A 72,089-nucleotide genomic window follows, 5' to 3' on the forward strand; every position below is an offset into this window, starting at 1 on the left:
GCATACCTATGTGAGAAACCTGCACGTTCTGCACATGTATCCCCGAACTTAAAGTAGGATAATTAAAAAAAAAGTAAATGGAAGCCAGATGAAACCTTGATTCATTCAGGTTGATAGAATTTATCACTACTCCCTGTTAGAGTGCAAAGCCTTTCAGCCTTTTTAGTTGCCAGCATTTTCAGTCCTGCTATAGGGAGATTTCTTAATAAATACAATTCAGTCGGATTTGGCTTGGGAGAAGCAAAGTGAGCATCAGGAGAAAGTGAAACATGGTTAGATTAGGAAAACAAAATAAGCCCTCCTACTCGAGGCAGTTAGGAGCAATGGGTGGTGGATTAATTGACAGAGTTATTTGGCAAGGGAATCATAAAAAAAATGAAGCGCATACACTCAACTTAAAGTGGAGCTAAGTCCTAATAAACTTAAGGTAAATTGAAAGTATCGTAAGTCGAAATGCATTTAATACCCAGAAAATCCGTTGGAAAGTCAAAAAATTGTAAGTTGAACCATCCTAAGAATGCGACACTTTCTATTCCTTTGCCAATTTCATTAAAATAATTTGAGGCCTTCCTTTGAGATGAGCTTTGATGATTGACATTCTGCATCTTTTTTTGTGGCTAAACTACACCCATGATGCTTTGTCTCTCACATCCTGTTTCCAGATTCTAGTTCTTCAAAAAGGGTCAGAATGTTAAAATCTTTGTGGAGCTGCCAGCTTCCACTTTCCATCTAGACTTTTGAGGATGTAATGCCTCCACCTCATTCACACCAAATTAAATAGCAATTTTTGATAGTGGTCACATTTAGAACATGTTTTTGAAACATCCAAGTTAGTTTTCATAGCAAAACAGCTTTTCATTCTTTTTGAACTCTTATTTCAGTGGTTTACGTAATAGTCAATAAAATATTTTAATTACCTCAACAAGTGCAGCTGGTAGAAAGGCAGTAGGAACAAACAAACACAACTGACTCTTACAGCGCAACTGGTGGGTCCATAATTGGGTAGGGTGCTAGGAGGATGCCGTGATACTGTGATACTATAAGAAAAATGTCTTTGGTCTCTGCTTCTTGTTCCTAGCACACAGTGCCTAAAACCCTTGAAACGTCCAAAGTGACATCTTTTTGAACACAAATGAGATGATTGGTGCCTGGGGGCCCCTACATAGCTTCATAATAGAGGCTGGTCACCAGAGAGAAAGGCAGAATTAGAGGGTTGGATCTTTCAGCCCAACACCCCAACCTTCTTGGAGTGGATAGGAGCTGAAGATTAGTCATTCACCAATGGCGCATGATTTAATCAATCTTATCTACATAAGGAAGCATTGATAAAACCCCAAAAGGACTAGGTTTGAAGGGCTCAAGAGCTTCCAGATTGCTGAACATGTGGAGGTTCCTGGAGTGTGAGGTGCCCAGAAAGAGCACGGAAGCTCCTTGCTTCTGCCACACGCCTTGCCCTCTGCACCTCTTTCATCTGGCTGTTCATCTGTATCGTTTGTTATAACCTCTAAACAAACCAGTCAATGGAAGTGTTACCTGAGTTCTGTGAGCCATTCTAGCAAAATAATCAAACTCAAGGAGGGGGTCATGGGAGCCTTGATTTATAGCTAGCTGGTCAGAAGCACAGGTCACAACCTGTGGCTTACAATGACATCTGAAGTGGGAGCAGTCTTGTGGGACTGAGCTCTTAATGTGTGAGACCTGACGCTATCTCCAGACAGGTAGTATTGGAATTGAAGTGAATTATAGGACAACCAGTTGGTATGTGCTAGAGAATTGATTGTGTTGGGAAGAAATCCCCCATAACACTTTGGTGACCAGAGGTGAAGTGTGCTGTGTTCAGTGTGTGAGAGGAGGAAAAACACTTTCGTTTTCTTATCTCTTACAGATTCCTATAATTTTATTATGACATGGATATCAGACAGTTTCCTCAGTTTATCAGAGGGAATAGAGTGGGTTTGTTAATCTAGTGAGTAATTTAGCTGAAAGTTAGTTATGAAATTTTTTTCCAGAGGAAAGTGTTCATAGAGAAGGAACTGCTTTGTGCTTTGTACTTATTTATAGATTTTTAAAAAAATGGCTGGACTTTTCTTCAATGCACAAGTTAATAAAAACACAACTTGTGCTATGAAATTAGATTCCCTTTCTGTGTCTCTGCCCTCAGAATGAATAAGCCAATTAGATGTGAACTCTGGTTTCTGAAGTAGCCACGATGGGCAGGTTGGGAAAGTAACAGATGGATCCTTGCTTCTGTTTAAACAAGTGAAAGGAAAAGACTGTAAAAATCCTGGGATTGCCAGGATACACACTTTTTAAAATTCTGCCTTGAGACCCTACTCAATCCCAAAGACATTCTCCATTGAACTTGTTATCTCATTATGTCATTGCCTATTCCCCGATGGGGAGGAGTGTCGTGATGATAGAATTGGAAAGTGCGTGCTGCCCTTGACTGTCTGTTGTAACTATGTATCTAGCATTCTCTCAATGAAAATCTCACAGCCCTTATTTGTAATCAGGTCCCAGTCCCATATCCTAGCAAGGGAAGCTGGAAAATGACAGAATTGCAATAGTAAATGTTTAGTGGTTTAGAGTAGACTACAGGTCTTCAATCATTAATGCCTTGTTTTTCTCTACTAAGCTATATTGCCATTAGAATGTATGGAAACACATTTTTAATGCATTATTGATAAATGGAATAAAACACTCCTACTTTTTAATGAAAAATACTGTTTGAGTATATTTGGGTCTATAGAATTGTTGAATATGTCATCTACTGAATATTTAATGGCTATAACCTTACTGGAGGGTAGAGTGGAAAGCAAGAGGATAAGAAATAACGTTCACATTTTGGTAAGCTGTGGAGTGGTAACTAACTTCTACCATTTATGCCATGTGTGAACAACTGCTGGGGTTTGCTACGGGGACATGACAAGCTGCTGTCACTAATGAAAACTCAAAAACACTTCCATTTATCTTGCTTTCTGAATGTTGCCTCATAATCAGAACACAAATCATAAATAACGAAATCTAAGCCATGCATTCCTCGTGAGTTGTGGAATTGCATTCCTCCTGATGAAAAAGATAGATTTCAGATAAACAGGGCCTGTTCTTACGTATAATCAAGGGTGAGGATTCTGTACGTTTTATGTGCTTCCCAACCACAAAAAAGATGCAAAGAGTGAAGAAGTGGATCCTGGCCAGGGGTGGTAGCTCACACCTGTAATCCTAGCACTTTGGGAGGCTGAGGCAGGAAGATTGCCTGAGGCCAATAGTTCAAGACTAGGCTGGGCAACACAGAAAGACCCTATCTCTAATTTTTTTTTTTTTAAATTAGCCACACGTGGTAGCATGTGCCTGTAGTCCCAGCTACTCAGGAAGCTGAGGTGGGAAGATTGCTAGAGCCAGGAGTTTGAGGTTCTAGTGAGCTATAGTTATGGAACTACACTCCAGCCTGAGCAACAGAGTGAGATCTTGTCTCAAAAACAAGGAGCCGGGGGGGCCTGAATCGCGAAGAAATGCTTCTAATGTTAGTGAAAGTCTATTTTACAGATGACATTACTTTGCATTGATAGTATTAGATGAAATTATATAGAGAGAATTGTTTCCTATTAATATGGATAAGAAAATTAGGTACTTTTTAATAGCTTGTTTCAAAGACTTCCTGCCTAAATTTCCCTGCTTTGTTTTGAGTTCTAGCTCTGATTCAGCCTGAAATTTCTAGTTAGGAAAAAAATGAGAAAAGCTACATTTGGTTCCATAGGTAGAAAACTATGGTTAGAACCATTAATGCATGTATATTATTATATTTTACATGTGGAATTATAAATCAGCTAATGATAGTGGGCCCAATTATATTTCTAGTTGTCTCTGCTGCTGTTCCTTGTGACACAGGTATTTTAAAATGTAAAAGTGTTTTTAGTAACTCCGGAGATTAATACAGAGAAACTGGTTAATGTTAAAAAAATCTGTTGAAATTTGCATTTGATGTTTAGTATCGAGATGTGGTTGTGGGCACATATATAAAATGAGATATTCTCATTTAGGTTAATAGAAGTGGTATTGTAACCACTAAGCACAGCTATTAGAAATCTTCTCATGATGCCTTCAGTAAAAACTAAAAATTGTATCCTAAATAATTGAAGAAATATTAATGATTCATGCAGGTTAGAACACTTGAAAGGCTCCAATTGTCCTTTAAAAACCATCTCTTCTGATTGTCAGGTGCTTGCATTTCTTTCAAATTACCTGTGTTGGTTTTTCAAGGACATGCACCTTATGCAGATTTATCTATTTATTAATGACTCAGCAAGTAATGTACCAAAAAATGACAATCTTACCTATTACATAATGACATTTGTCCCTTTCAGAGCAAAGTATTTTATATTTTCACTTGACCATACTGAAGGATAGGTTACCATATGATGGATAAAGTTGAGGTTCAACTTCTAAAAGCTTTCAATATTTGGAAGTAAGCAATTTAATTTTGTACTGCCAAAAAGAATTGTTCTGCTTTTAGGGAGACTCTGTCTGCTAATTTGGAAAGAGATACAAATAATATAATACATCAGAAGCAGAAGAATGACTGATTCTCAACAAGTAACAAAAATAAAGTAATTGCAGATCTTGGTTCAGCCATAATTTTGTGGCCAAATGTGAGAAGGTTTCATATAAACATCCTTATAATATATATGTACATAAATATAGATAGTAGTATTTACACATATAAATATCAGATAGTCTTAAATAGGGCAAAGATTTTTTTTTCACTTAGGGGTGCTATTGAATATTGGAAATATGGCATATATTCTCATATGAGAATATGCTATATATACTTCTAGTCTATGGAAAAATACACTTGCATTTTGCAACTGCTTGAGTAATTTCAGTATTTATTTTTCTTTTTTTGTTAGCTCATCAGAATGAGAAATGAAAACCTCAGTTGTTCTCAGGGGCTTAACAGCCAATCTTGTTCAACTTTTCCTATATTATTGATTTATTTTGGGTGTTAATCAAGTCTGACCTGATCTAAGAACTTGATGCTTCAGCGTTCCATGGACTTTGGCCTGAAGTAAGAGAGTAAGCAGTTAATCACCTTTGGATGCCATCCAGATGTGCACCATTTAGTAGTATTATCAGTTTTTCCAGGCTTTGAAAATATCATTTCAATGTCAAATTTATTATAACTTGGGGACTGTAAAGTCAAATTGTTTGGGAAAGTTGATAAAGATATGTCATCATTGACTATATTGGGCTACAATTGATTGCCTCATCCTGTAGCTTGGACCAACTAAGAAGGAAATTATACATCATTGAGTTATGCTATTATTAATCATATGGCTAATATTAAAAATAGTAAGAGTAATATACTAAAGTGGAAGACAGTTTTCAAACTTCAGACCCTCATTTATTATTAGGAGGCATTTGAATGCAAGATGGTTTTGATTGATTACATATCTGAATATTAATTTTTTTGTACTTTTCCTTTCCAACTAATTGAGTCAGAATACCTTTGTGAAACCATGTTTAGTACTTGGATCCAACTAAAATCCTCTAATAAAGGCTATTAGTGTAAAAACAAAATCATGATATATTTTTCTTTCTTGTTAAATAAAATGCAGATTTTTAGGATTTTTGAAGTCTGATAGAGTCTAGTACATTTGTTGCTACTACATACATGAGCCACTTGCATCTTTATTTACTTATCTTGACATCCCTTCTTTGACTATGGGAAAACTGTCTGTTTTCCTACCTGAGACTAACACTTCTTCTGGTACATTAGCTCCCATTTTCCTGTGATTTTTCAAGGATATTATGTAGACATTCTTCTCTCTCCTGTAAATCAATTTTTCCACTGTAATTTTTGATCAGCACAATCACATGATGGAGAATTACCCATTAAATAAATGTCTTAGTTGTATTTCCTCCTCTCACTCCTATCCCATTCTTCGGGAACTCTATAACAAAACTTCTAGAAATACCTATCTCTATCGGCTGTGCCCAAGATCACTCCTCTCATTCACTCTTGGCCTTTCCCCCCTCAATCTGTCATAATTGTGCTTGTCAAGATCATCAGTGATTTTCCTTTTATTTAATGTAATATTCAGTCCCTAGTTCTTATTTCATTTGACCTTTCAGATCATTTAACACCAGTGTTCATGCCCTAATTTTCAACTTAGTTTTGTGGATACCAATTTTCTTGGTTCTTTTTGTACCTCATTGGGCTCTTTCTTTCAGTCTTTGCTAGTTTCTCCTTATCTCCCCAGCTTATTTGTGTTGCTTCAGGGCTACCGTTGACTTTTCTTTATCCAGACTGCCCTACTTTGTGAATCTTTCAGATCTCATGACTTTAATATCTTCTAAATATTAACAACTCCAAAATTTGTCCCACTCTTGACCTCTTTCCTCATCTCCAGACTCATATATTCAGATGTCTACTTGTCATTCCACTTTGATGAACTGTAGACATATTAAACTTAATATTATAGATACTAAAGTGAACTCCAATTTTGGCCTTTCTTTTCCAACATTACTCTTCTAAGAGTCATTCTTACTTTAATAAAGGGAAATTCTTTCCTTCCAGTTGCTCAGACAAGACAAAACAAAATACAAAAAAACATAAAAAAGCCCCAAAGTAAGCAAAACAAAAGAACAAAACAAAAAACCATGCAGTTATCCTTTATTCCTTTGTTTTTTCAAAATTCCACTTCTAAGCCTTCAGGAAATCCTATTGGCTCTATTGTCAGCATACACAGAAAATTGATCTCTTTCTTTTCCCTTTCATCATGACCATCATACTTCAACCTGCCCACATTACTGCTTTCATCATCCAACTCATCTTCCTGCTACCTATGTAATATTGACTGGTGCTTCTGAAACCTGAAGGATTGTCACAATCATCTAAGTGGCTTGGTGTGTTAGTCCGTTTGCATTGCTATAAAGCAGGTGTCCAACCTTTTGGCTTCCGTGGGCCACACTGGAAGAAGAAAAATTGTCTTGGACTGCACATAAAATACACTAACACTAATGATAGCTGATGAGATAAAAAAATTGCAAAAAAACTCATGTTTTATGAAAGTTTATGAATTTGTGTTGGGCCACAGTCAAAGTCATCCTGGGCCGCATGTGGCCCATGGGCTGTGGGTTGGACATGCTTGCTATAAAGGAATACCTGAGACTGGATAATTTATAAATAAATGAGGTTTATTTTGGCTAATGCTTCTGCAGGCTGTACAGGTAGTGTGGTGCCAGCATCTGGGTCTGGTGTGGACCTCAGGAAGCTTCCAATCATGGTGTAAGGCAAAGAGGGAACTGGTGTATCATATGGTAAGAGAGAGAGGAGGAGGAGCCAGGCTCCTTTAAACAACCAGGTCTCCAGTGAATTAAGAGAGTGAGAACTCACGTATTGCCATGGGGAGGGCACCAAGCCATTCATGAGGAATCTGTCCCCATGACCCAAAAACCACTCATCATCAGGCCCCACCTCTAACACTGGGGATCAATTTCAACATGAGGTTTGGAAGGCATAAACATCCGAACCATATTACTTAGTAAAAATGAAAATGTCCAGGTTTTATTGCTTAATCACTGCAGCATCCAAATGGCCAGTAGAAAAGTTCTTGCTGCATAGTGGATGCTCAGTGAATACTTGTTGAGTGAATGAAGAACTGAATGTGTGAATGAGATGCACTCCCCACTGTCCAGGGCAGAAAATGTGTGGTTTTATTTCTCTTCTTACTAATGCGTTTCTTATTCTGTGCAACACTTAGTGCCAGGCACTAAAGCAATTAGAAAGATATATTTTCTTTCAATTTTTTTCTAAAGAGATTACCATCACAACAACAAAAATTAACACTTTAGCTATTTGCTACAATCCCACAGAACAATCTTCTCCAATATTTAGCCATTTGAGTTCCACCTCCACCCTTTTTACATACTATTTTTGTCTAAGTTACCATTATATAAAATAAATAGAATGAAAATATAAAAATAAAATCGGAAGAATTCCTGGTGTCTAATGGAACAAAGGATTCTTACAGGACTCTTTTACTTAGTTTCCTGTAGGTGACTTTACCCCCATTGCTTCTTAAAAATTACTTTGGGCCGGGCGTGGTGGCTCAAGCCTGTAATCCCAGCACTTTGGGAGGCCGAGACAGGTGGATCACAAGGTCAGGAGATTGAGACCATCCTGGCTAACACGGTGAAACCCCGTCTCTACTAAAAAATACAAAAAACTAGCCGGGCGAGGTGGCGGGCTCCTGTAGTCCCAGCCACTCAGGAGGCTGAGGCAGGAGAATGGCGTGAACCCGGGAGGCGGAGCTTGCAGTGAGCTGAGATCCGGCCACTGCACTCCAGCCTGGGCGACAGAGCGAGACTCCGTCTCAAAAAAAGAAATTACTTTGAAATTGGATTCTAGGCAGTATTTTTAAATTAAGCGTATCACATTTATCCATTTCATAAAATTCCCCAACTAAAATAATCTCTACACCTGTCATGGATGTGGGCTGTTCTTTAAGTAATATTACCTCAGAAGATAGAAAATATGCCAGAAAAACAGAAACATATCATCACCCCCAAGGCTTAGTTTCTGTCCTCTAGAAACTAACAAATCCCTGGTTATGAGTTTAGAAAATGAGCCTGCAGACTAAGTATTAATGCAATGTAGATCAGTGCTTCCTAAATATAGAGGACTACAACAACAGTCATCCAAGTATCTTGTTAAAAATGCAAATTTCCCGATTTTTTTCTTTCAGAGACTGATTTAATAAGTCTGAAGTAGAGCCTGGGAAGCTGGATATTTTAAGTTCCTAAATGATTCTGATGGGCTGGGAGATGTTTGAACTAATGCTATAGGTAATAAAGGTTAATGAACTAGCGTAGGACTCTCTTCCCTTGGAATGAGGTTTTCAGGTGTTGAAAATGTCATTGAACTATGATTAATATATAGATCAGGTTTAGGTAGACAAACATAAGTTGGAGTGAGAAAGAACAAATTAATGGAGTAGCATAATTTGACATAATATAGTTACGGTGCTCTTCACTCTAACATAAGGTAAAACTAAAAGAAGCTGAAACCATGAGGATATTTATTATCCATTTAATAAAAAGTCTAGATGTGGGGACAGATTTTAGGATTAGCTAATTCAGCAGCTCAATGATGCCTTTGAAGGATGATGCTTTCTATATCCGTTAGTGAACGACCATTCTTGGTGATTTAACTTTTACTATTAGGACCACCCCATCATGGCTGCTGCATGATTTCTAGAGCTCCAGGCATCATGTCCTCATACAATTACACCCATGAGGTGTATATGAAATGAAGATCGAGGACAGTTTCCTTACATGTCTTTTAATTAGTAATGAAAACCATTCCCAGAACCTCTTAGCAGAATTCCCCTCATATTCCATTGAGCAGGATAGTGTTATATGCCCAAATCTGAACTCCGGGAGTATCTGAGAAGGTGAGAATCTGATGTTTTCAACCTTTATAGTGTAAGGCAGTCTCTGCTAGCAAATGGGAAAACAGATAATGGCTGAAGAGTAAGCACCCAAAACGCCAGAACAAAAATGGTGACTTCCTGGTATAAAAATAGGAGAGTGCAGGTTTGTAATTTAAATTTGTGCACATGGCTCTCTCACCTTTCTTGCCAAGGCAAAGCCTTTCTCTACCATTCAGGAGTATGATAGAACATTTTTGTGAGTGAAAAAATGAAGATAATGTGTTCTTGAGGAGTCATTGTTTTAGTAAGTATAACTGTATATAACTTTTACTAACATTTTTCTTCCACAACTATTTGAAAGTGTTATAGAGGTAGTGTTTTCTATAATGTATATAGGTTTTTTTCATAAAGTAGTCACTGAAAATACTTATTTTTAAGTAATTTTAACTTTAAATTTATTTTAGATTAGATTTATAGCAAAATTGTGAAGATATTAATAGTATAGAGAGTTCTCATATGCAATACAGAGACTTGGGTTACTTAGTAATTAATGCATCTTAAATAAATATCATCTATTTGTCACAATTTGTGAATCAATATCAACAAATTATTAACTGAAATGCATAGTTTATTCAGATTTTATTTGTTTGTAATGTCTTTTTTTTTTTTCTCTTCCTGGATACCACATTTCTTGTCTCCTTTGGTCTGTTTGGCTATTAAAGTTTCTCAGACTTTCTTTATTTTTAATGTCCTTGACATTTTTGAGGAATTCTGGTCAGGTAATCTGTAAAATGTTCCTCAATTGGAATTTATTGGTAGTTTTCTCATGATTAGACTGCAGTGATGTGTTCCTGGAGGAACCACAGAGGTAAAATGTGATTCTCACCACACTATATCCAGGGAACATACTAACAGCATCAGCTCTCACTGTTGATACTCACCTAATCACCTGGCAGAGATAGGGTTTGTTTGGTTTCTCCTTTGTAGATTTACTCTTTTTTTCTCCTTTTTATACTCTACTCTTTGGAAAAAAAAACCACTCTGAACAGCCCACACTTAAGGACTAGGGAGTTAGTTATGCTCCATCTCCTTGAGGGGTCAGTGTCTACATTCACTCTTCTGTTGAATTCAGAATTCTGAACAGATTTGTCTATTCTCCGCCATTATTCACTCATTTGTTAATATCAGTATGGATTGATGAATGTTTATTTTATACTTTTGGTGGAAGAATAAATCCCTATTGTTTTAAGCCTCCGAGTTTGTGGTAATTTGTTGCAGGGACTCTGGAAAATAATAATGTTTAAGTTTATAGCTTCAGCATTTTCTATCTAGCTAAACGGATTCTGTCTTTGTCTCTTTGAATGAGTCTTTCTCTTCAGATTTTGGGATGGCAGTTCACTCTGCAAACTCCGTTCTCTAAAGAGTCCAAGAAAAGTCATTGATTTTCAGTTTGTCCTTATGTCCAGCTTTTTTTGGTAAGGATAGATATAATGACTTCCAAACTTTAACATGGTAGAACCAAATGTGAAGTTCTATGCTGTCATTTTTAGATCTATTTATTCCTCATTTGGGATATCTTTCCTCTCTATGACAAATGTTCAATAGAAGATGTGAGGTTTTTTTTTTTTACCTCTATCATGAATACTCTCCTACTCCTTCAACTTCTGGCAATATCATACTTACACTTCGAGTCCTAGATCAGAACGTCAGCTACACAACACTTCAGGTTTCCCTTCTCTGCCTAAGTACAACAAATCTTTCTCTCCACTATCTTTGTTCACAAAACACTTTAAAAATTCATTGATTATAGTGCTTGACAAATGATACTATAGGTATTTCCTCACTCAAAAATAAGTGTTCTTAGCATATTTTTACATACGTGATGCTCTTATTGCTATTATGGTTTAATAATTATTTTTTAATTGGTTTTTTATATTTGTTTCTCACTTTAGAATACTTTCCTAGGTGAAAGATGTGTTCTTATTGTTCAACACTGTAACTCTGTTCATTTATTGAACAAATATTTTTGAATGTTTACTAAATGTTAGGCATTAATCTAGGAACTGGGGATATAAGCAACAAGAAAAATGTGTTCCCAGCCCTCTTGCAGTTTACTGGTAAAAGCAAATAATACACACGAACACACACACACACAAAACTATGTAAATAGAAGCAGTGTGAAAGAAATAAATGAGATCTTGAGAATTAGGACTAACTATATGTGTTAGGAGTTAGTCTCATAGACTTCTCTTTGGAGGTGACATTTAAGCTGAGATCCAAAGGATGAGAAAGAATGAGACAACAGAAGATAGTAGAATTGTGATTCAGCTTTCAGACTGAGAAATCATATGTATGACACTAAGGTAGAAAGGAGCTTGAATTATTTCACACTGTGACTCCTGAGAGAAGGACCATACCACACAACTTTGTATTCATTACGTACACATAGCAGCACATCCTTTTTGTTTTGTTTTGTTTTTTTAAAGATAGGGTCTACCTCTGTCACCTAGACTAGGCTGAAGTGCTGTGTCACTATCATGGCTCGTGGATCATACTCCTGGACTCAAGTGATCCTCCTGCCTTAACCTCCTGAGTAGCGGTGACTATAGGCATGCACCTCCACATCCAGCTGATTTAAAAAATTTTCCTTTTGTAGGTACAGGGTCTCACTATGTTGACCAGGCTGGTTTTGAACTCCTGATCTCAAGGGATTCTCTCAGCCTCAAGGGATCCTCCTGCCTCAAGGGAGCCTCCCACCTCAGCATCCCAAAGTGCTGTGATTACAGGCATGAGCCACTGCGCTTGGCCAAAGTAGAGCGATCTTTGAGTAGATTGACATTTGGTAATTGTCTAGTAGCTGTCAAACACCATACTGGACTCAAATGATATTTCATTTAATTCCACAATAGCCTTGAAAAGTATTATCACTTTTATGTAGAAGAGGAAATGGAGCACCTGAAAAACCAGATTTCTTATCCAAGGCCATGGAATGAATAAGTGGGAGAGGTGAGGAGAAATTAACAGACAGGGATATAAGCTAATTTTTTTACCCTATTCACGATACCACGTTGCCTCCGAACAATAAATTACTGTTGTTGAATAAATGAATAAATTAAGACTGAAAAGCCTTGTAAATATGGACATATAAAACTCCATTATACTATAGTGGATTTAGTCTTTTATCATAAATATCTTTGGTTGATTTAAGTTATCTAATTTTTGTAACTAAATTGTTCTAACTTGATTTTACAATACTCTGCTCATTTCTATGACAACCATTTACAGTGAACCACTGCTTACCATACCTGGGATTGTCAGAAGCTCAGGTTTTCAACCTGGATGTTTATGTCTTAGAAGCAGGGGAGAAAACATCAACCTGTGGACAGCCATTAAGCAGCAGATTTTATACCCTAACCCAGTATAGAAATGTATCGCTTTCAGATGAACAAAACAAAATGCATTTTAATTTAGAAAATGTTTGATGGCATTTTATCCTCAACAGGTTCTAAAATGTAAGACCCTTTTCACCTGCAGTCTCTGCAACTGATAGCCTTCTGTTCACCAGCATGGAAAAATATATCTCCTATTAAGTGATGGCAGAAAGCATCTGTTTCTGTCATTTTGACTGTACATCAACTTCTCACATATGCAAATGATGTAAGCTTTTACAAAAAGAGACCCCTGGTATAACTGACTTTGTATTAAGGGGTGTGAAATGTTTCATTTTTTGTTTTTGAGACACAGCCTTGCTCTGTTCCCCAGGTTGCAGCGCAGTGGCGCCGTCTCAGCTCACTGCAACCTCTGCTTCCTGGGTTCAAGTGATCCTCCTACCTCAGTCTCCCAAGTAGCTGCGACTACAGGCGTGCACCACCAGGGGTGTGAAATGTTATTCCAGACCTTGCTTTAACCTGTGGGTAAAATTTGAGTGTAATTCATGACCTAAGACTTGGGAAATCTGATCGCTTCAGGGAATGCCAAAGGTAGGTTAAAAATATGGAAAAATATAGTGGCACTTTTTTTTAAGGTCAAATGGGGAAAATGGTTAACTTATTTTATAGAACCCTGGGCTAGGATTAGAAAATCGGTTTCCAAGCTGTAGTTTATTCTGGCCAGTTATGTGAGCCTGAGGAGGCTGTTTTTTTATTCCTTATACAGTCCTAGAATCTGAGACACAAGGGCTTCACCGTCTAGGCCAGGGCATTCCAAAGTTAGAAAAGTCTACTACTGATGATATGTATGACGATTTTAAGCAGTAATATGGCATGGCATTCAATACCTTTGAATCTTACAAGTTGAAACATTTCCCTCTTGTTTACTCAGATTTTCTTAGGAGGAGGAAGCCTGAGTTTGGGATAGTGTGTCCTTGGGACTTCTCCAATACCTTGTAATCTTCTTTTTAATAAAGTGAGGCTTAAGCTCAGAGTCTTTGACCAAAAAAATAGCAAACTGACAGCAATAATACTATTTTGTTTTCAATATATCAATTTTTAGATTACCTTCTGTTTGTGGCTAATGCTACTGTTAATTAGTTACTTTCAAGTTTTTTTTTTCATTTTAAATATAACCATTTAGTAACAAAAGCATTCAATTTAAATGTTAGTAAACAATAGTAAAGATGGTACATAAATATAACAATTATTCATTCAATCAGCAAACATTAAATATCTGCTAATGTCAGTCTGTTCTAAACATTGGGGGCATATAGCAAAAAATAAACTAGACATGATTCTTTTTCAGAAGCTTATTTTTTTTGGGGGGGGGATGGAGTCTTGCTCTGTGCAATGGCGTGATCTTGGCTCACTGCAACCTCTGCCTCCTGGGTTTAAGTGATCTCCTGTCTCAGCCTCCTGAGTAGCTGGGATTACAGGCACGTGCCACCACACCCAGCTAATTTTTGTATTTTTAGTAAAGACAGGGTTTTGGCATGTTGACCAGGCTGGTCTCAAACTCCTGACTTCAGGTGATCCACCTGCCTCGGCCTCCAAAAGTGCTGGGATTACAGGAATGAGCCACCATGCCCGGCCAGGAAACTGAAAATTTTGAGGAAAAAGAACATAACAAAACAAATTGAGTAAATATAAAATATTTTACCTTGTGATAAATTATATGAAAATAAGGCAGGGTAAGGGATGCAGAGAGAAAGCATGTCTGTGTGTGTTTATGTGTGTATTATTTTAGTTAGGATAGTCAGGAAATAGTTTTTTTTAAGAGGAATGGAATAAATAGAAGGATAATCTAGGCAAAGATCTTGGGGAAAGTGATTGTAGCCAAAAGGAATAGCAACTCTCAATGCCAGAAGCAGGATAAACTTGGTATACCAGAGAAACAGCAAGAAAGCCATGTGGCTAGACTTGAGTGAGTAAGGCAGATAATGTAGAAAGATGAGGTCAAGGAAGAGGAAAGGTGAGAGCATGCAGGGCCTCATTGGCCATGGTAGGGAGTTTGTATGGTATTCTGAGTGTAATGGAAAGTCTCTGGAGATGTTTTAGTTGGAGTATGCCACAACCCACTTTATTGAAGAAAACATTTTCATGACAGTGTTAAAGAAGACTTCTATAATGGGGGTTTTGCACTAAGGGAGATAAAGTGAGTTCAACTACAAATACAATGACAAGTGATGATTATAGCCAAAGAGCAGGGTGGGGGTCAATAGATGGCAAATTACTAAGAAGAAGCATTAGGAGTAAGGAGGATTCTGGCTAAATGGACTTGGCAGGATTCTTACTGAACTCAGACCAGAGTGATAAGATGTCAAGAGAGATCAGATACCAAAGGTGGGGGATGAAGAATTTGATCAGATATCAGTGGTGGGGGATTCCTGATAAACTGACCCAGCAGGATTCCTGGTTAAAATTGGACTAAATGGGCCAAGGATAGAGCCCAGAGTTGAGGCCTAGGTGAAAAGAGGGCTCAGAGGATCTTGACTCACATTTGGTCAAGGAGAGGGTCTTTGTCTGCTTTATAATTTAGAAATACTACTTTGGAAGTTTTATGGGGAACTTAATGCAGGGGGACACCAGTTAAAATGATGAGATGAACAGAAAGTGATTGTAGCGTTCTAGGCAAGTGATGATGGCAGCTCTGACTCATGGCCATTAAGTACAGTTAACGTAGGTCGAGAATCAAGTAAGGACTGAAGTATATCTAGAGCTCTGTTCTTCAAGTGCCCTGACACAGGTTATATTCTACTGAAGAAAGGAGAGTCTTTTTTATTTTATTTTATTCTGGGATACACGTGCAGGATGTGCAGGTTTGTTATATAGGTAAACGTGTGCCGTGGTAGTTTGCTGCACAGATCAACCCATCACCTAGGTATTAAGCCTAGCATGCATTAGCTATTTTCCCTGATGCTCTCTCTCCCCTTGCCCCACCCGACAGGCCCCAGTGTGTGTTGCTCCCTTCCCTGTGTCCATGTGTTCTCATTGTTCAACTCCTACTTATAAGCGAGAACATGCAGTGTTTGGTTTTCTGTTCTTCCATTAGTTTGCTGAAGATGATGGCTTCCAGCTCCATCCATGTCCCTATGAAGGAAATGATCTCATTCCTTTTTATGGCTGCATAGTATTCCATGGTGTATATGTACCACATTTTCTTTATCTAGTCTATCATTGATGGACATTAAAAAAAAAATCTTTGCAAAGTCATCTGCTGCTAAGCCATGTGCCCACAGAAGGACAACATTTTTCTAAACCTCTTCGGTGTCCCACTTTCTCATTCAACTATATGCCTACCCCAAATGGGTACCTTTAAACTCTTTGCACCATGACAATTTTAAACTAGTAGCATCCTTGCTTCTACTGGGGCTGTGCTGATGGAATTGGTGAGAAAAGAAATGGATTCCTGATACATTTCAAAAGTTTAACGATAAGATTTGCTAATGGATTGGATGTATGGGTTGAAGAAAAGAGAAACATCAAGAATTTTTCCAATACTTTTGGCTTGAACTACTGGGTGATGGGTAGTGCCATTTACAGATTTGAGGAAGCCCAAGGAAAGAATAAATGTTTTGCACTTTAAAGGGGGCAGGGTTTTGTTGAAGAGTTTCAATTTGGACATATTAAATATGAGATGCCTATTAGATATCTCACTGGTGATGTTTAATAAAAAGTAGTATATATGAATTTGGAGCTCAAAATGTTACAAATGGATATATGTTTAAGAGTAAATGTATAGATGATATTTAAAGTCAAATGGGTGACTAGTGAACAAGTGTAGATTGAAGAGAGAAACAGGCTGAAGATTGAGTTCTGGAACATTTCATCTTTTAGAGATCAGAAAGAGAAGAAATTGGCAAAGAATACTGAAAAGAAGTGGCCAGTGAGGTAGGAGAAAATCTCAGGATAGTGTGGTATCCTAGAAGCCCGCTTAATAATGCACCTCAGATGGACATAGTGATCAACTATCGTAAATACTGCCATCAGGTTCAGGAAAATGAGAACTGAGAACTGATCATCGGATTTGGCAAGATGGAGATAATTTATTACCTTGACAGATATAGCTTACTGGCACATAAGAAACAAAAAGCCTAATTAGAAGGGATTAAAGAGAAACATAGAAGGGAAGAAATGGGATCCAGAAAAAAACAGAAGAAAATTTTTGAGCCATAAAGGGGACTGAAAAAGAAGAGTGGCAGGTAAAAGGTAATGTTGGATTGAGGAGATTCAGTAGTCAGTTATGCCCATCATCATATACATAAGTAGTAACAGTATTCCCATCAGTGAATCACAAAGATGGGATATGAATGATTGAGTTTTGAGAAACTTTTTCCTATTCTAATATTCTTCTGTTTGTAGATAGAGATCTTAAAATCCAGGAGGTTAATTGGGTGGTCCACATTCTGCAACTTGCTAGTAGGCTAAACTTTCTGATTCCTACCCCAGAATTACCCTCACCATCTATGTTGTTTGCGTGCATCTAATCTCTGGACTAGGGTACTTGGGAAAGAACAGAGAATTTATTATTATCTATGTTCATCTTGTCTTTAAGAGCTCAAAGATGAGAAAATTTTCAGAGAACAATGGATATACATTATCAAGTGTTGAATAGCTGCATTTGTGAAATAGACACTCAGTTTTGTGGGCATGTAGGGAGAAAATAGTGATGATTGAATCATCGGTGGAAAGAATTTTGGGTAAAAAAAACATAAATGGCAGATATTCAAGAATGATGCTGATGTCTGTATAAGACAATAAAGTGGGTAAACTGATTAACGCCAAGGGCAAGAAATGGGTAGCAGTTGAATGAGATTGGTAGATAGGGTGATTCTAGGTTATTAAAGGACTCTGGGTTCTTGGCAGAAGTTTCAGCCTATTGTAATAAGAAATGGAGAGCTACTGAAGATTTCTGAGGTGGGGAGTTGGATGACAAGAAACTGATTTTATTTGTGGAAAGAGATGGAAGAATTCCTGAAAATCTGAAGGTGAAGTCACAGTTGGCTACTAAGGTGACAGCAACAGGAATTCGTGAAGGAAGGGAAGCTTATAGGAGATGTTCTGTTTAATTTGGCTTATGGGCCAAATATACAAGAAATTTTCAAGAGACATTTGAAATCAAGTGTGGAGCTTGAATAAGTGGGAGGAATTAAAGATAGAATTTTATGAGGCCATTTCATGAAGTTGATTGTTGAGTCTACAATGCTGTAGTACAAGGTTCTCTTGGAGGATAAAAGAAAATACAGGAACTCAAGACAGTGATTGAAAATATTCATACTCTAATTCTTTGAGTTTCCATTTCTGCTACTGTGAACTGTGTGGTTAGTATTACTCACCCCACCTACCATACAGTGGTTGAGAGGCTCTGATGGAATGAGTGATGTGAGCATTCTTTGGAAAAATGTGGTGTTGTAGCAGGACAAGCTGCAGACAAAACCCCTCAGACACTGAGTTAAAGAAGGAAGGGCTTTATTTGACCAGGAGCTTGGGCAAGACTCAAGTCTCCAACAACCGAGCTCCCTGAGTGAGCAATTCCTGTTCCTTTTAAGGGCTCACAACTCTAAGGGGGTCCACGTGAGAGGGTCGTGATCGATTGAGCAGGCAGGATGTATGTGACTGGGGGCTGCATGCACCGGTAATTAGAACGGAACAGAGCAGGACAGGGATTTTCACAGTGCTTTTCTATACAATGTCTATAATCTATAGATAACATAACTGATTAGGTCAGGGGTCGATGTTTAATTACCAGGCCCAGGGTGTGACGTCGGGCTGTGTGTGTGCATTTCATTTCTGCCTTTTAGTTTTTACTTCTTCTTTCTTTGGAGGCAGAAATTGGGCATAAGACGATATGAGGGTGGTCCTCCCCCTTAGTGTTATTTCAGATGCAGTGTGAAATTGCAATGACAAATGATAGAAACGTAATGAAATAGGATGACATTACAAATTACTTTTTAAAAGTAATGAGATTGAGAGAAGGTAAAATTGTGTATCAGTAAGAGTGGCTTTCATATATTTCAACGACACTGGCTCTTGGATACTCCTGCACATAGGAGTTCCAACATGTAGTTCCAAACTTGAGTTGGAAAATGTAAAAACAACTGTTAAAGAACTTTTTTTTTTTCTGATTCAAATGGAGAGAAAGCAAGTTGTGTAACTGTTACTTAAAAGAAGCAGCTGGTAGCATATGTCAAGACAATTTGCAGCTATTATCACCTCTTAAACATACTGAGAAAATTGAATTGCTGACTAATGTGACTGGGAGTGAAGGTCACCTTTCAGGAACCCAGTGAGTGCAGTATCATCTTACTTTAAGATTCCACCTTACAATGTTGCATTTGAAAAAAAGCTTTCGTCCTACAACTTATGTTTTAAGATACATCAAATTTGACTGTGTAAATATATATGTATATGCATATATTTACATAGTATGTATTTATAAAATAGAAGAAAAATACATCCTCCTCAGCTCATACTATTTCCCTTTTGGCTACAGAAACCAGTTGTGGGGAAGTGGGGGGATCAACAGGAATTTAGATGAAGATAAAAGGAAAAGTAAACTAACAGAAAGATCATTTCGAAGCTTTTTTAAAGTCATTTTTTGTACCTTAGAATGGTGATACGAGGCAGATATCTTTGTTGCTTGTACGTGTACCATTATCTGCTGGTGTCTTATGCAAAGAAAGCCTGACTTGATGTGAATAAGTGCGTATAGGGGAACTGAAACTGCTCTGCATTAAAATGTAAAATGCTACCTGCCCTGTGGGCAGGGGACATTTTTGCAGATTACTTTACATTTGGGAGAATATTGTCTTTCTTTGGGAGTGTGTTTGCACGTATGTGTGTGTGTGCATTGTATTCTGATAGTTGAAAGTATGAAGCAGCATATCTTCATCGGTGGTGACCCTTCAAAATATATTGTGCTTAGCAAGTCCTAGTGACACAATAAACACTGTGTATTTGGAGAACTGAGTAATGAAGGGATCAAATACATTTAAATCCATCAAGATATACTAGATTTGGAGTGTCAAAAGTTTCTCCCACTGTGCAGTGTTTTGCTGAAGCCTTCTGTGGCCTTTTTGCAGAATGAATAATCAGATCAGAGAATGTACTCGAATGCTTAATTGTGTATCACCGTGATACACACTAACCCAAAGTGACCATTGATGACATTCTACTTCTATGCTTTGCCCTTCACCTTGAAGTTCTTTCTCCTTTCTCTTTATCCTTATTGCAAACTCATCACCTTCTTTTCTGTTCCTAGATCAGAATAAATGTTTCTTCATTACTCTCCAGGCAGGTGTTAGGTTATCTGACTTTAGTCAGCCTCTCTCCACTCTGTAATTTAGCACCCATCTTCAATGTTTCTTGAATTTTATCTAGGCCAGGTAAGCCCCTGAGGCACCTTCTGAAATAAGTTGGAGGTGCTCTAAGCTCTTCACTCAGATTCAGTTTAGTTTGCTGATTATTGGTCCTGGGGTTGAGTCAGGATTTCACAGAAGAAAAATGCTAACTCTTTTAGGACTCACAAGTCTACTGCAGCCTATGAAATATCCATGAACATAATTTTAAAAGTAGTTCAGTGCATTCTCCCACACTGGAAAAGTACATTTTCAAAGGGAAATAAAAGTTAAGGTTGTTTCTTACTGCAATCAGAGCCCTATTATCAACGTGAAGCCAATTTTAAAATATAAGGAGTTTTAGATATAGTAAACCCTAGGAAACTTTTATTTTAAACCTTTCCGTTCCTCACCATTCTGGCTTTGAAGATAACCTTCAGAATATAAATTGATGCAGTAAGGGCTGAAGCCCAGAACCAAGAGTTCTGATGCAATATCTCAAAGAATGTTGCAGCCTCTCTCTGCTATACAGATTGCTAAGAACATTGTCAGAACTTAAAATGGAATAGCAGTCAGGTTTTGTTAGACATTAACTCAGTACTTGCCTTGAGAGTTTAAACTCGGCTACTGTTTAAGAACTCTGCATAGCCTGTTTTACCACGAACACCTGCCTCACTGATTCTTGCATTTGATGGAAGGTTTCAGAGAGTATATGTCTTACACACTTCAAATGTGTAAAGCAGAATAAAGAGCTGCATAGTTCTGCATCCTAGAAGAAATAATTGGCTTGTAGCTATTTTTAGCTTTAATTCCATTTACAGGAATTATTTAATACATAATATGTACCAAGATTAAATATGAAAATATAAAGCAAAATCATCATCTTCAAGGAGTTCACTATCTGATGAGGATGGGTAGGACAGTTATGTAAAGATCATTACCACATGTATTATAAAAGCAATATATATCAGTTCAGAGGTAGAAATGGCCCTGTCATTATTACTATTATTATTTATTTTAAATAATGATTATTTCTCTTTTTTTTAATTTTTTTTTTTGAGACAGAGCCTCACTCTGTCGACTAGGCTGGAGCACAGTGACACAGTTGCGACTCACTTCAGCTTCCGAAACCCAGGGCTCAAGCAATTCTGCCTCAGCCTCCCAGGTAGCTGGGATTACAGGCGTGTGCCACCACACCTGCTAATTTTTGTATTTTTAGTAAAGACAGGATATCACCATGTTGGCCAGGCTGGTCTCGAACTCTTCACCTCAGGTAATCCACCCGCCTTGGCCTCCCAAAGTGCTAGAATTACAGGCATGAGCCACCGTGCCTGGCCTAATCATGATTATTTCTCAACAATGGCTATAATTAACTGAATATTTTGTGTTGGGTACTGTCCTAAGTGCTTTATCTATATCAGTTAATCCACACAGTGACTTGTGAGGTAGGTATACATTCTATCAGGTTAGGAAACAGGCTGAGAGGAGTTAAATGACTTGTCCTAGATACTACAGTTTTTAAGTGAAGAAGGAGGAGTTTAACTTCTATTCCATCTGACTTTAAGTCCTTTGCCTTAACTACTTTGTATAATTGCTTCCCTGGAAAGGTAAATGCTGATGTGGGATCTGGGAGATGAAAATTCCAGAAAGACAATTTCAGGAATCTCAAGGAACTAGAGATGATAAAATTTCAGAGACATTCTTTGATATATATATATATGTATATATATTATATATATTATATAAGTATATATATTTTATATATTATATATGTATATATATTTTATATATACATATATATGTGTGTATATATATTTTTTTCTTTATGCACTAGAGATTTCATGGCAACAGGTTTATTATTACCACAACTAATGAACACAGAGTTAAGAAAACATTCAGAATATAAACAAGTTACTAGTTCATTGCAACCTATTGATAGCTACTCACCTCGTGTAGGAGTATGAAAATAGATATGTAAAAACAAATAGAAAACGTTTTGCAGATTTTGAACTGCAAGATGTTTAAATGTTGCCATATATATGAATCAGATCAGTTTTGCTTTGCCCTCTATTGGAAAGTGCTATCGTAAATAGCATTTGGCTTTTGGTAGGTGGTTAATTTTCAGTAGAACACTGAAAAAGGAGCGTGTTTCTGTGTAGTTGATTCAATTTACTCAAATCTAATGAAAAGATGTGTTCATTTCCATTTCTTTAATATCAACAGATGTAAAGTAAATGGTAAATATAGCTAAGACAATTTAAAAACTCTTTTAGTGGGTCTTTAGAAGCTGAAATTGTAATATATAGGCTGTCTTACTGTTTTTAAAATAACTTATTTGTTCAAATATTCTCTACTAGTTTGTTATTCACTCCAATATGAATTTTAAAGATATATACATATGGATATCAGACATTCTTACATTTAGTGGGAAGCAAAAGTTGGTTACCTTTATTATCCCTTAAAACTTCAAATTCTACTGATTGTAACCATTACTTGCCTAACTTATAAGATAAAGCACTTTTAGTAACCTTGCTTGAAAATAAATGAAATTCTTATTTTGATACACAGATCATCTCATTATTCACCATTTTCCTTAAATAATAATTTGGTTTTGGCCTACAAATAGAATGGAATTTTCATTATTAGAGTCTTACTGTCTTTTAAAATTCTATTTGTGTTACTCTCTTGTAGTTGAGATAAAATGCAGAATTAAATTTTGTATCAAATTGGATTAAAGATGTTAATAACTTCCTCTTTGCCTCCACAACCACCTTCAAGGGACCTGCCCTGCCACTGGAGCCACAAAAAGAAGCTCTTTGAGCTCTAATACCTTCACCTCCAGTCCCTCTGCTCTAATTCCTACTTCAGACAGCTCCTCTAGGGAACCGGGAGTGGATTCATGACCTCAGTTAGGCCAATCCGATCTGGACCAGAGAACTGAGGTTTTTGTGGGCAGCTAAGCTAAACGCCCCAAATGCATTCTGGTGTTGAGTTCTTATTTCAAGATGTCCTAGGTAAGGAAATATTGTACTGTGGACCAAACTTACGGGAAGCTGGTTTAAAGAATGAAAGAGGCACACTGATGCACAAAGACATGTAGAATTCGTCAGACATATCCTCCTCGCTACTCTGTAGTCCCCACCCCAACACCCTCATGTAACTCTAGCAGCTGGGTTTTTTTTTTTTTTTTTTTCTCTTGGTTTTCTGGAGGCCCTGCTGTAATTCTTGCAGTGAGACTGGTTGAGAATAAAATAAAACCAATTTTTACTTGAAGTATATGGAGTTGTTTCTATGCCTTACAATCAAATGGGCCCTGTATAAGATGGACAAAAAATGATTATTTTCAGTCCTTAGTAAGAGTGAATGCTCTATCAACCAAGGACTGTTTGATATGTACTTGATGCAGGACAAGTGTATCTCAAAATTGGGGCTTAGCCTGGGAGGGTTCTTGGCTTCACCCAGGAAAGAATTCAAGAGTGAGCCAGTGGTGTTAGACAGCAACTTTTGTTGAAGCAGTAGTGTACAGCAGCAGCAGAGGTACTACTCCTTGTGCAGTAGAGCTACCCCGTAGGCAGTATGCGCAGAGTAGCAGCCCAGAAGCAGTTCTGCAGCCATACTTATACCCACTTTCAATTACATGCAAATTAAGAAACAGACTATGCAGAAATTTCTAAAATAAGAGTGGTAATTTTCAGGTTGTTGCCTTGGAAAGGGGTGGTAACTTCCAGGTGTTGCCATGGCAATGGTAAACTGACATGGCACTGGTGGACATGTCTTATAGAGAGGTGCTTTCATCACTTCCCTGTTTCAGCTAGTCTTCAATCTGGTTGGCAGTTCTAGCCCCACCTTCGAGTTAAGTCCTGCTTCTTACCTCATGCTTAAAGCTAGTAAATTCTGTGTAGTGAATATGTGTCGTTTTTGCATGTGCCATCATTTTGATAATTTTACTTTTATTTTCCTTTTGGCAAATATCTCTTCTCACTTTTTAACCCACATAATTTGGATAAAGTTGACTCCTGTCTCCGGACTTTTCAGAATTGGGTATATTTTTGGGTAGGTACATGGCACTCAATTCCAGGAGTGTGTAAGAATGTACAGTTGGGAGAGAGAAGTCAAGGGGAATGTAAGCTTGGAGGTGCTGAGCACTTTCAGTTGGGAAGAACTCATCAAATGATGCTGCCAACCCAGAGAGAACTGTGCAAGCTGTAGAAGGCTTGATCTTTGACAACATTGTTGGAGCACTTGGATCCAGCTGTGTCCAAAGGAAGAATGATTCATTGAATTCTTCAGTTTTTGAAGCCAATAACTCTTCCTTCCTCCTTACCCCCTAAGGCAGTTTGAGTTGTTTCTGTCACATGCAACTCATAATGTTGACCAAAATACCACATGGAAATAACATAGGAAACAGAAAACCTGGTCTTCTCCAAAGTAATTTACCATGTAGTGGGATAAAGAAGATAGACAGGCATGCAATAACTAAAAAACAGTATAAAACATATTATTAGATGTCAGACTGTGAAATAGTCTAAACATTATCTATTGACATACTTGCGGTAGACAGTATGAAATTTCTACTTAATATGTAGAACCTCTATTCAATCTTAAGTTACCTATTTGACATTTGAAAGTGCTGCCCCAGCTTCAGAGTCAACAGATATGAAGACAAAGTACCTGGAATGTGGCATAAAAGCACAGGTATTTTGCTTCAGATAAAAATCATAAGGAAATATAAAGAAAAATAATAAAATTGCTTGCATTTTGCATTACATAAAATAAATATAAGAAATTATAAGAAAATTAAACAAACTGATACTTCCACAAATAGCAAAGACAATGACACAAATAAAAAAAATTAAAACGAAAAGTGGAGTAAAGAAATACATTTCTTTTAGTTTTTTTTGAGATGGAGTCTCACTCCTTTGCCCAGGCTGGAATGCAGTGGTGCGATCTTGGTTCACTGCAATCTCCGCCTCCCAGGTTCAAATCATTCTTCTGCCTCAGCCTCCCGAGTAGCTGGGACTACAGGCTCGTGCCACCACACCTGGCTAATTTTTGTATTTTTAGTAGAGACAGAGTTTCACCCTGTTGGTCAGGCTGGTCTCAAACTCCTGACCTCAAGTGATCCACCTACTTTGCCCTCCCAAAGTGCCAGGATTACAGGTGTGAGCCACTGCGCACTGCCAAGAAATATGTTTCTAAAACTGGCTATGTTAAAATTTTCCTTTGGTTCTTAATTATCATTTGGAATTCTCTTGTCTATGTTACTGTCTGCCACATCTAACCTAGAAACTAAACCCATTTCAAACCTCCCTGATTCCAATTTACTTTGTTCATTCTTATGTATACAGGTAGGCTGGTGTGGCAGTCATATAAAGCAGAATAGAAACAAGTCTGGTTGAGACCTGGAAGTTCTAAAAGAGCTCCATGAATAGGTTTTTGGTCATCTGTGATTCTCCAGAAACTGTTTATTGAATTTGGGGTAAATATGCATTTTTTTCCCCTAAAAGAATTCAAACTTTTATCAGTCTCTCAAAGGAATCTATGATCCAGAAAAATGTTATAATTTCCTTCTAATTTAGAGTTATTATAAGAAATGATTTCTCTTAGTTACATACATACATATAGTGTATGATATTATATTAAAGTATTGGCCTGTTTAAATAAACTATGAACAGTCTTAATGTCCTAAATAAATCTTAGAATTTGATACATTTTTCCCATATAAAACATACCCATGCAGACCTCAGCCTGTATTCATTCAGGTTCAGTCAAGTAGTATTTGTTTCCATATATTTAGCTTAATAATGTATAACAGTATTACCTATATCAAAATTATGTTTGATCAGTGTACATTTATTAACTATTCCTGCTTCTTTGTGGATGTTAGCTTTATTCTCCCTGGCTTTATTCCTCCATTTTTAAGGAACAAGATTTCATATAGCTCTTGACCCACACGTCTGTCAGCTTTCTCACTGTTAAAGTTCTATTTCTTTTTGAAATAAGCCAGGCACAGAAAGATAAAATTTCTAGTTCAGAAAATCCCAGGAAATGTATTTGCTTGGCCTCCCATGCGCTCCACTGCTTTCCTGTGGCCAAGCGAGTAGATACTATAGTTAGCAACTCTAATTAGAACAGGGTTTGAGTGAGAAATGAAGATAAAAGAGCATCCCCTCCCCCAAAGGTCCATTATTCACAGGAGATACTTGGTATGATGGGAAAATAATAAATACTGGCTGGAGAAGTGCATTCCAGGAAGTAAAATGAAATGTGCTACAAATATTTGAAATAGCATGGAAAGGTGAGAGTTCAGTTTGAGCAATAGTGTTCATTCTGGGATGTAAGAAATATAGGTTAGAGAAATAGGCAAAGACCAGGTTGGGAGAACTATGTATATTCTGGTAAGGGATTTAAATTGTATCCTGCAGGCCAGTGTGTTGTAAATATGGCAGCAGACTCATAGGATAGAGGGGGATTTGTTAAGATGCTGATTCACAAACTCAACACTAAACACAAAGAATCCAAATAATGGGATGCCTGAGAATCTGCATTTTTATTTTTATTTATTTATTTTAATTTTCCTTTAAGTTCTGGGATATATGTGCAGAACATGCAGGTTTGTTACATAGGTATACATGTGCCATGGTGGTTTGCTGCATTTATCAACCCATCATCTAGGTTTTAAGCCCTGCATGCATTAGGTATTTTCCTAATGTTCTCCCTCCCCTTGGCCCCCACCCCCTGACAGACTCCAGTGTGTGATGTTCCCCTCCCTGTGTCCCTGTCTTCTCATTGTTCAGCTCCCGCTTATGAGTGAGAACATGCGGTGTTTGGTTTTCTGCTCCTGTGTTAGTTTGCTGAGAATAATGTCTTCCAGCTTCATTGGTGACCCTGCAAAGGACATGAACTCATTCTTTTCTATGGCTGCATAGTAGAAAACCTGCATATTTAAAATACACCTTGGGTAATGCTCATATACCCAACTAGAGATTGAGGGTCGCTGCTAAAGAGAATAGAAAACTAGTGGAGGAACAATACAGCATAAACTAAAATATCTGTTGATATGGCTACAGCCTCCAGATCAACTAGAGATTGCTGTATGTCATTGTGTGTGTTTGAGGAGCCTATGGGATGCATCTCCTGTGTGCACATCTTAAGAGTGTTTTTGTTCCAGTTAAATATTTCCAGGAAAGCATCGTGCAGTGGAATAGAGTTTTAAACATGAAGATGATAGTAAAATATCCCCATTTTAACCTACTCAATGGAAAACTCTAAAAAAAAAACCAAAAAACAAAAAACCTTGGATCCCCACAAGCATGAAAAATTACTAAATAAGACAGAAAGATTCTGAATGACACATTAGTGAAGGGGGCTAGCACACCCCCTGTATCTAGAGGTGTAATGCTAGATCAGCATATTCTCTTTAATAAGGAAAATTTAAGTGTTAAATTGTTACCCAGTTTGCCTAGGTGTTCTGGTTACATTCATCAGTTAATTTTATTTATCAGTATCTGTAAAATTAGGAAAGGGTTTTTTGCTACATTTGTTCATGCCTACCAATTCTGAGAAGATGGATGAGGCCCAAGAAGTAGGACAAAGGTTTGCATTGGGGATTTTTAGAAAGTAGCTTCATTATTCTCTGGTGAACTTGGGGACAATTTCTTAGAAAAACCGTCCTTTCTTCCAAGCTATTAAAAGTGATTCTCAAAACCATTTCAGGCAATCTTTCTTGCTAGCAGAAATCCAGTAGGAGAATAATTTTCTCATAAGAGTAGTAAACACACACACACACACACACACACACAATGCATTCTCTAATATTTGCTAGAATACACATGTGTGATTTAATGGTTAAGCAGCTAAAGCTTTGGCCCATGGAAAGAATACTTAAAAGTTTGCTTATTTAATGTGGTAAAAGGTAGTAAGTTAAATGTTTAAATTTTTTAAAATTAAAGTTATTTTAATTTATTTTTATTTTTATTTTTCAGCACCTAGTTTAAAGACTTACAAAGTTCTACAAAGCTATTGGAAGAATATCTGTTCCCAGGTTCTCCTACCCATTTCTTGCATTCCAGAAGCAACCATTTTCAACAGAATTTTATAGAAAGCAACTGCACATTTCTGAGCAACAGCTAATGGCACTATTCATTTTGTTTTAACCAACATCTATTAACTTCTCACCATGGAGGAGGACAATTTACCTCTTCTTCATCACCTCTCCCTGCACAGGCATGCATAAAAACATAACCTCTCATTCAGCCAAAATAGTTATGTCATTATTTTGAGTAGACCAATTTTCAGCCTTTATATTTACTATGATCTTGTAAATTCTAGTCACAATAGTAGTAGTATGTTCTGACCACTACTCATTTGTTGCATAACTTCCCCTTTTTCCTTAATTGCTAATAGTAATGTTTTTTTCATATGTGTGTGTGTGTGTGTATATATATATATATATATTTTCTCACTTCCCTTACATTTTTCTATGTCTCCTTTCAACCTGCTCAAACACATCAGATATTCGGTTACTTTTATCTTCTTTTCTCTTTTCTTTTTTTGAGAGAGAGTCTCACTCTGTCTCCGAGGCTGGAGTGCAGTGGCGCTGTCACAACTCACTGCAACCTCCGCCTCATGGGTTGAAGCGATTCTCCTGCCTCCTGGGTAACTGGGACTACAGGCACGTGCCACCACGCCCGAGTAAGTTTTGTGTTTTCCTTAGTGACTGTCCTAGTTTACATTCCAACCAGCAGTGTAGAAGTGTTCCCTGTTCACCACATCCATGCCAACATCTACTGTGTTTTTGATATTTTGATTATGGCCATTCTTGCAGGAGTAAGGTGGTATCACATTGTAGTTCTGATTTGCATTTCCCTGATCATTAGTGATGTTGAGCATTTTTTCATATGTGTGTGGGCCATTTGTATATCTTCTTTTGAGAATTGTCTATTCATGTCCTTAGCCCACTTTTTGATGGGATTGTTTATTTTTTTCTTACTGATTTGTTTGAGTTCACAGAGCAGTCAGACAAGAGAAAGAACTAAAGGGCATCCAAATCAGTAAAGAGGAAATCAAACTGTCACTGTTTGCTGACAATATGATTGTTTACCTTGAAAACAATAAGGACTCCTCCAGAAAGCTCCTAGAACTGATAAAAGAATTCCACAAAATTTCTGGATACAAGATTAATGTACACAAATCAGTAGCTCTTCTATACACCGACAGCGACCAAGTGGAGAATCAAATCAAGAACTCAACCCCTTTTACAATAGCTGCAAAAAAAGAAAAAAAAAAAAAACCACAAAAAAAACCCTTAGGAATATCTAAGGAGTCAAAAGACCTCTACAAGGAAAACTACAAAATGTTGCTGAAAGAAATCAGAGATGACACAAACAAATGGAAACACATCACATGCTCATGGATGGGTAGCATTGATATTGTGAAATGACCATACTGCCAAAAGCAATCCACAAATTCAATGCAATTCCCATCAAAGTACCACCATCATTCTTCACAGAATTAGAAAAAAGATTCTAAAATTTATATGGAACCAAAAGGAGCCCACATAGCCAAAGCAAGACTAAGCAAAAAGAACAAATCTGGAGGCATCACACTACCTGATTTCAAACTATACTATAAGGCCATAGTCACCAAAACAGCATGGTACTGGTATAAAAATAGGCACAAAGACCAATGGAACAGAATAGCAAACCGAGAAATAAACCCAAATACTTACAGCCAACTGATCTTCGACAAAACAAACAAAAACATAAAGTGGGGAAAGGACACCCTTTTCAACAAATGGTGCTGGGATAATTGGCAAGCCACATGTAGGAGAATGAAACTGGATCCTCGTCTCTCACCTTATACAAAATCAACTCAAGATGTATTAAGGACTTAAACCTGAGACCTGAAACTGTAAAAATTCCAGAAGATAAAATTGGAGAAACCCTTCTAGACACTGGCTTAGGCAAGATGTCATGACCAAGATCCCAAAACCAAATGCAATGAAAACAAAGATAAATAGCTGGGACCTAATTAAACTAAAGAGCTTTTGCACAACAAAAGGAACAGTCAGCAGAGTAAAAAGACAACCCACAGAGTGGGAGAAAATCTTCACAATCTATATATCTAACAAAAGACTATTATAGTTCTTATACTTTTCCTTGGAATTGTATTAATGCTGTTACTATAGATGAAGAGCATATTGTGCTGTGTATTTAGGTATTATAGCTCTGTAAAAGTGTCTCTAGAAGGTCTTTTTGGAAGTTTTAAACTTTTATTTAGGATAATAATATGTGACATCTCATTGAACAGTGAATTACGTATGAAGGTAATTGTCTGGAGGGGTTAATTAGTCAATATTACAGATTTTTAAATTAATTCAGTTTATATATATATTTTAACTTTGTTTTGCCAAGTTTTTTTATTGGTAGCATTTTGGAGCTATAGCTGATGAGGAAGAGGATTTCCAGTGTACTGCCTTTTAGAAGACAGTAAGAACAAATTATTATTTGGGGCTCAGGCTCACAATTTCAGATAACAACAGAGGCCATTTGGTGTAAGGAACTGGTGTTAAGCTGCTTATTTTATGACCATTCATGACACTTGCCCACTTATATGACTCTTTCTATCTTCTCAGTGTACTAGAACAGAATACCAATACCATAGACTGGATAGCTTAAATGGCAGATGTTGTTTCTCACAGTCCTATCGAGGTTGGAAGTCTGAGATCAAAGAGCCAGCCAGCATGGTCAGGTTGTTGGTGAAAGTCCTCTTCCTGGTTGCGTCTTCACACAGCTTTCTTCTCCACACACCATGAAATAGATCCCCTGTCTATTCCTTTTTAAATTTTTATTTAATAAGGACACTAATCTCATTACGGGGACAGACCCTCATGATCTAACCTAATCTTAGTTACCACCCCAAAACTGCTTCTCCCAATACCATCACATGAATTTAAGGGGACACAAATATTCAGTTCATAGCAATGACCTTTGCTTTATTTTATTTTTAAGCCATTTGATAGACCATTATATTCATTAAAAACTAACATAAACCCAATCAAAATGAACTTTGTCCTTAAAGGAGCTATCTAACCCACATTTCCACAGACTACTAATTTGCTATTGCCCTTCACCGCAGCAGCTGGGCTAAACACCATGTATTCTAAAGATTTTTGCCAATGGTTCCCAGCATTTGATCCATGCTTTAGGCTGAGTAGACTTAAGAGGATTACATGAAAATCACTACAGCCTTATTCTTCTTTGAAAATGAATGAATCAAAAAAATTGGGTTCATTTATCCATAGATCAGAATATTCAGGATCTTGCCTCAACCCTCTTGTTGAACAGCTGTGTGTTCTTGGAAAACTATCTTCTTTTAAGGCTTTATCTGTAAAATAGAAATAATGCCATCCTACTTTCCCTCACAGGATAATACGAGTCAAATAAAATGATATAATGGAAGTACTCAAATGAAATATATAATCTGCTTTATGAAGGCAATGAGTTATTATTTAAAAGAAAGTGCAGTAGGTTGTATAAAAATAAGTATAGAATATATCATTGCCTCCAAGATTTTAAAATCTAAGATAATATATGAGCAGGAACAAAAGTGCTCCCTGCACATTTTACTGTAACTGGAGAAAATTATGCAATCTGGATATAAAACAAGTGTCAAGATTCTAGAAATGTGCCTATCTACAAAAGAGCTGTTGCCATCAAGTAGAATGATGATTCCATTAAAAATTCTGATTACTGCTATTGCAAGTGACGTTTTTTTTGGAGGACATAATTTTCTGCTCTTTTTGCTTGTTCAGAACAGGTAAGTAGCAAAATTTGAAAGTAGCCATGTACTTTTGTGAATCCCTAAATGAAATGAAGTCATCAGGAAAAGAACAGCTCTTTCAGAACTTCTCTTTGGGGATTTCTGTTGTGACCTGGTCTTCACTTAAAGAGCTTCAGATGAACCCAATGAGCCATCTTTGGTTTCCTAGCCTGTGCAGTGCAGCCCTCCTCCTCTTGCACATCAGGTGGACATCATGGTCTTTCATGCTGCCATCACATCCATCTCCTTTGGCAGCTTTGTTCTTGTTCTTAAGTCTTATTGGTTGGTTCCTTCACGTACAAAAATAACGATGTATAACTATTGCTACTGTGGTGCAGTGATTTGCCAGCCTTTATTTAAACCTAGTAAAATATGAAAGAAAAAGTGAAAGAGGGTCTCTGGCTTAAGGATTTCTTATCTGAAGGTTACCAATGGCCTCTGGTGCTCACTTCATTTCATAGTGTTGAAAAGATTGACAGCGTGTGAGTGTATTTATTTCAGTTTTCTTATAGTGGATTGTATACATTTACCTATGCTAATGAATGAGGCACTGTCTGTCCAGGTGCCCAACATTTGGTATTTTTTAAAAGGATTTACATCTTTGGGTAGAAGTAATGGCCCATCCTGTCATAACTTCCTAGACATTTAGCACTGCTGTGGTGTGTGTGTGTGAGAGAGAGAAAGTGGGGAAAGGGGTCTATGTAATATGAGCACCCCTGAACAGAAGAACTAATGTAGGGGACCTGTGAACCTGCTTTTCCCAATGTGTACATTTGGCTTCAGATTCACCCATACAACTAAGGTTAGTAGCAGTCTTTCAGCAGAATTGCATAATGCTTGGTGAAACTCTTGATCATTTTCAGTGTTTACTTTCTCTCCAAAGCATAGCCTTGGAATTAGACAAATATTAAGTTCAAAATTGATTGCCATTTGCAACTGCACAACCTTGTATATGTTACTTAACCTCTCTGTGTTTCAGTTTCTGCACCTGTAAAGTGAGGATAGTAACCTGACACAGGTTTATTGTGAGGTTGAGATGTATTATATGATTTATGAAAGACCTAAAATAGTACCTGACATGTAGAAGGAACTCAGTAAATATTAGAGATCTTCTATCCTTTTGTCAATCATTTTTATCCACTTGTGTTCGTTCATTATAATAGCATTAGACATATCTGTTCAAAATTCCCATTAGTCAGTATTTTACTTTACAGGATCTCGCAACCTCAATTTCTCCAGAAACTTTGCATCTTTCTACATCTCAGGTATTCATCTTGGAGACTCTTAAAAATAACTCTGATTAGTAAACTTAATAAAAGAAAAGTTTTTAAAATAAATCTCTTTTGATGAGACTTTTTGGATTATAGTAAGAATTACCTGAGGATAAAATATTAATTTGGTTTTAAATCAGTGCATTGCAATCATATATGTTGATATTATTAAACTCAACTTTCCTCTGACTTGGGGGCAAAACTTCTTAACCACCATCGAGTAGTAAGTCCACATGCCATAGCAACACACATGCCGAAGGGCTTTGCAAATATCACACATTCAGGATAAACTTTAATTTAACTCATTGGAGCAAATCTAGGTATTTAATAACCATTAAAACACCATAGATGAGTGATATTAAGTTCATGGTGTACTTTGATTTAAATTATTTAAAGACATTCAACACAATAAAATTGATTATCTCATGTGGTTTTCTGAAAATGGACTCTATGATTTGAAAATCCTTTTACTAAAGGAGAGAAAAAGGGGAATTTGGTGGCAAGGAAGCTAGATTTCAGAGGTCCACTTACCCACTGTTAAAAATTGCCTAAGCAGCAGCGAGGGATTTTTAAATTATTAAAATCCTGGCAGGGGATAGCAGAGTGTGTGTGGTATCCCTTCCTTCTCTGCTCACCATGTTGAACATAAAACTAATGTAATCCTATTTGTCTCCTGTTTAAAAATTTTATCTTTTCATCACTGAGTGCAGAAGTAAAAAACTCACTTCTTTTCAAGGCCTGGCAGGAAACAAAAATGAAGTGGGCTGGTCAGGGTTGGTGGCCAACTGGATCACATATTTTTCTAAATGACTGCTGCCTTTCACCTCCACGAATGCTGCCACATCTGAGTTTTCAAGAAAAAACAAAAATATGGGTTTTTAACATGTGATATCTCCCTGTTATGTAATCTATAGGAAATGAAAAATGTATCCTTTTATGAAGCAAATTTGAGCTGCACTGACTCTTTAATCACAAAAAGCGAGATCCAACTGATTTTAATTTTCTTTTTCCCACCACAGATTAAGATATTAATACTTATTTCTTAATTGACAGATAATGATTGTACCTATTTCTAAGGTACAGTGTGATGTTTTGATGCATGTATGTGTTGTCTAAAGATTAGCCCCTACAGGGACACTGCATCCACATCAATGGCTGCTCTCACCCTTTACACATACGGAACACCTCATGTACAATGTTGAGTTGTTTGATGTTTCCAGAACACATCAGTTGCTTTCCTACCTTTTTGCACTTTGCATGCTCTTCCATTGGCCAGCATGCTCTCTCCTCTTTTCATGCACCAGCTCAACAAAACCTCAATATTCTCTGTGAAGTATCAGCACTTGAGAGGTCTTCTGAGTTTTCTGTGAGCATCTGTTTCTGGGACCAAGATGAATTAATTGGTCATTAATCTATACTTCCATAGTTCATTGCATTTTAATGACTTATGTGCATGTCTGTTTTGTTATTACTCCTCCATCTCTGTTCACTCAGCTGTTGCAGGGAGAGGAAGCACAGTAGCTGCAGACAAATTGTATATGGTTGGGTCTGGCAAGAAGATAGCCTCTCAATTTGTTATCAGGGCACTATTTCCACTATTGCTGCTCAGGATGAAGCTACCACATGAAGACATAAGCCAAGCTTCCAGGTTGCCCACCTGAGCTGCTTGGCAGAGTAGACATTTGACATTCGAGTCAGGCCCATGGAACAGGTGACTTACAGTTCTGTCCTTTCTTGGGCTGATTTTATAATCTTAGTTCTGCCCAAGCCTAGATAATCTTGTCTGACTTGATCCAGTCTCCCAGCCTTGGCACTTGCGTAGAGAAGCCTTTTGCGGGAGGCACAAGAAGGGAAGACCTTTTATCACATCACTTGAGCTGTCAAGCATTTATTTTCCATGATCTCTACCAAAAACTCATTCTGAACTGCCATTGCTACCCATCATGGTCACCCCAGAAACGAGCTTCTGATTCCAAGAGATTGGGAGCCTTTCAAGGGAGCAGGAGCAGTATCTTATTAATCTTTGTATCCTCAATGCCTAACAAACAGAAGGATCTCAAATACTTGTTACATGAACTGTCTGGAGGTGAAAAAAACTACAAAGATGTTATAAAATCTTGGTTTTCATTTATTGCTAACATTTTGTGACCTGGGTTGTAGAATGTACTACAGGTTCCATGACCGATTTTACATTTGCTAAATAAATAAAATGAAGGCTAACAGAACACCCCATTTGCACTTTCTTCACATCTTAGGCAGATGGAGCAAACAGAACTGGCTGTGATTTTATTTGCTCAGCCCTCATTGAACTTGGAGTTTACCCAGTGTTTGCTCAACCCAGCCAGAGATCTCATCAGAATCAATGACTGCTCTCACCACAATTTCCTTGCTTTGTACTTAGAGACTTATAGGTTGAAAAAAAGATTTTATTTTGAGGCCTGAAAGTCATTTTGAGTAAGGATGAGACTGGTTGAACCTACTGGGATGTTTCTTCTCTGGCTTTGTCTAAAGATTTTTTAAAAGCCAAGATATCAGAAAGATAATCAAATTAAGAAAAATAGGAAATATTTACTGAACATTTAATATATTCCATCATCTGTACAAAGCGTGTTGCAGAAATGATATCTTTGGTCTGCAACTTACCTGTTGCAGATGAGAATTCTGAAACACAAGCAGGCTAAATAAATCACCCCAGGTGATTAAGCTACTACCTGGCTTCAAAGTCTGTCCTCTTTCTATGATACTACAATCTGTGAATGCAATTTCACTTCAATTGTCTTCATAACTCAAATTTCCCAGGAAATGATTCTAGTAGTTCTGAAGTTATCTAAATTAGGAGCAGCTTGATGATTGCAGAGCCTTCAGAAATAAAAGGATGAATGAAAGTTCTATACCCAAGAAATAAGATCTCTTAAACTCCTACATTTCATACTTTGGTGTTAGTCTTGCTTTCTGTTTTTTTTTTTTTTTTTTTTTTAATATTTAAGTTACAAACAGATGATAAGGAAACCTGTGGCAGTTACTAGTTACTGTCCTCTTCATGATGAGTATACTAAAGTCAGCAATCAATTGGCTTCATCTTGCAACCAGCACCCCACATGTACTTGGAACTTAGCATAAAACTTTGTGTTGGGAAGTTTGGGAGATATTACTGATGCAATATCTAGTTTAATACTGAGTACAGGGAGAGAAGAAATATTGGGCTTGGTTAAGAAAATGGGATTTGAAACTTCAGTCAGGAATATTTACATTTTGCGATAGTAAAACATTTGACTAACAATGATTATAATAAGTAGGGGCTTATTTTCCTTTTCATGGCAAGAAATCTGGAGATAGATGGCTGCTGGAATTGGTTTGATGGTTCAGTAATACCAGGGTTGGCTCCTCTGCAATGCTCTTGGTCTTTTTTATATGGTGACAAGATGACTGCCACAGCTCTAGGCATCAAATCCACATTCAAAGCAGAAGAAAGGAAGAGCAATTATGTCCATTTTGGCAGTTTCTTCAATCAGAAAACCAAAGGCTTTCTAAAAATCTCTTAAATCTACTTCTGTTTATAGATTGCTGGCCAATACTTGTCATAGCCATCTCTTGCTATAAGAAAGGTTGGAAAATTGAGTATTTCACTTTTCTAGCCACTACAGGGGAACGCAGTATGAAAGAAGGATGAGGGAATTGACTCTTGGATCTGCCAACTAGAGACATTTGCTGTTGAATCATCGTTACTGTAGGATTAAATAAAATGTCTGAAAATCACTTAGCAGAGAATAAGACTTATAGGAAGCAGATGTATCATAGTTATCAATATCAAGGAAATAAGAAGTGATTGTTAGCTTGGCAATGTCACCACTTGTTTTTTTGTCTTACACTATCTTTTCATGTGAGAAAGTCACTGGAAATAATGATATTCTGTCTTAAAAAGTAAAAATTTACCACTTTCTCATATTAAATTTCTATGTATAACTTTAACTGGGGTTGATGAATTTAAGATATAAACAAATGATTTCTAGGTTCTGGTTTGTAGTATTTCCTACTCCCACAGAAATATGGAGAAAAGAATCATTTTGGGGGGCAGGGTACCATATTTTCCAACCGTTTTCTGCCCAGCAACATCATTTGATTTGTGATAAAAGGAAAAAACAAGCTTCTGAGAGGTTGAGCAAAAAGCAAATGATATCCACAATGCCCCAGGTTTCCCTTATATATAATTATTGATAATTTCCTGTCCCTTCATGAAAGACATCACAGGAATAAGGTAAAATTATTTATTTATTTATTTATTTTTATTATACTTTAAGTCCTAGGGTACATGTGCACAATGTGCAGGTTTGACAAATAGGTATGCATGTGCCATGTTGGTTTGCTGCACCCATCAACTAATCATTTACATTAGGTATTTCTCCTAATGCTATCCCTCTCCCAACCCCTCACCCCATGACATGCCCAGTGTGTGATGTTCCCCACCCTGTGTCCAAGTGATCTCATTGTTCCAATCCCACCTATGAGTGAGAACATGCAGTGTTTGGTTTTTCTATCCCTGTGATAGTTTGCTGAGAATGATGGTTTCCAGCTTCATCTGTGTCCCTGCAAAAGAAATGAACTCATCCTTTTTTATGGCTACATAGTATTCCATGGTGTATGTGTGCCACATTTCGTTAATCCAGTCTATCATTGATGGACATTTGGGTTGGTTCCAAGTCTTTTCTGTTGTGAATATTGTGGCAATAAACGTACATGTGCATGTGTCTTTATAGTAGCATGATTTATAATCCCTTGGGTATATACCCAGTAATGGAATTGCTGGGTCAAACGGTAATTCTAGTTCTAGATCCTTGAGGATCGCCACACTGTCTTCCACAATGGTTGAACTAGTTTACACTCCCACCAACAGTGTAAAAGTGTTCCTATTTCTCCACATCCTCTCTAGCATATGTTGTTTCCTGACTTTTTAATGGTTGCCATTCTAACTGGTGTGAGGCGTTATCTCATTGTGGTTTTGATTTGCATTTCTCTGATAACCAGTATGATGAGCATTTTTTTCATGTGTCTGTTGGCTGCATAGATGTCTTCTTTTGAGAAGTGTCTGTTCATATCCTATGCCCACTTTTTGATGGGGTTGTTTTTTTCTTGTAAATTTGTTTGAGTTCTTTGTAGATTCTGGATATTAGCCCTTTGTCAGATGGATAGATTGCAAAAATTTTTTCCTGTTCTGTAGGTTGCATGTTCACTCTGATGATAGTTTCTTTTGCTGTGCAGAAGCTCTTTAATTAGATCCCATTAATCTATTTTGGCTTTTGTTGGCATTGCTTTTGGTATTTTAGTCATGAAGTCCTTGCCCATACCTGTGTCCTGAATGGTATTGCCTAGGTTTTCTTCTCGGGTTTTTATGGTTTTAGGTCTAACATTTAAGTCTTTAATCCATCTTGAATTAATTTTTGTATAAGGTGTAAGGAAGGGATCCAGTTTCAGCCTTCTACATATGGCTAGCCAGTCTTCCCATCACCGTTTATTAAACAGGGAATCCTTTCCCCATATCTTGTTTTTGTCAGGTTTGTCAAAGAACAGATGGTTGTAGATGTGTGGTGTTACTTCTGAGGCCTCTGTTCTGTTCCATTAGTCTATATATCTGTTTTGGTACCAGTACCATGCTGTTTTGATTACTGTAGCCTTGTAGTATAGTTTGAAGTCAGGTAGTGTGATGTCTCCAGCTTTGTTCTTTTTGATTAGGATTGTCTTGGCAATGCAACTCTTTTTTGGTTCCATATGAACTTTAAAGTAGTTGTTTTTTTTCTAATTCTGTGAGGAAAGTTATTGGTAGCTTGATGGGGATGACATTGAATCTATAAATTACTTTGGGCAGTATGGCCATTTTCACAGTATTAATTCTTACTATCCATGAGCATGGAATATTCTTCCATTTGTTTGTGTCTTCTTTTATTTCGTTGAGCTGTAGTTTGTTGTTCTCCTTGAAGAGGTCCTTCACATCCCTTGTAAGTTGTATTCCTAGGTGTTTCATTCTCTTTGTAGCAATTGTGAATGGGAATTCACTCATGATTTAGCTCTCTGTCTGTTAATGGTATATAGGAAAGCTTGTGATTTTTGCACATTGATTTTGTATCCTGAGACCTTGCTGAAGTTGGTCTCAGGATACAAGATTATCAGCTTAAGGAGATTTTGGGCTGAGACAATGGGGTTTTATAAATATACAATCATGTCATCTGCAAATAGGGACAATTTGACTTCCTCATTTCCTAATTGAATACCCTTTATTTCTTTCTCTTGCCTGATTACCCTGGCTAGCACTTCCAACACTATGTTGAATAGGAGTGTTGAGAGAGGGCATTCTTGTCTTGTGCCAGTTTTCAAAGGGAATGGTTCCAGTTTTTGCCCATTCAGTATGATATTGGCTGTGGGTTTGTCATAAATAGCTCTTATTATTTTGAGATATGTTTCATCAATACCTATTTTATTGAGAGTTTTCAGCATGAAGGGCTGTTGAATTTTGTTGAAGGCCTTTCTGCCTCTATTGAGATAATCATGTGGTTTTTGTCTTTCATTCTGTTTATGTGATGGATTACATTTATTGATTTGCATATATTGAACCAGCCTTACATCCCAGGGATGAAGCCAACTTGATCACGGTGGATGAGATTTTGATGTGCTGCTGGATTCAGTTTGCCAGTATTGTATTGAGGATTTTCCTATCGATGTTCGTCAGGCATATTGGTCTAAAATTCTCTTTTTTTGTTGTGTCTCTGCCAGGTTTTGTTATCAGAATGATGTTGGCCTCGTAAAATGAGTTAGGGAGGAGTCCCTCTTTTTCTATTTATTGGAATAGTTTCAGAAGGAATGGTACCAGCTCCTTTTTGTACCTCTGGTGGAATTTGGCTGTGAATCCATCTGGTCCTGGACTGCTTTTGGTTGGTAGGCTATTAATTATTGCCTCAATTTCAGAGCCTGTTATTGATCTGTTTGGAGATTCAACTTCTTCCTGGTTTAGTCTTGGGAGGGTGTATGTGTTCAGGAATTTATCCATTTCTTCTAGATTTTCTAGTTTATTTGCATAGAACTATTTATAGTATTCTCTGATGGTAGTTTGTATTTCTGTGAGATCAGTGGTGATATCCCATTTATAATTTTTTATTGTGTCTATTTGATTCTTCTCTCTTTTCTTCTTTATTAGTCTGGGTATAGGTCTACCAATTTTGTTGATCTTTTTGAAAAACCAGCTCCTGGATTCATTGATTTTTTGAAAGGTTTTTTGTGTCTCTATCTCTTTCAGTTCTGCTCTGATCTTAGTTGTTTCTTGCTTTCTGCTAGCTTTTGAATTTGTTTGCCCTTGCTTCTCTAGATCTTTTAATTGTGATGTTAGGGTGTCAATTTTAGATGTTTCCTGCTTTCTCTTGTGGGCATTTAGTGCTATAAATTTCCCTCTACACACTGTTTTAAATGTGTTCTAGAGATTCTGATATGTTGGGTCTTTATTCTCATTGGTTTCAAATAACTTATTTATTTCTGCCTTAATTTCGTTATTTACCCAGTAGTCATTCAGGAGCAGGTTGTTCAGTTTCCATGTAGTTGTGCAGTTTTGAGTGAGTTTCTTAATCCCGACTTGTAATTTGATTGCACTGTGGTCTGAGAGACAGTTTGTTGTGATTTCTGTTCTTTTACATTTGCTGAGGAGTGCTTTACTTTGAATTATGTGATCAGTTTTAGAATAAGTATGATGTGGTGCTGAGAATAATGTATATTCTGTTGATTTGGGGTAGAGAGTTCTGTAGATGTCTTTTAGGTCCACTTGGTGCAGAGCTGAGTTCAAGTCCTGGTTATCCTTGTTAACCTTCTGTCTCGTTGATCTGTCTAATATTGACAGTAGGGTGTTAAAGTCTCTCATTATTATTGTGTGGGAGTCTAAGTCTCTTTGTAGGTCTCTATGTACTTGCTTTATGAATCTGGGTGCTCCTGTATTGGGTGCATATATATTTAGGATAGTTAGCTCTTCTTCTTGCATTGATCCCTTTACTATTATGTAATGGCCTCCTTTGTCTCTTTTGATCTTTGTTGCTTTAAACTCTGTTTTATCTGAGACTACGATTGAAACTCCTGCTTTTTTTTTGCTTTCTATTTGCTTGGTAAGTATTCCTCCATCCCTTTATTTTGAGCCTATGTGTGTCTCTGCACATGAGGTGGGTCTTCTGAATACAGCACACTGATGGGTCTTGACTCTTTATCCAATGTGCCAGTCTGTGTCTTTTAATTGGGGCATTTAGCTCATTTACATTTAATTTTAATATTGTTATGTGTGAATTTGATCCTGTCATTCTGAAGTTCGCTGGTTATTTTGCCCATTAATTGATGCAGTTTCTTCATAGCATCAATGGTCTTTACAATTTGGCATGTTTTTGCAGTGGCTGGTACCAGTTGTTCCTTTCCATGTTTAGTGCTTCCTTCAGCAGCTCTTGTAAGGCAGGCCTGGTGGTGACAAAATCTCTCAGCATTTGGTTGTCTGTAAAGGATTTTATTTCTCCTTCATTTATGAAGCTTAGTTTGGCTGGATATGACACTCTGGGTTGAAAATTATTTTCTTTAAGAATGTTGAATATTGGCTCCCACTCTCTTCTGGCTTGTAGAGTTTCTGCAGAGAGATCTGCTGTTAGTCTGATGGGCTTCCCTTTGTGGGTAACTTGACTTTTCTCTCTGGCTGCCCTTAACACTTTTTCCTTCATTTCAACCTTGGTGAATCTGACGATTATGTGTCTTGGGGTTGCTCTTCTCACAGAGTATCTTTGTGGTATTCTCTGTATTTTCTGAATTTGAATGTTGGCCTGCCTTCTAGGTTGGGGAAGTTCTCCTGGATTATATCCTGAAGAGTGTTTTCCAACTTGGTTCCATTTTCCCCCTCACTTTCATGTACACCAATCAAACATAGTTTTGGTTTTTTTTTTTTTTCACATAGTCCCATATATCTTGGAGGCTTTGTTCATTTCTTTTTACTCTTTTTTCTCTAACCTTGTTTTTCTTGTTTTTTTTTTTTTCCATTAATTTGATCTTCAATCACTGATACCCTTTCTTCCACTTGATCAAATAAGCTATTGAAACTTGTGCATATGTCACAAAGTTCTCGTGCCATGGTTTTCAGCTCCATCAGGTCATTTAACGTCTTCTCTACACTCTTTATTCTAGTTAGCCATTCATCTCATCTTTTTTCAAGGTTTTTAGCTTCCTTGCGATGGGTTTGAACATCCTCCTTTAGCTCGGAGAAGTTTGTTATTACTAACCTTTTGAAGCCTACTTCTGTCAACTCATCAGAGTCATTCTTCGTGCAGCTTTGTTCCATTGCTGGCGAGGAACTGCAATCCTTTGGAGGAGAAGAGGTGCTCTGATTTTTAGAATTTTCAGCTTTTCTGCTCTGGTTTCTCCCCATGTTTGCAGTTTTATCTACCTTTGGTCTTTGATGTTGGTGACCTACAGATGCGGTTTTGGTGTAGATGACCTTTTTGTTGAAGTCGTTACTATTCCTTTCTGTTTGTTAGTTTTCCTTCTAACAGTCAGGTCCCTCAGCTACAGGTCTGTTCGAGTTTGCTGGACGTCCACTCCAGATCCTCTTTGCCTGGGTATCACCAGCAGAGGCTGCAGAACAGCAAATATTGCAGAATAGCAAGTATTGCTGCCTGATCCTTCCTCTGGAAGCTTCATCCCAGAGGGGCAGCTGCCTCTATGAGGTGTCTGTCAGCCCCTACTGGGAGGTGTCTCTCAGTTAGGCTTCACAGGGTCAGGAACCCACTTTAGGAGGCAGTCTGTCCATTCTCAGAGCTCAAATGCTCTGCTGGCAGAATCACTGCTCTCTTCAGAGCTGTTAGACAGGAACGTTTAAGTCTGCAAAAGTTGTCTTCTGCCTTTTGTTCAGAAATGCCCTGCCTACAGAGGTGGAATCTAGAGACAGTAGGCCTTGTTGAGCTGCAGTGGGCTCCACCCAGTTCAAGCTTCCCGGTGGCTTTGTTTATCTACTGAAGCCTCAGCAATGGAGGACGCCCCTCCCCCAGCCAGGCTGCCATCTCCCAGATTGATCTCAGACTGCTGCGTTTACAGTGAGCAAGGCTTTGTGGGCATGGAAGCCACCAAGCCAGGCGTGGGAGAGAATCACCTTGTCTGTCGGTGGCTGACACCTTGAGAAAAGCACAGTATTTGGGCAAGAGTGTCCCGATTTTCCAGGTAGTCTGTCACAGCTTCCTTTGGCTAGGAAAGGGAAATCCCCCAACCCCTTGCACTTCGTGGATGAAGCAATGCCCTGCCATGCTTCAGCTCGCCCTCTGTGGGCTGCACCCACTGTCCAGCCAGTCCCAATAAGAAGAACCAGGTACCTCAGTTGGAAATGCAGAAATCACCCATCTTCTGTGTCAATCACACTGGGCGCTGCAGACCACAGCTGTTCCTATTTGGCCATCTTGGAATGCCCTCCATGGTAAAATAATTTATTTAAGTATTTCACTTCATCTGATGAGTATGCTCATGTTGATATATACTGTCCTTGAGAAAGATGTGGAAAACTTGGCAAGAAGCCAAGGGTCCCTATAAAAGGACATTTGACTGTAACGACAAGAAATACGTAGATTGATGGATTCTAATTATCATCAGCTGTCTTTGGTTGAAAATGCAAAAAGAGAAAAATATAGTAGCAAGAAATTGCAGTACTCAAAGTAAGTAAGATCTTATCTGATATTCTGGAATAGGGTTTTGTTTCTTTGTTGTTTGGTTTGTTTACCCAAAGCTCTTAAGGATTTTTATTTTTCAGATTAAGCCTTCTCTTTTTTAGAAGTTTCTCTTCATGTCTAAGACTACTTTTAGGTAAAAGGTGTACTGCAACTGTGAAACATTGACCTGGAAGCTGAATAAGTGATCACACCTGAAATGTACATATTATTAATGGTAATAATAGAGAGATATTTAAAGCTGTAATGAAGCATTTTATTTCAAAGTATTGAGGAAGAATGGGAGAAATGGAGAAAATCACTGTGTTTTACTTTGGAGCTTTGTTTGCCTTTGGAGCTTTACTCCATAAGTCTCCCATATCTTTTCATCAGACAAGCCTAACCATGCTCATTTGGTGGTGGTAAGTTCCAGGAATGAGTCAGTCAGTCCAATTATGCAGGAGAGCAAGCAGAAATGTCCATGCCTTCTGCTCTGCTTGCAACACATGGACTAACATCCCATTGGGTAAAACAAGTCGAATGTTCAATCCCAGAGTCAGAGTGAGACAGGAATAGAGTTAAGGGCAAAGATCCTGGGTGTAGGGAAGGTAGTATTTGGGACTATTCATGTAACCAATCTACCACCTCATCCTAGGTTTTATTTGTGTTTGGGAAGTGTAACAGGAAGAACAAGCTTTGTTCTCTGAGTACTTTGGGTAACTTTGGATGTAATGTTACTGATTGGCTGCAGAATCATTGAACTAGTTTGTATAGTAAAGTAGTTTGCTTGTTTTATGCAGATGGTGATGATAGTCTTAGACCTGCTACCATTTTTTAAGGTGTTTTTTGAATACTTTAATTAATTGATCATCTCTTCACCATACATGTCTATATGTTTCTTCTCAAAGATCAAGGCTTACTCTTTCTTTCATACAACAGTTATTGCACTTGATTAAAGGGAAGCCCTGTCAGTGAGAGGAAAAAAAGTCTTTTAAGGGTTTCTGGAAGAAGTAAATTATGTTAGACAATAGGAGAGGAAAGTATCTACTGATTGGGATAAATTTCATATTGGTGTAATGCACCATATTATATATGACACTTGTTAAAGATTTCTAGATTTAGGATGGTGTATAAATTGCATAGAGCCATTGAAAAACTTTGCCCTATAAGCACCTTGGAGATGTGGCTTTGTCATAATTGCTTAAATATCTGTTTGCAGTTATGAAAAGTCACTGTCACTATTAGAAAAATCATGTTATTGGCTTAAGATTTTTCTAACTTTTGAAAAATTTTCTTATATAAGAAGATACTCTGACAAACTCAAAATCTCACATTTTTCAGTTGAGGAAATAAGTGTTTTCCTTAGGCAACTTGAATTTCCAAGGCATATGTTAAAAATTACATATGCTCTGGCTCACACTTAATTATTACTAACTTATTCTAATCTTGCCACTGTAAAGTAGAAAAAGTCCAGGCGACAATTTCAACATGGAAACTTAAATGCATAAGGGAATAAAAAGTGAAAAACTACAGCAATTATTTTCTAAGATGTAAAGAAAATGCAAATGAGTAGTTTTTGAGCTTATGAAAGATATATGAAACCACATAAAGCAGCCATCTGTTAAAATAGTTCAAAAGCGCAAATTTGGTTAGTTATTGACTGCTCCTAATAAGCTTGAATGTTGTTAGTTCACCCACAAAGAATTTCAGTCTAAAGTCAACTCTTCATTATTTTTCAATCAGCATTTCATGATCAGTGTCAGATCACCGCAGCTCATGCACAGCAGCAGGTGGACCAGATACTGAACATTAAATTAGCAAAATAACAAGGCGAAATTCTCCTTGCAAGCTCTGATTCTCTCCTTGCCTTCCTCCCACACATACAAATCCAGAGACAAAAAGAAAAAAGATATTGGGACAAACTGCAGTTATATGGCACAGGGATTCTTATGTATTTAACCTTGCTTTATTTGTGTATTGGCTTCTGTGATAGCATTGCATGTGATAAATAGCTGGTTGTCTAAGATGTCTCTATTATGCCTCTAAAGATTATTTATACTTTCTCAAGAATAGAACACTTGATAAACTCAATTCATAACTGAGATACTCTTGCGTCTACTTAATAGAATATTCTGGCTATTCCCTTTTCTATTCTACCCTCTCCACAATATACACACATCCACCACTTTTCAAAATGGCTGCTAGCCTAGTTATGGATATGGTCAGGAAAGAACATCGTCAGTCTTTTATAAATAGAAAGTAACTATGTGTACAAATATTAAGAAAAATCTTTCATTTCAACTCAGACATCCTACCCCTACAAGCTAATCAATCTGATCCTCATGCTACGTGGTTGAAGTTTGACTATTTTACCACTTTTACTCAGTATATTCTCTGTTAAAAATTACATAAATGGGACAAACTGTGCATGTTACAGTTCTCAGAGCATCTATAGTTTTTTCCTAAAGAATACAAGGCTTTTACACATCCGATATCACCTAGCAGCTGAGGGATGCCGAGTTAGCTAAATTCTACTCTTGACTCCTGACAGATTCTACTCTAATTACAAGAATAAAAAAACATTTTTTTTCCCAAGAAGGACAGCTGTGCTTTTTATAAGCATTATATTATTTATGATTTATGGCAAATTATAAGAAAATAAAAGTCATACTTGCATCCACAATTGCAGTTAAAGTAAATTTTATTGCTACAATTTTGCAACACAAACAAAAACAACTCAGTATGTAGAATGATAATGACACCATTGAATATGTATTTTTAATGTCACATTAAATGTAAAACAGATTATTTATGGTATTGTTACCAAGAATACATGTATCATTTTGAGTAAAACAAATTCTACTCATATTCTGTTAAGTATCTTAAAATGCAATAAAAATTTCTGCTGTAAGTATCCATGAAGATTGAGGAAGATTAAGTTTATAGAACCTAAAACATAATGCTAGTCTTATTTCCTGTGCTACTAGTGGTAACATAACAAGGGAAAACTGTAGAAGATGAAGCTTTCTAAAGTGTAGAAGATGAAACTATTAAAGAGAGCCATAAAGTATCCAACCACATGGAGAATTTTCCAGCAGCCTAGGTGAGACAAAGCTTGAGCTCTGCTTATGTTTGAGATAAAGTAGGCCAGGTTTCCCAGCTCAGGGGTTCTGCTGGGTTATGGGGAAGTCCCTTAATGCTGGAGCAAGGTCAGGCTTAACTGTTGGCATGTAGGAAAAGATGATATAATGGATAACTTTCTGCTGTAGAAATAAGCATATGAGTATAATTGTCAGGATGGCTATTATGAGAAGACTCCTTTTCCCAAAAAATTCTGAAAGCCACATTGAATGAATTTCCTCAAAGTAAGTGAAATTCACAATGACAACTTTATATATTCCAAGTGTTCCCTGATGACATTTTCATTATTTAGAATAGGTATCAGCAAACTGTAGCCCACAGGCCAAATGGGGCTCATTGCCTGTTTTCTGTTTTGGTTTGTTTTTTTCTTAGATCTAATTTATGATTTACAAAAAAACTGAACAGAAACTATAGGGAGTTCCCATATATTCTGTCCACCCCGACCACAGTTTCCATTGTTATTAATATCTTCCCTTTGGTATATGTGTTAAAATTTGTAAACCAATATTGATGCATTATTATTAACTAAAGTCCATAGTTTACATTAGGGTTCACTGTTTGTGTTGTACGTTGTGTGGGTCTTTCCCAGTGCCTAATGTCACATACACACTATTACAGTGTCATCCAGTACCTTCACTGCTCTCAAATTCTCCTGTGCTCCACCTGTTCATCCTTCCCCGCCCTACCGGTAACCATTGTCGTGTAGTTTGACTTTTGCAGAATGTTATATAGTGGGAAGCATACAGTATGTAGCCATTTCAGACTGGCTTCTTTGGCTTAGCAATATGCATTTTAGGTTCCTCTGTGTCTAGTCATGATTTGATAGCACATTTATTCTAATTGCTGAATAATATCCCATTGTTCAACTATATCACAGGTTGTTTATCTTAATTGCTTCCCATTATTGGAGATTATGAAAAAAGCTGCTACAAACACCCATGTGCAGGCTTTTGTATGAACGTTAGTGTTTAATATACTATTCTTATCTTTGTAAGAAACTGTCAAGATGTCTTCTAAAGCAGTTGTACCATTTTGCATTGACACCAGCAATGAATGAGAGATTTCGTTGCTTTACATTCTTGTCAGCATTTACTGTTGACAGTGTTTTGTATTTTAGCCACTCTAGTAGGTGGTTAGTGATATCTCACAGCTGCTAATTGCCTGGTTTTGTAAATATAATTTTACTGGAACATAGCCATGCTCATTCGTTTACATATTGCCTGTGGCTGCTCTCATGCCACAATGGCAGAGTTGTCACCGACACCATATGTCTAAACTATTACTGTCTAGCTCTTCACAGAAAATGTCTGTGGAGATTTGCTTTGGAGTGTTTTTTTCTGGTCCTTTCCCTGATGACTTTTTAGAGTTTATACAAAATACCTATCAGATATTTATGTTTGTTTCTCTAGAATAATCAAGAAGTATTGAAGATATTTTACTAGAGAAGTGGAGTAAATTCATTATCAATGCAATAACCTAAAAGGTCTGTCCTTCAAAGAATTTGACCAAAATGACCTTTTTGTTCTCTTTGTTGAATAACACTTTTTGGGAGACATTAAATATATAATAGTTGCTCAAAGCCAATAAATTATACCATAAACCTTATAGATACAAATAGAACAATCTTGAAACTGTAAATGAAGTTTGTAGCATGTATATATGTGTGTGCCTATATATGTAAATATTTACTAATCAAGAAAAATTTTCATGACTGAAAAAATCTCACTTGTTATCAGGATTACTTCTTCATTCCCAACCTTCTTCTTATGCTCAGCAATAAAAATGAATACAATACTGATACACACTATACCATGAATAATCTTAAAAGATGTCAGGCACAAAAGAATAAGTAGTTTTCATATATAGTTAGTATCAACCATTACTGTAATTATCTTGGAAGATAGAGATTGGTTGCTTGGGAAAGAATAGCATGAAATACACTGAAAAATGGAAGCTATTATGGCATTTAAAGGTAAAAACTAATTTATTCTGATGAGTTGCATGTGAACTATTTATTGGTCACAGTATGTCTTGGAGCAATATTTCCAAAATCTGTTGCCACATATTTTTACATCTGAATCCAGAACTACTGATTCATAATCTGAATTATGAAGCACCCAAGGTGATTCTGATATTGTTCCATCATTTTTGGTCATCATTTTAAAATCTACTGTACCAAAATATCTAGGAAGGAATTCTTTGGAAAGTCAGAACCAATGTTTAATATCTAAGTGATGCTTGGAGAAGTTAGTCCATTTTAATTGGTAATTAGTCTATTAGTGTTAAATAAAATTTATTTTGATGATGTGTGTAATGAAATTTCTTTTGATGATGTGTGCATGTCCAGTCTCTTTCAGAAATATTTTATTTTTTTCAAATAGAAAATATGGATTTTCTCCTCTGATTCCTCCCTGGGAGCAAAGGAGCTCTTCCAAAATGCAGATATGTTCCTGGCTCCCCTCTGATACTCTCCATTGTGACTCTCCTTTTCCCTCCAGAAGTCTCCTTGGCCTAGCCTATGAGGCCTTCCATGTGGATCATTGAAAAAAAGGAAGCAGCCTAGCCACAGCGTGCGTGGCTTGGGAAGCAGAACCTGCTTCTGCTCACCTCTTCAGCTGAGTGCCATGTGCAGGGCACAACCTGCTGGCAATCCTTGGAGGCCCTGACTGAGTCTCCTTGCCCCTAAATTCAATCTTGCTTAATAAAGTAGCCAAAATTTTGGTTCACGGCTCGTCCCATGAAGTCACCAACTATAAACTACTGATTACATGGCGACAGGTTGGGTGTGGACATAATGCCTTTACAAACTGTTGCAGTCACAAAAATGTCAACAGTGGAATGACATTGAACTGCTGAGCCACTGTAAGTCATCTTCGCTGAAACACTTAAGTTGTAATATTCAATTTCTCCTAAAATATTCATTTTTTAATTCTTGACCAGAAACCTCCATGACAGATAATATGCTGAGAAGAGAACCACAGATCTGCCCTCTGAGGCAGTGAAATTGTTTTCTGTGGCTGATTCTGCCTCTGCCTACATATAGTTAAAAAAATTCACACATGTTCTATCTTCATGTCTTTATGAGAACCTAAGTTAGTTATTATTCTTTCCTGTGCCACATTACTGTGTATCACATGTAAGTAAAAGCACTCTAAAGGGAGAGGCACATCCATTTCTTTTCAATTCACATTTAGCCTCCCTGGTTCAGTTTGGCACCTCTTCCCTGTATTATTATGAAAGATTCCTCCCTGGTGTCCCACTCTGAAGACGAGCCTTCCTACAGCCCACTGTGTACCTCTGTTTTGTTAACCTTCCTAAAGCACATATAGGAGAGCAATTGCCCTCTACTTTTAAAACTAACTAGTTTCTGACAGGGCAATGTTTTACAATCTTTTATCTAGCATTTAAAGCCCTTTATAACTGGGTCTAACACAAGCCTTCTCCAGTCAATCTGATTTTATGGCTGCTCTTCCTTCCTTCCTTCCTTCCTTCCTTCCTTCCTTCCTTCCTTCCTTCCTTCCTTCCTTCCTTCCTTCCTTCCTTCCCTCCCTCCCTCCCTCCCTCCCTCCCTCCCTCCCTCCTCCTCTTCTTTCTTCTTCTTTCTTTCTTTCTTTCTTTCTTTCTTTCTTTCCCTTCCTTTCTTTTCTTTCCTTTCTTTTTCTTTCTTGTCTTTCTCTTCCTTTCTTGCGTGCTTGCTTTCTCTTCCTTCTTCTCTCTCTCTTCTTCTCTCTTGTCCCTCCCCTTCCTCCTCCCCCTCCCTCCCTCCTCCCCCCCTTCCTTCCTTCCCTCCTTCCTTCCTTTCCTTCCTTCCTTCCTTACTTCTCCTTACCTCCTTCCTTCCTTTGGATAGACTCTTGCTCTGTCACCCAGGCTGCCAGGCTGGAGTGCAGTGGTGTGATCTTGGCTCACTGCAACCTCCACCTCCCAGTTTCAAGTGATTCTCCTGCCTTAGCCTTCTGAGTAGCTGGGATTACAGATGCATGCCACTATGCCCAGCTAATTTTTGTATTTTTAGTACAGACAGGGTTTCACCATGTTGGTCAGGTTGGTTTTGAACTTCTGACCTTGTGTTCCACCCACTTCAGCCTCCCAAAGTGCTGGGATTACAGGTGTGAGCCACCGTGCCCAGCATTATGGCTGCTCTTCTGTGAAAGTAATTTTTATTCTGTGCTTCTACATGTGCTATTTCATCTGCCTGGAATGCATTTGTCACCCAGCATTGCCATGATAGAATTTCTATCTCTCTTTAAAACTAGCTGAAATATTAACAACATCTGGGTTTTGCTATCCATCTGACCCAGTACTAATTAATATCTTTTTTCTTTGTGCTGCTATGACACCTAACAATTTCAAAAAGCATCCTTGCTAATTTGTTTGAGTTCATTGTAGATTCTGGATATTAGTCCTTTGTCAGATGTATAGAGATTGTGAAGATTTTCTCCCACTCTGTGGGTTGTCTGTTTACTCTGGTGACTGTTCCTTTTGCCGTGCAAAGCTTTTTAATTTAATCAAGTCCCAGCTTGATTAAATCTTTGTTTTGATTGTATTTGCTTTTGGGTTCCTGGTCATGAAATCCTTGCCTAAGCCAATGTCTAGAATGGTTGCAAAAATGTGGAACCAACCCAAATGCCCATCAACCAATGGATGGATAAACTGTGTGTGTGTGTGTGTGTGTGTGTGTGTGTATATATATATATATGATGAAATACTACTCAGCCATAAAAAGGAATGACTTAGTGACATTCACAGCAACCTGCATGAGACTGGAGAGTATTATTCTAAGTAAAGTACATCAGGAATGGAAAACCAAACATCATATGTTCCCATTTATAAGTGGGAGCTAAGTTATGAGGATGCAGAGGCATAAGAATGACACAATGGATTTTGGGGACTCAGGGGGAAAGGGTGGGCAATGGGTGAGGGATAAAATACTACAAATTGGGTGCAGTGTATACTGCTCTAGTGATGGGTGCACCAAAGTCTCGCAAATCACCACTAAAGAACTTACTCATGTAACCAAACACTATCTGTTCCCCAATAACCGATGAAAATGAAAACGTTTTTTAAAAAAATCCTTGTTCCTTATGCTTCCTCTTGGGTAGATATTTATATACCTGTTTTGTATATAAATGTATGCATTTCCTATTTCAATGTTTCTGAAATTGGAGTATGTTTTTAAAAACTCTATGTATAGTTAGATTTTCTTTTTTCTATGAATTTCTTATTTTGGTTTAACTTAAATTCATGGTGCCTTATGTCCAGTAAAATATAGTCTATGCCTCGTCATCCTTTGCTGTAATGTGAGTTTCTTAGGAGGAAAGTACCGTGTCTTACACAATTTTCTATTTTCCACAGCTCCTTGCACAGAATAGGTAATCAATAAATTCTTTTTAAAGGAGCAAAATACATAAGATGATATAAAAATGAAAGATATACTATTCTGTGGACTCTCTGTGAAATAAGATCCTGCAAGGTTCTCTGTAAGTTCAAATAAAAATCCCTCTCCATTGCTCATGTCATTTGTGTGTATTGTACCCTTGTCATGATTTACTGGAAGAAATATGATAGACTTTGTTTCCTATGATGTTTTGTGCATGCTCTGTTTATTTTTTTCTCTGAAGTCCAGCTTCTGTGTTAATTTTTATGCCAGAATATTTAAGTAGCCAATAGTACCTTTTGCCTTGCTTTACTAAAGTAATCTTGCTCAGCCAGCAGGGAAGCCTATTAGTAGCTTTCTTTGAATCTATTTACAACAAATTCTTTCTATTTATTAAGTAAAACTCTTTGCTGAAGTCATCCAAACACATTTTGATGCTACTTTCTGGGCCTAAGTTAGAAGAAACATCAATTCAAATTGCCTCAAAAAGATTTCCAATTATTTATGTGCTTAGAATATTGAGAGATTTACCTGGAAACTTTAATTGCCCTCTCTTTTGTACCTTTAAGTTTCTTCCTCTGTTTTTGAAAAAAGACTTTACTGTTTCAGAAATTTTCTTCACTTGATCTTTGAGCTAAAGCATATCCTTGTTATTTCTCTTTCTCCCCTTGGGTTATTGATCTAATTTTTGAAGGATAAAAGCAAAATTAAAAAATAAGAAACCTAATCTATAATATCGTACAACAACTTCATTTTTGATTATGCTTTTCTAATCTCTATCTAGATAACAAAAATAGAGAAGTGAATATTTTATGTTTACCTTTTGCCATGCTCTGAGGGAAGCATTTTACATCAATCAGTTTTCTTATTTCATCTTTCAGTAAACCTATGGGGATGAATTATTATTATTTCTATCAAATGTAAGCTGGATCATATCACTTCTCTTCTCAAAGACCTCCAAGGCTTTTTCATTTCCTCTGAGATTCTCTCTGTGTATTATGAGGCCTTCACAGCCTGTCCCCTAGCCCCCACCCCACCATTTTTATGACCCCCTCTGCCACTCTGCTCTTCACCTTTCTGTGCTTGCCATTTGCATCTCTTTTCTTGTCAGGCACATTCTTGCCTCAGAGCTTTTGTATTTGCTGCCTTTGGAATGCCCTTTCCCTGGATGGTTATCCGCATGACTTGCCCCCTCACTTCCTTCAGTTTATCATGCAAAGTCATCTTCAGGTGGGGGACACCTTACCTGGCTCTATCTAAAATGCTATCCCTCAGTAATTCATAACCCATTCTCTGCTTTCCTTATTTTGCTTTCTAACATTTTTCATGTTTTAATATACTGTATATTTGTCTGCAATCTCTTTTATTAACTCACTTATTTAAAAGTGAAAGTCAGGAATTGGAGCCTCTTTTTTGACTTCTGTATTCCCAGACCTTAGGACAGTGGCTCAAACATAATAGGCAAATGATAAATATCTGTTGAATGAATAAATGTCGGAATCAGAGATGTCAGGTAATTCAGGATCTTTTAATTGGTGGAGCTAGAATTAAACACAGATGATTTTATTTTTACACACTCAACTTTTAAATATATATTAAGAATTTGCTGGCCAGGTGCAGTGGCTCACGCCTGTAATTCCAGAACTTTGGGAGACTGAGGTGGGTGGATCACCTGAGGTCAGGAGTTTGAGACCAGCCTGGCCAACATGGCGAAACCCTGTATCTACCAAAAATATAAAAATTAGCCTGGCATGGTGGCGTGTGCCTGTAATCCCAGCTACTCGGGAGGCTGAGGCAGGTGAACCGATGAACCCGGGATGCAGAGGTTGCAATGAGATGAGATGGTGCCACTGCACTCCAGCCGGGGTGACAGAGTGAGACTCTGTCTTAAAAAAAAAAAAAAAAAGATAGTAAATAAATAAATAAATAAAGGTTTTAAAAAAGAATTTGTTATGTAAAAAACAGAAGTTTGCCTGTAGCTTCTCCGTAAGTAATTCATCTATATTATATTGTTTGGCAATGTAGACCAAGACTCCGTGCAGAATTGACTTGGAGAACTCCTAAATGTTTTTCAGAAACATTGTTAGATGCATAATGCATTAAGTTGTCTTTTCTCAATTTGTTTTTTAATTGAAATATGTCCATAATCTTCTCATCTCTGAACCACCAAATTATACTGCAGTCTGTTGATCAAGATTGATTCTGAGCATGTGGAACACATTTTAAACAAGAAAGAATTTTGTTTGTTGTTTTTAATGTAATGGCTAATGCAGTGGAAACAGATTGCACGGACATTAAGCTTCTGTCCACACATCAATGTTCAACAAACCTAACAGTAAACGTTTGCCTTGATGACTACTTCTACTGAAGAGATACAAAGAGTCCAATTTTTTTCTTTTTTTTTTTTTTTTTTTTTTTTTTTTTTTTTTTTTTTTTTGAGACGGAGTCTCGCGCTGTCACCCAGGCTGGAGTGCTGTGGCCGGATCTCAGCTCACTGCAAGCTCCGCCTCCCGGGTTCACGCCATTCTCCTGCCTCAGCCTCCCGAGTAGCTGGGACTACAGGCGCCGCCACCTCGCCCGGCTAGTTTTTTGTAGTTTTTAGTAGAGACGGGGTTTCACCGTGTTAGCCAGGATGGTCTCGATCTCCTGACCTCGCGATCTGCCCGTCTCGGCCTCCCAAAGTGCTAGGATTACAGGCTTGAGCCACCGCGCCCGGCCAAGAGTCCAATTTTTTTCTAATATTCTTGCCCTTAAAAATTATTTTTATTATACTTAAGTTCTGGGATACATGTGCAGAATGTGAATGTTTGTTACATAGGTGTACATGTACGTGTGCCATGGTGGTTTGCTGCACCCATCAATCCGTCATCTGCATTACGTATTTCTCCTAATGCTATCCCTCTCCTTATCCTCCACCCCCTGACAGGCCCCAGTGTGTAATGTTCCCCTCCCTGTGCCCATATGTGCTCATTGTTCAATTCCCATTTATGAATGAGAACATGCGGTGTTTGGGTTTCTGTTCCTGTGTTAGTTTGCTGAGAATAATGGTTTCCAGCTTCATCCATGTCCCTGCAAAGACATGAACTCATTCTTTTCTTTTTCGTTCTTTTTTGACATGGAGTCTTGCTCTGTCACCCAGGCTGGAGTGCAGTGGCACAATCTCGGCTCACTGCAAGCTCCTTCTCCTGGGTTCACGCCATTCTTCTGCCTCAGCCTCCCGAGTAGCTTGGACTACAGGCGCCCGCCACCACGTCTGGTTAATTTTTTTGTATTTTTAGTAGAGACGGTGTTTCACTGTGTGTTATCCAGGATGGTCTCGATCTCCTGACCTCGTGATCCACCTGCCTTGGCCTCTCAAAGTGCTGGGATTACAGGAGTGAGCCACTGGGCCAGGCCCTTTTTGTTTGTTTGTTTTTGAGACAAAGTCTCCTGTCGACCAGACTGGAGTGCAGTGGTGCAGTCTCAGCTCACTGCAACCTCCTCCGCCTCTCGGGTTCAAGTGATTCTTCTCCCTCAGCCTCCAGAGTAGCTGGAATTGCAGGCACGTGCCACCATGCCTGGCTAAATTTTGTATCATTAATAGAGATGAGGTTTCACCATGTTAGCCAGGCTGGTCTTGAACTCCTGACCTTGTGAACCGCCCACCTTGGTCTCCCAAAGTGCTGGGATTACAGGCGTGAGCCACAGTGCCCGGCCTGAACTCATTCTTTTTTATGACTATATAGTATTCCATGGTGTATATGTGCCACATTTTCTTTATCCAGCCTATCATTGATGGGCATTTGGGTTGGTTCCAAGTCTTTGCTATTGTGAATAGTGCTGCAATAAACATACGTGTGGATGGTCTTTATAGTAGAATGACTTATAATCCTTTGGGTGTATATCCAGTAATGGGATTGCTGGGTCAAATGGTATTTCTAGTGTTAGATCCTTGAGGAATCACCACACTGTCTTTCACAATGGTTGAACTAATTTACACTCCCACCAACAGTGTGAAAACATTTCTATTTCTCCACATCCTCTCCAGCATCTGCTGTTTCCTTACTTTTTAGTGATCACCATTTTAAATGGCATGAGATGGTATCTCATTGTGGTTTTGATTTGCATTTCTCTAATGACCAGTGATGATGAACTTTTTTTCATATATTTTTTGGCCGCATAAATGTCTTCTTTTGAAAAGCGTCTGTTCATATCCTTCACCTACTTTTTGATGGGTTTTTTTTCTTGTAAATTTGTTTAGTTCCTTGTAGATTCTGGATATTAGCCTGTTGTCAGATGGATAGATTGCAAAAATTTTCTCCCATTCTGTAGGTTGCCTGTTCACTCTGCTGGTAGTTTCCTTTGCTGTGCAGAAGCTCTTTAGTTTAATTAGATCCCATTTGTCAATTTTGGCTTTTGTTGCCATTGCTGTTGATGTTTTAGTCATGAAGTCTTTGCCCATGCCTATGTCCTGAATGGTATTACCTAGGTTTTCTTCTAGGGCTTTTTATGGTTTTAAGTCTTATGTTTAAGTCTTTAATCCATCTTGAGTTAATTTTTGTATGAGGTGCAAGGAAGGGGTCCAGTTTCAGTTTTCTGCATATGGCTAGCCAGTTTTCCCAACACCATTTATTAAATAGGAAATCCTTTTCCCATTGCTCGTTTTCAACAGGTTTGTCAAAGATCAGATGGTTGTAGATGTGTGGTGTTATTTCAGAGGCCTCTGTTCTGTTCCATTGGTTTATATATCTGTTTTGGTATCAGTACCAAGCTGTTTTGGTTACTGTAGCTTTGTAGTATAATTTGAAGTCAGGTAGTGTGATGCCTCCAGCTTTGTTCTTCTTGCTTAGGGTTGTCTTGGCTATATGGGCTCTTTTTTGGTTCCATCTGAAATTTAAAGTGTTTTTTTTTTTTCTAATTCTGTGAAGAAAGTGAATGGTAGTTTGAAGGGAATAGCATTGAATCTGTAAATTACTTTGTGCAGTATGGCCATTTTCACAATATTGATTCTTCCTATCCGTGAGCATGGAATGTTTTTCCATTTGTTTGTGTCCTCTTTTATTTCCTTGTAGTTCTCCTTGAAGAGGTCCTTCACATGTCTTTTAAATTGTATTCCTAGGTATTTTATTCTCTTTGTAGTAGTTGTGAATGGGAGTTCACTCATGATTTGGCTCTCTATTTATTACTGGTGTGTAGGAATGCTTGTGATTTTTGCACATTGATTTTGTAACCTGGGACTTTACTAAAGTTCCTTCTCAGCTTAAGGAGTTTTTGGACTGAGATGATGGGATTTTCTAAATATACAATCATGTCATCTGCAGACAGAGATTATTTGACTTCCTGTATTCCTATTTGAATACCCCTTATTTCTTTCTCTTGCCTGATTGCCCTGGCCAGAACTTCCAATACTATGTTGAATAGGAGTGATGAGAGGGCATCCTTGTCTTGTCCCAGTTTTCAAAGGGAATGCTTCCAGCTTTTGCCTATTCAGTACGATATTGTCTGTGGGTCTGTCATAAATGGCTCTTATTATTTTGAGATACATTCTGTCAATACCTAGTTTATTGAGAGTTTTTAGCATGAAGGGATGTTGAATTTTATTGAGGCCTTTCCTGCATCTATTGAGATAATCATATGATTTTTGTCATTGGTTCTGTTTATGTGATGGATTACATTTATTGATTTGCATATGTTGATCCAGCCTTGCATCCCAGGGATGAAGCCGACTTGATCATGGTGGATAAGCTTTTAAATGTGCTGCTGGATTTGGTTTGCTAGTATTGGTATTGAGGGTTTTTGCATTGATGTTCATCAGGGATATTGGTCTGAAATTTTCTTTTTTTGTTGTGTCTCTGCTAGGTTTTGGTATCAGGATGATGGTAGCCTCATAAAAAGAGTTAGGGAGGCGTCCCTCTTTTTCTGTTGCTTGGAATAGTTTTAGAAGGAATGGTACCAGCTCCTTTTTGTACCTCTGGCAGAATTCAGCTGTGAATTCATCTGGTCCTGGGCTTTTTTTGGTTGGTAGCCTATTAATTACTGCCTCAATTTCAGAACTTGTTATTGGTCTATTCAGAGATTTGACTTCTTTCTGGTTTAGTCTTGGGAGGGCTTATTTGTCTAGGAATTTATCCATTTTTTCTAAATTTTCTAGCTTATTTGCATAGAGGTGTTTATAGTATTTTCTGATGGTAGTTTGTATTTCTGTGAGATCAGTGGTGATAACTCCTTTACCATTTTTTATTGTGTCTATTTGATTCTTCTCTCTTTTTCTTCTTTATTAGTCTGGCTAGCAGTCTATCTATTTTGCTGATCTTTTCAAAAAACCAGCTCCTGGATTCATTGAATTTTTGAAGGTTTTTCATGTCTCTATCTCCTTTACTTCTGTTTTGATCTTAGTTATTTCTTGCCTTCTGCTAACTTTTGAATTTGTTTGCTCTTGCTTCTCTAGTTCTTTTAATTGTGATGTTAGGGTGTTGATTTTAGATCTTTCTCACTTTTTCCTATGGGCATTTAGTGCTATAACTTTCCCTCTACACACTGCTTTAAATGTGTTCTAGAGATTCTGGTATGTTGGGTCTTTATTCTCATTGGTTTCAAATAACTTATTTATTTCTGCCTTAATTTCGTTATTTACCCAGTAGTCATTCAGGAGCAGGTTGTTCAGTTTCCATGTAGTTGTGCAGTTTTGAGTGAGTTTCTTAATCCCGACTTGTAATTTGATTGCACTGTGGTCTGAGAGACAGTTTGTTGTGATTTCTGTTCTTTTACATTTGCTGAGGAGTGCTTTACTTTGAATTATGTGATCAGTTTTAGAATAAGTGTGATGTGGTGCTGAGAATAATGTATATTCTGTTGATTTGGGGTAGAGAGTTCTGTAGATATCTTTTAGGTCCACTTGGTGCAGAGCTGAGTTCAAGTCCTGGTTATCCTTGTTAACCTTCTGTCTCGTTGATCTGTCTAATATTGACAGTAGGGTGTTAAAATCTCCCATTATTATTGTGTGGGAGTCTACGTCTCTTTGTAGGTCTCTAAGAACTTGCTTTATGAATCTGGGTACTCCTGTATTGGGTGCGTATATATTCAGGAGAGTTAGCTCTCCTTCTTGAATTGATCCCTTTACCGTTATATAATGGCCTTCTTTGTCTCTTATGATCTTTGTTGGTTTAAAGTCTGCTTTATCAGAGACAAGGATTATAACCCCTGCTTTTTTTTTTTTTCTTTCCAATTGCTTGGTAAATCTTCCTCCATCCTTTTATTTTGAGCCTATGTGTGTCTTTGCACATGAGATGTGTCTTCTGAATACAGCACACTGATGGGTCTTGACTCTTTATCCAGTTTGCCAGTCTATCTTTTACTTGGGGCATTTAGCCCATTTACATTTAAATTTAATATTGTTATGTGTGAATTTGATCCTGTCATTATGATGCTAGCTGGTTATTTTGCCCATTAGGTGATACAATTTCTTCGTAGTGTTGATGGTCTTTACAGTTTGGTTTGTTTTTGCAGTGGCTGGTACTCGTTTTCCCTTTTTATATGTAGTGCTTCCTTCAGGAGCTCTTGTAAGGCAGGCCTGGTGGTGACAAAATCCCTCAGCATTTGCTTGTCTGTGAAGAATTTTATTTCTCCTTCACTTATGAAGCTTAGATTGGCTGGATATGACATTCTGGGTTGAAAATTCTTTTAAGAATGTTGAATATTGGTCTCCACTCTCTTCTGGCTGTAGGGTTTCTGCAGAGAGATCTACTGTTAGTCTGATATGCTTCCCTTTGTGGGTAGCCCGATCTTTCTCTCTGGCTGCCCTTAACATTTTTTCCTTCATTTCAACCTTGCTGAATCTGATGATTACGTGTCTTGGGGTTGCTCTTCTTGAGGAGTATCTTTGTGGTGTTCTCTGTATTTCCTGAATTTGAATGTTGGCCTGCCTTGCTAGGTTGGGAAGTTCTCCTGGATAATATCCTTAAGAGTGTTTTCCAGCTTGGTTCCATTCTCCCCATCACTTTCAGGTACACCGATCAAACATAGATTTGGTCTCTTCACAAGTCCCATATTTCTTAGAGGCTTTGTTCATTCCTTTTTGTTCTTTTTTCTCTAATCTTGTCTTCAGGCTTCGTTTCATTAAGTTGATCTTCAATTTCTGATATCCTTTCTTCCGCTTGATCAATTTAGCTATTGATATATGTGTATGCTTCATGAAGTTCTCGTGCTATGTTTTTCAGCTCCATTAAGTCATTTATGTTCTTCTCTAAACTGGTTATTCTATTTAGCAGTTCCTTAATGTTTTACCAAGGTTCTTAGCTTCCTTGCATTGGGTTAGAACATGCTCCTATAGGTTGGAGGAGTTTGTTATTACCCACCTTCTGGAGCCTACTTCTGTCAATTCATCAGATCATTCTCTGTCCAGTTTTGTTCCCTTGTTGGTAAGTAGTTGTATTCCTTTGGAGGAGAAGAGGCATTCTGGTTTTTGGAATTTTCAGCCTTTTTGTTTTGGTTTCTCCTCAACTTCGTGGGTTTGTCTACCTTTCATCTTTGATCTTGGTTACCTTTGCATGGGGTTTTTGAGTGTTTATCCTTTTTGTTGATGTTGATGCTATTGCTTTCTCTATGTTAGTTTTCCTTTTAAAGGTCAGTCCCCACTGTTGCAGGTCTGCTGGAGTTTGCTGGAGGTCCACTCCAGACCCTGTTTGCCTGGGTATCACCAGCAAAGGCTGCAGAACATAAAGATTGCTGCCTATTCCTTCCTCTGAAAGCTTTCTCCCAGAGGGCACCTGTCAGATGCCTGTGAGAGCTCTCCTATATTAGGTGTCTGTTGACCCCTGCTGGGAGGTTTCTCCCCGTCAGGAGGCATGGGGTTCAGGAACCCACTTGAGGAATCAGTCTGTCCCTTAGCAGGGCTCGAGCACTGTACTGGGAGATCTGCTGCTCTCTTCAGAGCTGGCAAACAAGAATGTTTAAGTCTGCTGAAGCTGCACCTACAGCCGTCCCTTCCCCCAGGTGCTCTGTCCCAGGGAGATGGGAGCTTTATCTATATGCCCCTGACTGGGGCTGCTGACTTTCTTTCAGAGATGGCCTTTCCAGAGAGGAGGAATCTAGAGAGGCAGTCTGGCTACAACGGCTTTGTGGTGCTGCAGTGGCCTATGCCCAGTTTGAACTTCCTGGCAGTTTTGTTTACACTGTGAGGGGAAAACCACCTACTCAAGCCTCAGTAATGGTGGACGCCCCTCCCTACATCAAGCTCAAGTGTCCCAGGCCGACTTCAGACTGCTGTGCTGGAAGCAAGAATTTCAAGCCAGTGGATCTTAGCTTGTTGGTCTCCACTGGGGTGGGATCCCCTGAGCAAGACCACTCAGCTACCTCACTTCAGCCCCCTTTACAGAGGAGTGAGCAGTTCTGTCTCATTGGTATTCCAGGTACCACTGGGGTATGAAAACTAAACTCCTGCAGCTAGCTGGGTGTCTGCCCAAACGGCTGCCCAGCTTTGTGCTTGAAACCCAGGGTCCTGTTTGTGTGGGTAGCTGAGAGAATCTCCTGGTCTATGGGTTGCAAAGACAGTGGGAAAAGTGTAGTATCTGGGCCAGATAGCACCATCCCTCACAGCACAATCCTTCATGGCTTCCCTGGGATAGGGGAGCGACTTCCCCCAACCCCTTGTGCTTCCTGGGTGAGGTGATGCCACACCCTGCCTCTGCTCGCCCTCCATGGGCTACACCCACTGTCTAACCAGTCCCAACGAGATAAGCCAGGTACCTCAGTTGGAAATGCAGAAATCACTGCCTTCTGCGTTGGTCTCACTGGGAGCTGCAGACTGAGGCTGTTCCTATTCGGCCATCTTGCCCAATAATACTAAAAATTTAAGCATTTATTTGAATACAAACACTGAGAAAATCTTGTATCCTTTAAATACACTTTTTGGAAGACTAGTTTGGTGACATGCTTCTGGAACAGGAGCTAGAGTATAGTCACTCAGCTAATAGGAGCAGAAAGTCATTTATTGAAGTGATCATAGCCAGCCACCTTGTTAATGTCAAGGATGATTTAAACTGACTGATTTGATGGCTGCCTCTTCCTACCAGAGGGCTCAGTGCCTGAAAATGCTCGCGTATGTAATTTAGATCTTCATAATTCCCATCAACTTAATGATGTACATAAAGCTGAAATAAAATCACCACTTTTCCCAAGATGGAATGTACACATTCTCTCTCTTTAAACATCCATCTTTTAGAGACAGAAATGATAATGTGGTTGATTGGAAAATGATAGCTTAATGCCTGTTTGGTGGTTTGGGTTATCTAATGAAGTATTCAAAATTGTCCTGTTAGTGCTCTGGAGACCACTGGCACCATTGTATGTACGTTCTGGATAGAAAGGGACAGGAGAAGCATCTTAGCCTAGTATTCCAGACTATACTTCCTATATTCTATTATAAGTTTATACTTTCAGGTTAGTATTTGAGTGATTTGTGTTTGAATCACAGTTTTATAAAACAACAATGCTTTATAAAATCTTCTGTCATCTCCCAGTTTTTAATATGCCATCGAGGTCTCTGATGCTCTGATTCTCTCTTTACTCCCTATCTTATGAAGCCCCAAGCCATGTGTCTACTATTTTTTGGAACATCCCCTTTCCTTCGTTAGATATCACTATACTTGGTCTCCAGATTTAGGAAGATAAAATCCTGGGGGCTGAGTTTATCAAGAGAATTCCCATTGAAATAGAGCAGAGAAGAGAAAAGGAAAAGAGGATGAGGAAAAAGAAAAAAAAAAGACCAAATTCTTTATAACTGGGTGCTAAGTATGTCTAGCATCAGTCAAGCATAAAATTTTCATTTTCTCATTCAGAATTAGTTTTATGTAGGAACAGGCTTATTACCATGATTGACTCCATAAAAGTCAAACCAGAAAAAAAGCAACATACCTGAGAATCCATAGTTTGTTCATGAATAATTCAGCCATATGGAAACACATATTTTCTGTTCCCTTCTCATGGGAAGGGAATTTTTTTTTTACTTCCACATATATGAACCAAAATATTATAACAGCAATTTTTACTTCCACATATATGAACCAAAATATTTTAACAGCAATTACCTCTTTAATTACTCTAAAATGTGACATTTGCCTTTGATTTGAACTTTATGCTAAAAGCATAATTGGGGTAATGGCAGTTTTCTTTTTCTTCTTCTAGAAAATCTCCAACATACTTCTTTTCATTATTTCTGAACTCCTGAAAGACAGTACACATGGTGTGTCTCTGCCAAAATTTTGCTTTCAGACTCAGAATTAGTGCTGAGCAGAATGTACCCTTAATCACACCTACCTTGCTAAGCATGCTTATTCAAGTCTTTATCTTCAAGATTTTCCTAAAAGTAGGGAAAATGGTAATTAAAGGACTGGCTCCCTTCCTGCAAGCCTTAATATCATCATTTGTGAAAAAAGTATCTGCCATGTTCTTTGCTGCCAGGGTGGGCATTCCATTTCACATTCATGTTTATTTATTTGTTTGTTTATTTATTTATTTTGTAAGTGGTTATCACTTTCTTGATTGTAGATACAAGATTCTTGCCAAGGTTGTTTCTTATTTTGAGCAAAGAATGTGAGTGTGTATATAAGTGGAGTGGTAAAGGTAAAATAATAATTTAATTGGACTATGTGCTTTCACAATAGATCAGTCTTTTTCTGGTAGTCTTTGTCTGGGTCTCTCCCTCCAGAAGCAGATCCAGAGACAAGACAAGGATTTGAGTACAAGTAGTTTATTTGGCAGATGCAGGAAACATGGGTAGGGAGGAGGGGAAGAGAGTCATGGAAATGGGGGTAGCCGATGTTGGGAGGACTATAAAGGCAGCCCCTGCTGTCAGTGACTAAACCTTACTACCTCTGGAGAATTCTGGGAAATAGTGTTGTAAGTTTAAAATAAAATCCTAAGCCCCCAGTGACTGAATGGATCCCCTTTTGTGGCCAAGGTGACCCCAGAGAAACCTTAAAGCTGAGTTCCCAGCCATGATGGAATGGGAGGTCAGACATGCTTTGTTATACCCCCTCCCTTTTATCTTTTAGACACAAATGATTGGCATTAATGTTAAAATAGAGATCATAAGACTGACAGAACAGGCCCTTTGTGGCAATAAAGTACCAAATTATAAACAAGTCCTAAGGCCATGCTAGGCAAGGGTTAAGTCATGCACCCCTTCAGTCAAAGAATAAACAAAGAATAAGCAGTACTCTTTTTTTTTTTTTTTTTTTTTGAGACGGAGTCTTGCTCTGCCACCCAGGCTGGAGTGCAATGGCCGGATCTCAGCTCACTGCAATCTCCGCCTCCCGGGTTTACGCCATTCTCCTGCCTCAGCCTCCCGAGTAGCTGGGACTACAGGCGCCCGCCTCGTCGCCCGGCTAGTTTTTTGTATTTTTAAGTAGAGACAGGGTTTCACCGTATTAGCCAGGATGGTCTCGATCTCCTGACCTCGTGATCCGCCCGTCTCGGCCTCCCAAAGTGCTGGGATTACAGGCTTGAGCCACCGCGCCCGGCAACAGTACTCTTTAGTCAAAGAATAAACAATAACCACTCATTTGGTTCAGCAGTCTGCACTTTTCCACCCTTCCTGGACATAGATCCTAATGCAGGGGGCCTTAACTGCTGCATACCCAGGCAGATCTCCAGGCATCTGGAGCACTCACTCTCCTGGATTGGGAGTTTAGGCTGCTGTCTAACCCCTACAGAGAATTTGGGGTGGAGGAGGTTTCCCAGCTCCTGACCTAGGCCCATCTCTAGGTTTTTGGTGGCTGCCCACTGAATTTTCCCTAAGGCTGGTGCTTGTGCCTGCCATTGAAGGATCTGTAGCTGGACCTACCTTGTCTGGCTGTGCCCTTATGATCAGGGAGCTCAGACCACTGTGCCTTCATAAATCAGCCCATTATCTGAAGAAACAGAGAGCTTTGGTCAGTAAACATTGGCCAGCCACATTGGCTGTAGCCAACTCTTACCTGTAAGCACCAGCTATTGGCTTGTAGGTAGAAATGAACAGCCCAGTGTAAAACCTGCCCAAATTAGTGTGTAGGGCTATAGAAGCAAAACCAAAAAACCCTACTTAGCATTCTGTACAGTCACACCCACCAGGAAGATGGGAAAAGGAAAAAAATAATAATAATATAGGAAAAGAAAGAAAAATAAAAAATTCTACCTGCATGAAAATAATGATAAAAATTAGAAGTGCCAGCATCTCCAGATGAGAAAAAAAAAAACAGCTCAAGAATTATAGCACCATGAAAAATCTGTATTTATTGATACCACCAAGGGATGACATTAGCTCTCCAGCAGTGATCCCTAACCAAAATCGAAATTCAGAAATGACAGATAAAGAATTTAGAATATGGATTGCAAGGAAGCTCAATGAGATCCAAGACAAGGGTAAAAAATCAATACACAGAAACTTCTAAAGAAATCCAGGAAATGAAGGAAGAGATAAATGTCTTAAAAAGAAATCAATCAGAGCTTCTGGAGTTGAAAAACTCACTTAAGGAATTCAAAATACAATGAAAACCTTTATCAATAGAGTGGGCCAAATGAAAGAATTTCAGAGCTTGAACACCAGTCTTATGAATTAACCCAGTTAGACAAAAATTAAAAGAAAATAAAAAAAGCAGTCTTTGAGAAATATAACATTGTGTAAGGTGATGAATTATTGACATTCCTGACAGGGGAGAAAAAGAAAAGAGCCTGGAAAACGTACTTGAGGGAATCATTCAAGAAAACTCTCTTAATCTTGCTAAAGAGATAGATATCCAGATACAAAAAATCTAGAGAACATCTGTGAGATACTATACAAAATGAACATCACCAAAGGCATGCAGTCACCAGAATGTCCAAGGTCAGAGCTAAAGAAAAAATCATAAAGGCAGCTATAGGATAAGGTCAAATCATGTACAAAGGGAACCACTTCAGGTAAACAGAGGACTTCTCAGCAGAAACCCTTAGAAGCCAGGAGAGCTTAGGGACCTATTTGCAGCATGCTTAAAGAAAATAAATTCCAATCAAGAATTTCATATCCTGGCAAACTAAGCCTCATAAGCGAAGGAGAAATGAAAGCTTTTCCAGAGAAGCAAGCTCTAAGTGAATATGTTACTACCAGGCCAGCCTTATAAGAGCTCCTTAAAAGAGTTCTAAACATGGAAATGAAAACGCAGTGCTTGTTACCATAAAAACACACTTAAATAAATAGCCTGAAGATTCTATAAAGCAATCCCATGATAGAAGCTACAAAGCAACCAGCTGACAACCTCACAATAAGATTAAAACTTGACATATCAATATTAAGACCAAAACTTGACATAGCAATATTAACCTTAAATATAAATGGTCTAAATGCCTAATTTAATTGCACAGAGTAGCAGGTACCATTAAAAAACAAGATCCATCTGTCTGCTTCAAGAGACTAATTTCACATGTAGCGACACTCATAGGCTCAAAATAAAGGGTTGGAGAAAGATCTATCATGCCAATGGAAAAGAAAAAAGAGGGTTGCTATTATATCAGATAAAACAGTCTTGAATACACCAATAGTAAAAAAGGACAAAGAAAGACATTATATTGTAATTGTTTCTATTCAACAAGAAAACATAACTGTCCTAAATATGTATTTAACCAACATTGGAGCACCCATGAAAAGACTTAGTCACACAATAATAGTTTGGGACTTTAACACTCCATTGACAGCACTAGACAAATTGTCAAGGCAGATGACTAAAAAAGAAATCCTAGATTTAAACTCAGAAATTCTGGACATAAATGCAACATAAACTTAACATTTGATCAATTGGAAACAAGACATCTACAGAATACTCTACTCTTCAGCCACAGAATGTACATCCTTCTCATCTGCAAATGGAAGGTAATACAAGATCGACCACATGCTCAGCCATAAAGCAAATCTCAGCAAATTCAAAAACAAATGAAATCATACTAACCATACTGTTGGACCAGAATGGAATACAAATAGAAATTAATATCAAGATCTCTCAAAACTATATAATTACAGGGAAACTAAACAATTTGCTCCTGAGTGACTTTTGGTAAACAATGAAATTAAGGCAGAAATAAAAAAAATTCTTTAAAGTAAATGAAAACAGAGATACAGCATACCAAAATTTGTGAGATGCAGCAGAAGCAGTGTTAGGAGAAAAGGATTTTTTGTTTTGTTTTGTTTTTAAGCTTTTATTGTACGTTCAGGGGTACATGTGCAGGTTTGTTATGTAGGTAAACTTTAATTACAGGGGTTTGTTGTACAGATTGTTTTGTCACCTAGGTATGAAACCTAATACTCAATAATATTTTTTCTGGTTCTCTCCCTCCTCCCAACCTCCACCCTCAAGTAGTCCCCAGTGTATGTTGCTTCTCTCTTTGTGTCCATGAGTTCTCATCATTTAGCTCTTACTTGTAAGTGAGAACATGTGGGTATTTGGTTTTCTGTTCTTGCATTAGTTTGCTAAGGATAATGGCCCCTAGCTCTATCCATGTTCTTGCAAAAGACATAATATCATTTTCTTTTATGACTGCATAGTATTCCATGGTATATATGTACTACATTTTCTTTATCCAGTCTGTCACTGATGGGCATTTAGGTTGATTCCATGTCTTTGCTATTGTGAATAGTGCTGCAATGAACACACATGTGCATGTGTCTTTGTGGTAGAACAATTTATATTCCTTTCAGTATATACCCAGTAATTGGATTGCTGGGTCAAATGGTTAGTTCTGCTTTTAGCTCTCTGAGGAATCACCATACTGCTTTCCACAATGGTTGAATAAATTTACATTCCCACCAACAGTGTATAAGCATTCCCTTTCAGAAGAAAAATTTATAGTGCTAAATGCCTACCTTAAAGTTCTGGAAATATCTTAAATTAATGATCTGACATCACACTGAGAAGAACTAGGAAAACAGGAACAAACTAATCCGAAAGCTAGCAGAAGAAATAACTAAAATCAGAGCAGACCTGAATGAAATTGAAACACTCAAATCCATATCAAAATCAATAAAACCAAAAGTTGGTTTTTTGAAAGGATAAATAAGATTGATAGCTAGCTAGCTATATTAACAAAGAAAAAAGAGAGAATATCCAAATAAGCAGAATCAGAAATGAGAAAGGTGACATTACAATCAATCTGACAGAAATGCAAAAGATCCTCAGGGCTATTAAGAACACCTCTATTCACACAAACTAGGAAATCTAGAGGAAATTGATAAATTCCTGAAAACATACCATCTTCCAAGAATGAATCAGGAAAAAATTGAAATACTGAATTAGTTCCAAAATTGAATCAGTAATAAAAAATTTGCCAACCAAAAAGTCCTGGACCAGATGGATTCATAGCCTAATTCTACCAGGCATACAACAAATCACTGGTACCAGTCCTACTGAAACTATTCCAAAAAATTGAGGAGGACTTCCTCACTAACTCATTCTGTGAAGCATCACCCTGATGGCAAAACCTGGCAAACACACAATAAAAAAAAGAAAACTATTGGCCAATGTCCCTGATGAGCATAGATGCAAAAATCCCCCAAAAAATACATAAAAAAGAATAACTCAAAATAATAGAAGTCATTTATGACAAAACCACAACCAATATTATATTGAATGGGCAAAAATCAGAAACATTCGCCTTGAGAACTGGAATAAGACAAGGATGCCCATTCAACATAGTACTGTAAGTGTTAGCCAGAGCAATCATGTAAAAAAATAAAAGTCATCCAAATAGGAAAAGTACGGGTCAAACTACCTCTCTTCGTAGATTGTATGATCCTACACCTAGAAAACCTTAAAGACTCCATCAAAAGGCTCCTGGAACTGATAAACAACTTCTGTAAAGTTTCAGGATACGAACTCGATGTACAAAAGTGAGTAGTGTTTCTATACACCGATAATGTTAAAGCTTAGAGCCAACTCAAGATCACAGTTCCATTTACAGTAACCACACACACACACAAAAAAACATACCTAGGAACACATCTAACCAAGGAGGTGAAAGATCTCTGCAAGGAGAACTACAAAACATTGCAATAAGAAATCAGAGATGACACAAATGAAAAAACATTCCACACTCATGGATTAGAAGAATTAACATGATTAAAGTGACCACATTGCTCAGAGCAATCTATAGATTCAGTGCTACTGCTATCAAACTACCAACATTATTTGCTACAGAATTAGAAAAAACTATTTTAAAATTCATATGGAACAAAAAATGGACCCAACTAGCCAAACCAATCCTAAGCTAAAGGATCTAAGCTGGAGGCATCAGGTTACTTGGCTTCAAATTGTACTATAAGATTACAGTAACCAAAACAGCATGATACTAGCATAAAAACAGACACACAGACCAATGAAACAGAATAGAGAACCAAGAAATAAGACTGTACACCTACAACCATCTAATCTTTGACAAAGCTGACAAAAATAAGCAATGAAGAAAGGACTCCCTATTCAATAAATGGTGCTGTAATAGCTGTCTAGCCATATGTAGAAGAATGAAGCTAGACCCCAACCTTTCACTATGTACGAAAGTTAACTGAAGATGGATTAAAGCCTTGACTATAAAACCTCAAACTAAAAAAATCTTAGAATAAAATCTAGGAAAATTATTCTGGACATTGGCCTTGGAAAAAAATTATGACTAAATCCCTAAAAGCAATTGCAACCAAAACAACAATTGACAAGTGGGACCTAATTAAACTACAGAGCTTCTGCACAGCCAAAAAGACAAAAAAACAAAAAAAAAAAAAGAAAAGAAAAAGAAAAACTATCAGCAGAGTAAACAGACAACCTACAGAATGGGAGAGAATATTCACAAACTATACATCCAACAAAGGTCTAATATACAGAATGTATAAGGAACTTAAATCAATAAGCAAACAACAAATATCTCATTAAAAACTATGCAAAATACAAGAACAGACACTTCTCAAAAGAAGACATAAAAGCAACCAACAAAAATCGGAAAAAAATGCTCCTCATCACTAGTGATTGGAGAAATGCAAATCAAAACCACAATGAGATACCATATCAAATCAGTCAGAATGGCTACTGTTAAAAGTAGAAAAATAACAGATCCTGGCAAGGCTGCAGAGAGAAGGGAATGCTTATACACTGTTGGTGGGAACGTAGATTGGTTTAGCTACTGGGGAAAGCAGTTTGGAGATTTCTCATTCAAACCAGTAAGGCTATTTCTGGGTATATGTCCAAAAGAAAACAAACCTTTCTTCGAAAAGGACACATACACCTGCATGTTCATTGCAGCACTATTCACAATAGCAAAGACATGAAATCAACCTAGGTGCCTGTCAATGGTGGATTGGATAAAGAAAATGTGTTACATATATACCATGGAATATCACACGACCATAAAAAAGAATGTAATCACATCTTTTTGCAGCAACATGGATGTAGCTGAAGGCCATTATCCTAAGCTAATTAACACAGGAAGAGAAAACAAATACCACGAGTTCTCACTTGTAAATGAGAACTAAACACTGAGTATTCAGAAACGTAAAGATGGCAACAATAGAAACTGGGACTATTGTGGGTGAGGGGCATGGATTGAAACTAACTTTGGGTACTATGCTCTGTACCTGGGTGACAGAATCGTTCATAACCTAAACCTTAGCATTATGCAGTGTACCCAGGTAACAAACCTGCACATGTACCCCTTGTATCCAAAATAAAAGTTGAAAAATACATCAAAAAAGCACAAACAGAAACTTGTTCCAAGTGAGGTTAATCCAGCTCAGTAAATTATCCTCAGTTTCAGGCATTCAGTGGAGGTCTTGGAACATACCCCCTGAATATAAGAGGGGACTACTCTTATCTTGGATTAGAGACTGATGTTAGTAACTTTCTTCAGATAAGAAGGCCACTGACCATGGACTGGTCCTGGCTGGTTTACAGAGATTGTGCACTTGTGTGCCTTCATGTCCTGAAAAGATCTTTTGATTTTTAGTGTCCAATTGTAATACATTTAAATGTTAAGTCTGTACCCTAAAGTGAACATAGGTTGTATGTTATATGCATGTTTGTTCAATATGCATGTATCAGGACTACTTTTGTATTCATAGCCCCTCCTGTCACTTGAATATGTGTGTTTAGCCAATTTCTCTAGCGTAGAGATCCCACTCCAACTCCTCCTTCGAAGTGCCTGTTTTTGTTCTTGGCCTGAGGCACGCTTCCCATCCTGTGGGATGGCCACCTGCAGACTGTAACTCTTTAAAAGAAATACAGTCTCCTCTTTCCTTTTATAAATTCATATCTTGTGATTTTTTTAAGTTAATAGTATAAAACACACACTTTGCCTGCAGAGTGGATAAGCTAGCCATCTGCCTGCTCTGTGCAGGCAAAGCGGCCTTCCTTGGCTTCCCAGACTTTCAGGTAAAGAGATGCAGATATTGCCAGTTGGTATAATATTTGTGCAGGAGCAAACTGAAGTCACAACACCCAAGGTATATGGGCAGGGAACCAACAGCATCTGCTAGAGGCTGATTGTTTGCAATTTTATGTTCATCATTTCCACTTATAAAACATGTAAAACACCTAATGCGTAATTCTTGGCCCATTTTTGGTACTC

The sequence above is a fragment of the Rhinopithecus roxellana genome, chromosome 3 (assembly GCF_007565055.1).
Source record: "Rhinopithecus roxellana isolate Shanxi Qingling chromosome 3, ASM756505v1, whole genome shotgun sequence".
Taxonomy (NCBI): domain Eukaryota; kingdom Metazoa; phylum Chordata; class Mammalia; order Primates; family Cercopithecidae; genus Rhinopithecus; species Rhinopithecus roxellana.